General features: G+C 35.7%; 4 protein-coding genes, 2 long non-coding RNA genes and 1 other non-coding gene across 7 annotated transcripts; 6 read left to right on the forward strand and 1 right to left on the reverse strand.

The window, feature by feature from the left end:
* The first annotated feature begins 1,766 nt into the window (after positions 1-1,766).
* LOC130738499 (histone-lysine N-methyltransferase ASHH3-like) lies at positions 1,767-13,547 on the forward strand. Its single transcript, XM_057590488.1, is given in 17 exon segments — positions 1,767-1,903; positions 2,254-2,295; positions 3,144-3,169; positions 3,267-3,310; positions 3,852-3,984; positions 4,221-4,326; positions 4,979-5,078; positions 5,662-5,740; positions 5,837-6,008; positions 6,128-6,208; positions 6,361-6,487; positions 11,524-11,540; positions 11,542-11,582; positions 11,708-11,789; positions 11,939-11,984; positions 12,063-12,159; positions 13,018-13,547. Coding segments are annotated over 15 exon segments (1,152 nt in total). The 5' UTR covers positions 1,767-1,903; positions 2,254-2,269; the 3' UTR covers positions 12,135-12,159; positions 13,018-13,547.
* Positions 13,548-18,793: 5,246 nt separating this feature from the next.
* Positions 18,794-21,528, forward strand: LOC130738500 (peroxidase 47-like). The gene is made up of 4 exons (XM_057590489.1): positions 18,794-19,062; positions 19,585-19,773; positions 20,032-20,194; positions 20,853-21,528. The coding sequence occupies exons 1-4, from the start codon at positions 18,853-18,855 to the stop codon at positions 21,230-21,232; spliced, it is 942 nt and encodes a 313-aa protein (XP_057446472.1). The 5' UTR covers positions 18,794-18,852; the 3' UTR covers positions 21,233-21,528.
* A 154-nt stretch (positions 21,529-21,682) lies between these two features.
* Positions 21,683-22,624, forward strand: LOC130735488 (uncharacterized). The gene is made up of 2 exons (XR_009018470.1): positions 21,683-22,128; positions 22,247-22,624. It is a non-coding gene; the product is annotated as an uncharacterized LOC130735488 (long non-coding RNA).
* A 1,759-nt stretch (positions 22,625-24,383) lies between these two features.
* On the forward strand, positions 24,384-33,917 carry LOC130738502 (uncharacterized). The gene is made up of 6 exons (XM_057590491.1): positions 24,384-24,699; positions 29,768-29,821; positions 30,866-30,939; positions 32,208-32,325; positions 32,428-32,486; positions 33,617-33,917. The coding sequence occupies exons 1-6, from the start codon at positions 24,547-24,549 to the stop codon at positions 33,693-33,695; spliced, it is 537 nt and encodes a 178-aa protein (XP_057446474.1). The 5' UTR covers positions 24,384-24,546; the 3' UTR covers positions 33,696-33,917.
* Positions 33,918-34,258: 341 nt separating this feature from the next.
* On the reverse strand, positions 34,259-36,368 carry LOC130738501 (4,5-DOPA dioxygenase extradiol-like). Its single transcript, XM_057590490.1, has 3 exons — positions 35,902-36,368; positions 34,723-35,093; positions 34,259-34,626 (listed from the first exon to the last, which is right to left on the reverse strand). The coding sequence occupies exons 1-3, from the start codon at positions 36,244-36,246 to the stop codon at positions 34,428-34,430; spliced, it is 915 nt and encodes a 304-aa protein (XP_057446473.1). The 5' UTR covers positions 36,247-36,368; the 3' UTR covers positions 34,259-34,427.
* Positions 36,369-52,821: 16,453 nt separating this feature from the next.
* Positions 52,822-52,893, forward strand: TRNAK-UUU (transfer RNA lysine (anticodon UUU)). Its single transcript has one exon. It is a non-coding gene; the product is annotated as a tRNA-Lys (tRNA).
* Positions 52,894-55,916: 3,023 nt separating this feature from the next.
* Positions 55,917-60,038, forward strand: LOC130735489 (uncharacterized). Its single transcript, XR_009018471.1, has 4 exons — positions 55,917-56,384; positions 56,970-57,087; positions 58,585-58,705; positions 58,842-60,038. It is a non-coding gene; the product is annotated as an uncharacterized LOC130735489 (long non-coding RNA).
* Positions 60,039-72,089: the final 12,051 nt, after the last annotated feature.

Raw genomic sequence — 72,089 nt, forward strand, 5'->3', positions numbered from 1 at the left:
CAAATTTTGATAAATGAAAGCATTTAGTTTCATTTACTATCTTATCACATGTACCAAATGAGCATATCATCCACATAAAGAGACATCATAACACATTAACCATCCAATGTTTTTGCATACACACATTTATCAACGTCAAAGAATTAGAATCCATCACTAATTAAAACCTGGTCAAAATTCTGATGACATTGTTTAGGTGCTAGTTTTAAACTATATAAGTGAAATAAACACTAAGAAACAGGAACAAGGTTGAATCGTGTATCAAAAAATTCACAAACTATTAAGATGATAGATGATGTAGTATACAAATCTTTTCAATAAAACCACTTGTTAACTGTAGGGGAATAATAACAAGTAAATTGAAGAGTGAGAGTAAGAGAGTTTGCTTAAGAGATATATACTAGTTCACCCTTAAGCCTTGAGCTACTTAAAGCAAGTATTCATACAATGACTTCTCTACATACACATGTATTCTTTCACAAGCCTCTTCAGATTCTACAACCTTTACAAAAGTAAAGAAGATCTCTAGTGAGTTTTCTCCTTAAGATATGAGTAGTAGGCAATGTAAGCACTAGGGCACTCTTATGTTTTTACTAAGTGTTTGAGCTCAAGAACTACATAGAGGCTTTACAACTAAGATTGAAAGACTTAAAAACAGATTGCACATTATGAAAGCTTAGAATGAATAACTAGTCTTCAATCTTCCTCATCTTCTTCCTTATATAGTCCCTTGAAATACTAACGTTGGAAATTGGAGTTAGAGTTCTTATTCTTCTTCATGCTTCTTATTCTTCAAGCGGTCTACATTAATGCATATGGTCGTTTGTTGTACCGTACTATCTTCAAAACATTTTTAACTTAATGTCAATGACTAAAAACACAACGTTTGATATGTTGAAAATAACAAACGGATTTGTTTTAAAAGGACTAAAAAAGGAAATAAGGTATATTATAAGGACAAAAACATATTTAAGTGTTATTATTATCATTATCATTAAAAGATTCATGATAAGAATCATTAGACTTCTACAAATTTTTTTTTTACTTTCAAAAAATAGAAAAAAAAGAGTTGCTGCGTAATTTACACGTACATTCAATTAATTTTCACCAAATCACGAATCATATTTTTATTTTATTTAAAATAAAAAAATGGAACTGCTAATTCTATGTGGTATAATATGATTAGCTGCAAGTATAAAACTCTTTTTTTTTACGGTAAGGTATAAAACTCATTTTTTTTTTGACAGTAAGATATAAAACTCATTAACACCCAAGTTAAGAAACAATAAAATTAACCGTGCAAGAACATGTGCCAATATTATAAAGTAATTTTTTTTATTGCAATTTCATAAAGTAAATTTATGAGTGAAACTAAAGAGAAATGGGGATGAATGAACTATGACAGGGATTATTAACCGACTCAAACTTACATGGTTAGTTTTTTCTTACGGTTTTCTTTTGAAATTTAAAAGGTAAATAAATAAAACTTGTAAAAAAATCTAAAATACAACACGAATAAAAAAACAGAAGTTAGATTTTTTTTTTAAATAAAAACTTTTGAAATATGAAATGCAAGAGAGGTTTATACTATCATATTTTACATAAAAAAATTAATATTTAAAATAATTAAAATTAATTCATATTTTAATTCAAAAAAATGAAATAAATTAATTTGAATGATGTAAAATAAATAATAATTAAATAAGCATTATTTTCGGAAATGAGAATGAGAAGTAGAGTAAAGAGAAGTTACAGAACCCTATTTGCGGAGCGGCGAGGTTTGAAAACTGAAGGAACTAACCAACCAACGGCCACGTCACTTTCTTTTTCATAGTATAAGTTTACACATCGTCACTTCCAATCTCATTTTTCTCTTCTTCTTCTTCTTCAACGCATTTTCCAGGTTCTCTCTCTCTTCCTTTCTCTCTTCTTCAATTTTCCTTAATTCCCATTTTACCCCTCTCACTCACACTCTACTCGTTCTTCTTCTTCTTCTTCTTCTTCTTCTTCTGCAATCTTCAATCACCCCCTTTTAGGTTCAATTCAATTCAACAATCTTTCTTGGGTTTTCGTCAAAATTGTTGTCGTTTTCTTCACTTTCTACCATCGATCTGTGTTTGACTACATTTGTTTTATATTTCATAATTCTCGTTTTTTTTTTCACACTGTTGTTGTGTCTCAGTCAACAGCGGGAAATGGAAAGTTTGAATCTTTCAATTGTTTAATTTGTTTGTTTGACTTTTTCTCTTTCAGGTTCGGATGAAGGAAAATGGGGTCTCGGGGGAGGGGAAATAAGTATGTTGAGTTTCACATTTGCTTCTCTTTTTCAATTTGAATTTGCTGAATTTTTCTTTTCTTTTCATTTTTCATACAATACAATGGGAATGTGGTTGAATTGGGATTTTAGAGTGAGATAAATTGGTCTTTGTTCTGTTTTGTTTTCCTGGGAATAATGCTCTTATTGAATGAAGCAATTAGTTTATTAAGAATATGACTTCTCAAATGCAATGTAGTAATTTGTGATGGAATAGTTTGAAAAGTTGTGTATTGCGAAGATTTTGAAGTGTAGTAGATTGAGAATGGGGGAATGAAAGGTGGCAGAGAGTTGCAAATTGGGGATTATCTTCTAAACAAAGAATAATATGTTTTGGGGATTGAGATTTCAGGGAATTAAATTGATCATTGCTTAACAATTCTCCAATAGAGGCACTTATTTCTGCATTCAAAATTGTATAATTATTAAGAAATTAAGGTAGTTATCAGCAGTTATAAATTCTCATAAAGAACTTGGAAGGGATGGCTGAGACTTGATATCAGTTTAAATGTAACTGTCATCTTAAATTGACGTTTGGACTAATAGTTCCCCTTATAGATGAAATTGAAGTAGACCAAAATAAAACACTATGGTTTTCAATTAAATTTTTTTTGAGCCATCCGTTTGACATTCTGAAAGGAACAAGTATTGAACCATCTTTCTGCTACTCAGCCTGTCTCATTGCACAAACATGTTAAGGAAAATCTATTTGTGCATCTATCTGATTGAGGATGTTAGATTTGATTAGTTGATTCTGGAACCTCAATGTTGAGTTATGATGTGATGCCTGTGATTACTTGATGCTGACAAACTGTTCTTCATGTTGTAGGCCTAGTAAGCCTTTGAAGGAATCAAGTAAGTCTTGTCTGTGGATTTTGTGGCACTGATTTTCAATATCCAATGTATGGTTTGATCCTCTATTGAAAACTAAGATCCAAGCTGATCAACACAGGAACATCTAATTCTCTATCAGATTCCATGCCTGCCATGAAAAAGGTTGTTTTATATTGTCATCCCGTTGATTATTCCTTCTCAAGTTCTTTATAATTTAGCAATGTAATCATATTAGGTTTTCTGTGGAAGTGGTTATGTAAATTTCTACTATTCCCCCTGACAGAGTGCTTACATGTTGATATATAGTTTTACAGAGAGCTTTCTGACAGTAACAATATTGTAACTAACTAACTAACTTCCATGGGAACAACACTGCTGACTTAGCTTAACTATTAACCAACTCAAGTGTCAATTAAGGCGTAAAATTAAACAACATGAGTGAACATAGCAGATACTCTAGTACAAACAATCACTAACCAACTTATGCCCTTAATTAACTCAAACCTGCCCATTTTACATAAGACAATTGAAGTTATATGAAGATTCTTCTACTTCAATTGCTTTCATCTTACTGTTACTTCAATTGCTCCCATTTTGACATCATGCTTATGGCAGTTTTAATAAGGTTATAGTCAATGAAATTTTCTCTTTTTAAATTAGTTTTGTGCTGTTGCGTGAGATCCTTGCCTTTTCTGTTTAACAGAATTCTGAGCTGACTCATTTTGGAGCTATATTCAACAAGTTGGTGAAGGAGCTTAAGGAGCCTGTTGTTGATTTTGAACTTCCAGATTGTTTTCATAAGTCGAAGGCAATGGAGTATATTCATATAAAACGCAGTATCCTTTGTACATGTTGGTCAGAGAATGTTCATAATCACTCCTTATCGCATGTAGTGCAGTATAGTCTCTGCTTTATGGGTGTCTTTGTGTGTTGGCCCAGCTAATATGTCACCTAGTGTTGTTTGTAATTCCTTTATTTCTTCTGAACTATTTAATCCGGTTACAGTTAGATAGTTTGTTTACCTGTCGTATAGTGTTAGATAATATTTTTTGTTGGTTCTTATTAATTTAAGATATATATCTCACTAAGAAGTTCAAGAGACGGTTTGATGATGATGGCATATTTTGTTCCTGTTCATCTGAATCTCCACCTGTATGTGGTAGAGATTGCCACTGTGGGTAAGTATTCCATGTCTGTACTTCATGACATTTTTCATGTATTGATCTACATTTCTAGTACATGCCTACTCCATTGTTAGTAGTGTTCCTGAATTTACCTTGTGTCCTTTGATTATGAATTATATCATCATCTGGCATCCATAATGAAAGCATGTCATTGATACTGTGTTTCAACAGGATATACTATGTACACTGGTGTATTATTATTACATTGGGATTGCTTAAGTATATGATAATTCTAACATTCTAATATTAGCATATTTATATTATCATCATCAATTTTTTGTCATTATCATTATTGATCTTGTTATTATTCTCAATGTTGATTGATCTGAACCCTGAGCATGAATTTTTCACAAGCTGAGTCTCAAACACCACAAAACCAGCAAAAAATGGGGTGGTATGGCTTGATTGATTTGGTTCCAAAAGTACAAGAAATTGCCTTGGGCTATCATACTGGGGCTAAGCTCTGGTGAAGTGGTGTTATATTTAAACTAAAAACCTAGTTTCTAGATTTTATTGATGTATAACTTTTTGTTTTATTTGTATACGTAATCAAAATCTCTGCTCTTTATTTTATATTACTGATGCAAGTGTATCAACATAAATCTGCAATCATTTTATCTATTCATTATGTTGACTGTCCCTACAGGATGCTTCAATCTAGTTGCTCCTCAGGCTGTAACTGTGGGAGCTTATGTCTTAACAAGCCATTTCAGAGTCGCCCTATAAAAAAGATGAAGTTGGTTAAGGTATAAACTTCTGGATCAGGATTTTTTTGGGGGTTTGTTACTTATAATATAAATTTTTGTTGGTACTTTCTTTGCATATTGCTTTCAATTTTCAGTAATTCATTTCATTCTCAACACTATGAAAAACTAAAATACAGGAATTTCTGTTATTGCTAATTATTCCTGTATTTTCTGATCATTGTGAAATCCGGATTCTGTTTATAGGGCATTTGAACTTTATTGATTATTAAGCATGTTGTTCTTATTTGGTTACTCTTGTGCTCCATTTTCAATTTATGTTCATCTTAATGCAATGCATATCTTCGCTGTTACAGGAGTTACCTGCCTTCTTTTTGTTGTTGAAGTTCTTTAGTTCTATTCTATTAATTTTTGTTCAATATATATGGTTGTAAATCTGAAATTTTAAATCACACTTTTATTTCCTTCCCGCCATCTACTACTTCTATATCATCCCATTACCTCCACCTTATTTTTCTGCACATAATAGATATGTGCTCATATTCTAGCTAGGTTATTTGATTACAAATATTCACTTGTATTCCTCTCATAGTATCTACACTTAAACATAATGCATTGCTTGTAGACTGAGAAATGTGGTTCTGGAATTGTCGCGGATGAAGATATCAAGCTTGGGGACTTTGTTGTTGAGTATGTTGGAGAAGGTGATAATAATTGTTTTTACCATCTGCAATTACAAATGAGAATTGCTTTCCCTTTTAAAACCTACTTAAGAATGTTATTGTCTCCTCTCTCTACAGTTATTGATGACAAAACATGTGAAGAAAGGCTTTGGAACATGAAACATCGTGGGGAAACAAACTTTTACCTATGTGAAATCAATCGAGATATGGTGATAGATGCAACATATAAGGGAAACAAGTCAAGATATATCAATCATAGCTGCTGCCCCAATACTGAGATGCAGAAATGGTTGACTGCTAATTGCTTCACATGGTCATTTAGTAGTATTTGATATTTTATCTGACCTTATTTAATATAATAGTTTGGAGCTTCATCTAACAAGTGCTTTATTTCTTCCTGGTCTTAAGGATAGTTGATGGTGAAACACGAATTGGCATATTTGCAACGCGTGACATACAAAAGGGCGAGCATCTGACTTATGATTACCAGTATGAACACTTGTGTTGAATACACCATTTCAGTTGAACTATCTCTTTTTCATTAATATCTATGCGTCTGGCAAGTTTTGGTGTCTTTGGAATGATGCTAGTGTGACTCTATTGCAGTGACTGTGGATTCTTTGTTTCTAACTATGTAGCAGGTTTGTTCAGTTTGGTGCAGATCAAGATTGCCATTGTGGTGCTGCTGGGTGCAGGCGTAAGCTAGGTGCTCGACCTACCAAGCCTAAAATGTCTTCAGATGCTGCATTAAAATTAGTTGCATATCAGGTGGCTTAATCTTCTCTTACATAGCAACTTTATCCAGAGTAGATATATCTCTCTAACTCTCCATGGTTGTTGAATTATTTCAAAGTACTACACCGAACTGAATTTCAGCGTCTTTTATTATATCAAAGCTTTGCTGTGAGCTAATGCTTTTTAATTGGTTGATATATGAATATACTTTATCAAACTTTCATTGGACTTGTGATTAAGAAATGCATCTATTATAGCAATGAATGTGCCACCATATCCTCACATATGTGCTGATTGATTTGTTGAGTATAATTGATGTTGGAAATACTGCCTCTGTTAATTTACTGTCCAGAGAGAAGAATAGATAGAGATCAAGAAATACAAAATAGTTTTTTGGATTTGTTTTCAAATTCCTATCTTACCCTTTGACCTTTTGACTACTCAATAGTGGACTACTATATAGACAAATAAATAGGAAGAGATATTTTCTTCTCTTTCTAGATAGATAAATAGGAACTAAGGTAGTATATGAAAATATGAAGTTAGTATGTCACCATAAAATGAGATTTACTAAACTTAGTGAAGAGAAAAGAGCCTTTTATGGTCCAAAATGTATTCCCATGTTTTTTATGGTTATGATTTTTTTTTCCAATAACAAAGTGTTATATGAGTTCAGATCGCTGTAGTGAGTACCTACATTTGTAGAATCCTTTGATTTGGGGGGGGGGGGTGATTAGTCAATGGGCGGGGGCTGCATGACCTTTTTTAATATCAGTCCACCACATCCATATTTTCTTTTTGGGTGCTTATTTGCTTTCTGAAAGTGTATCAGTTCAATTTGCTATTTTGTTTCATCATTGGGAGAATTATTAGTAGGTTCCATATTAGGCACTGTATTCATATTCAAAATAAAGTAACTATTTCACAGAAGAACAACTTCCTATAAAAAGGTAAAAGCCAATCTTTAAAATAACATTAATAATTTATATGGTTGCTGAACTTACTGTGTATTTGATAGGAATCGCTGAACTTACTGTGTATTTGATAGGAACCGATATCTTTATTACAATGAATAGGGCCCTTGATTACAGTATGAGTAGCTAATGCTAAAATGCCCCAATACTCTCAAATGACTAAACACCCGTCCTTTTCAACCTTTCTTCCACTTTCTAGGCAACATGTTTTCTTTCCTCAAACTAACTCAGCTTTACTAGCAGTACTACTAACATACACTAACAATTATACCTACTAGCTGAGGGGTTTTCCTGTCAGTGTTGAAGTTTTTATTCCAAGGGTGAATCGGGAAAAGTGGTGCTTATGATCAGGTGCCAAAGTGTAATACAGTCATGGTCCTTAACAGCTGAAACCTTGTTTCAAAATGTTTGGGACATTTGATGAGTTTTTAAAGATCTGATGATTGGTGCTGAATTTTTTAAAATAGACTAAAAATAATGTTGAAATCTATAAAACGTAAAAATCTGTTGGACTTGCGCTTTAGAGGCTTAACCTTGGCACATTAGTAAGGTTGCTGCCTTGTGTGATCTTGTTGTCATGACCTTATTAAGGTTGTGTATAGATGAAAATACAATGTAATATTTTGATATATTGTGTAGATAATAAATAATTTAAACCATTTGATATAATGCTTTTTAAGAACTGATTTTATTGAGTTTTGGTAACTTGGAAACCCCTTAAATGCAGCGATTAATTTTTTTTAAAATTATAGTTTTGTCCTTTGGGTACAAGAGAGGAAGAAGAAGACCTGAAATAATAAAATTATAGACCAAAATAGTAATCCTTATTTTATTCTAATACTATACTCCTAGTCTTAATTAAGGAAACAAATCGTGATATATAAGGAAATATGAAAACCAATCCATAGAGATGATAGGAGATACACTATATTACTCAAGATACGATTACACTGGTGCATGAAAGTAAAGGAAAAGATTGCAGTATGTTAGTATCCAATAGCAAGGTATGAGACTTAAATCCTATATGGGAAGAATGAGATTCTTGTGTGGCGTTTATAAGGTTGTAGGATCTCCATCTACAACGATTAGGTTTTTTGTTTCTTATCAATTGGTATAAGAGCCTTGTTCCATGTCTCTCAACTGCAAACGAGCGATGCATGTGGTGATGCCGACGTTGGAGTGTTTGCACTAGTCAAAGGGCTAGTGCACAACCAGCCTCATGGGTGTTGGGAGCATGGTGGGGTGTTAGGATCAAATTGCAAGGTATGACTTGAGTCCTATATCAGAAATATGTGAATTCTAGTGTGGGCTTAATAAGGCATTGGACCCTTCAATTACAATGACTGGTTTTTGTGATATGGCTCTCCCAAGGTTCTTATCAGATACGATTAAAGATAGTATATGATATTCTCATTTATCCTGAATTTTCTCTTCAGCTAAAGCATACTAATCTTTAAGTTTTTTCAAATGTACCCTTTAGAAGAGAGAGGATATTCAAATAATACAATTTGAGATTGGAGACCATCTGAGCCAGATCTCGTTTTGGACAAAAGATGGGGCAACACTGCATTTGGAGCAAAAGTTGAGCCAGACCATGTCTAGGACAATATCTTGACAAACCACAACTTCAACAAAAAAAAGGGGCCAAATTGTGTCTAGGATAGCCAAGGCCAGTTGCTTCTTAATGGTAGGAGGGGATGAAATGCTTGTGGTAGAAGAGACATGGCAGAACTGAGGGTGATATTGCTTCGATATTGTTAAAAGTTATAGGGTTTATTCCTTTAGTTTTAGGAGGGAAAAGAATGCTCGTAATAAGGAGGGAAAACCTGGTGCTACAAAGCTCCCACTATGCGCGGAGTGCAGGGAGGGGCCAAACCTACTTTGTGGATCTAATGTAGGCAGCCTTACCTTACATTTTTCCACGGTTTGAACTTGTGGCCGCAAAGTCACATGGTAGCAACCTTATCGTTGCGCCGAGGTCCGCTCTCTATAATGTGAATGATATTATAGAAGACAAAACACTAATTCTTATTTATACTAATACTAGATTTAAAATTTTGATTAAATTGGATGACAAATCATGACATATAAGGAAATATAGAAATCAATCTTAACAGATAATCTAAGATATTCTAAATTCCTCGAAGTTATATGATAAAGATATTATATGATATTTTTAGTGCATTAAAACAAAATTAAGTGCAACTAAAGGGGGTTCATGGCATTTTAGTTGTCAAGACGGAGGCTGCAGTGTAGCAGTAAATTACATCCTAGGGCATGCTTTTATATGATACATAGCTTGCTCTTACACTGGCGTTTCGCGTTTGTCAACCTGTACTCCTTTTTTTTCATCGTTTTCTCTTGAATGTCCAATGGAATACTATTACACACAAATGTGCACGCATTTTGAGTGCCTCCTTTCCCTTTATATTGAGCATTTACTTACCTCTTGCTTTTCTGTGGATTCCTTTTATAGTCGCATGACTCACGATTCGATGCTGAGTCTTACGATTACTTCGACTGGGTTGGGTTGCACAACCTGAATCCGTTTCTGGTGCTTTTTGGGCTAGTTCTTTTATTTCGTCACGAAAACGGCCAGGAATATCCAACTAATATTCTTCCGAAAGACCCACATCACATTCTCAGAGAAACCAAACCCTACTTTGGTCCTTCTACCATCGATCCATGTGACATTTCTGATTAACTAAAGAAACATGTCTCCTTTGTTGTTCTTCTATTAGTTCTGGTCTCCCTGGTGCTTCTCAACACTCATCACCATCTACACATGTTTCTTGCAGTACTATTTGTTTATTGTTGTTGTTGTTGTGCTATTTGTTATTGCTGCTGGCTAGTGTTGACATTTGAGATGACGAATGATTCAATTAGTTAGATTATGATCATTTACTAGGATCTAAGTATTGGAAGTAGGAAAGTAATATACATCTTGTCATCTTGTTGATGTTTTTTGGAAGGGTTGAATACTTGAACTTTATGCAAGGACCCACTACTTTTCTTCTTGTTTTGATTTATGGCTTGGATCTTGGTATATTTTAAGGTTTATTATATGATATATCAACTTGTTTCAATTTATGACTCAATGTGCCCCTTAAACTCCATTTAAATTACCTAGAGGTAGAAACAAAGACACCTTTAAAAGTTAGCTGTTAGGTAAAGATCCATGAATTTGTATTGACAAATACTTATATTTAAAGAAAAATATATGATTATGAGTCATCTAAAGAATAGCTTCCCACGTAAGTTAAAATCAACTCCTGCACTTTCACTTTTTTCAGAAGGTCCCCCCCCCCCCTACCTATTTTTTCCTTTTCCCACAAATGGGATCAGGTACATGGATCATTCGCCTTAATGCCCTATCTTGTTTTGTTTTCATCAGTACCTCTAAGGCTTTTCCTAAGTTGGGAACCAAATACTTATCTTAGTTGAAAAGCTCTTTAAGGCTAGAGGTCAGAGTTACTTTGTTGTATTTGCAAAGATCAACTCCTAAAAGCTTGAGTTTTGGTTTAATGTCCATGAATGATCAAATAGAGAAATTGAAATGACAAATTGTGAGAGAAAATTAAAATAGGATTGCCTGTAATACCTCAATTGTTGCCATGATGCTTAGCAACCTATCCTGAAAATAGCTTTGGGATGATGAATAGCTTGCCCCTCAAAGACACCTTAGGTAAAGAACATTCCTCTGGTTATGACAGCTAATGTTGTTGCTTGCTGCATTGTTGGGGGATGATGAAGAGCTCTACTTAGGGCATTAAAGAAAAAAACATGGTTTCTTTCAGGATTTGGGCTTTTGATATCAACATAATTTCTGGTCTGAAAAGATATCAATGGTAATATAACAATTAGAATGATTCCCATTGGCTGGAATAAGATATACACTATCCCCTTTTTGGAGGGAATGATCATTCCTTTATTTGATGGAATGAAGATTCTTTTTCTGAAGACAATACCAAATGTTTTATTTTTTCATTTTCTTTCCCATTATTCTGTGCAATCAACCCCAAAGTAATCAGTTCAATCTCTGTTATTGAATTTAGTAGCTAGTGCATTTATATTAAACTATGATGATATTTCCAGTTGACTAACTGTGGGCTTTCTATCTGGAAAGGTTTGTCAGAATGGAGGCTTGCAAATCGGTAAGCTTGATTCTTTATTTTGTTGATTATATTGTATTTGATTTATCTGCTATTGTTTCCTCTTTTTATTTTATCTCCTATATTATGAACCATTCATTTTTTTTCTGTTGTACTTGGTTTTTCAGGAAGTTCTCGTGTTGACAAATCACTGTGCATACACAATTGCATTGGTAATATTGTTATGATAAAACAGCTAGGAAATGCGAGGTATACTAAAATTGTCTATTTTTGAATTGTGATACTATCTTTATGAAGTTCATGTATCTAGTTTTATTTATATTATTCATTCAACAAGTTAATTTCACATGGTATAACTTTTTTGAAATGAATTGTTTTTTATTCTCATAATGCTACAGGTTTGGGCATATTTTACGGTTCGATAAATATTCCCGAAAACACTCGGTAAGAGATTCTTTGGTTAAGTTTTCATAGTTTTGATGAAAATTGTAATAAAATATGAATATGCATTTACGATTTCAGATCCTGTTTGAGGATGGCTGTGTTGAGATTTATGATATGTCAAAAGAAGATTGGGAACTTGTGAGATTGTGATGCTACTTTTGGGGTAGGAATACTTGTGAGTATTTCTTTTGCACCTATCTCTATGTGATTTTGTTAAATATTATATTTTAATGTTACCTCTCGAAATTGCTGCACTTTTGATTTGTTGGCTTGGAAGTGGTGAAATAATTTGATTTTTGCTCAATGTTTGATTCCATTCTGTCTTGTAAATCATGAATTTTTCTTTTATTCCCCCTCTTGACTGCTTTCTGAAGGATGTTTCTGACATTGAGTGCAAGATCAGTGATCGGTATGTATCATTCTGGAATGGGGTTTTTACCATAACAGAATTAAGAGTGTAATTTTGTTGCCTTGTTGGATGAAAAGAATTGATAACATGGTCTTTAGTCTGGTCAACAGTGCTAGAGGGAGGCCAAAAATAACATTGGAAGATACTGTTAAAAATGACTTCATTATCAATAATAGTCATCAAAATTTGGTTTTTATCGAGCTCGAGCTCAATGGCGTAGTGTGATCCATATATCCGACCTCACTTAGTGGGATAAAGCTTTTGCTGTTGTTGGTGGTGATTATCGTACAAGTCTTTGCTGGATTGAGAAATATGGTTCATAATTCATGAGGGGAAGGCATGTGAATAAAATTTAGAACGGTTGCATGGTTTATGTAATCCAGCTCTGAATATTTTGATCATTCAGTTGTAAGCAGCTTTCCCTCTAAATTGCTATCATGGTCCAATCTTATCATTTTCCCATATAGTCTCATTCTTATGGAAACTAATATACTGTTCCATTCCACTTCTGTTTACACATGTTGCCAATTATTGCCTTTATGAGTTGTTGCTATAAGCAAGTATTGTGAAATTAGAAAATGGTAAAGTTAAGAGTACCAATACATGTATTATTCTCTTTTGCAGGTAAAAGGAAGTGAAAGTTGGAGGCATATTATTCTTTCTTTGGATGTGCAATTGTGCATACTGCATACTTGTTGTAGTTGCTCTGATCAACAGAGAATACGAGGCGGGATTGATTAACACAAAGCATTACTGATTGAAAAAGCATCAACAAAAGTTGCTTTTGTTTTCCATTGACAAACTACCACGCAAGACTAAAAGATAGTTCAAAGCAGGGAAATAATCCTTATATTATATCTTGCAAATCCATCCTTGTTGTAGTGTAAAATAAGGATTCAATTTGTTCCATCAACGTGGAATTGTGCAATAGGTGTATCAAGTATATTATTTTACTTTCATTCTTTTAAATGGATGCATCAATGCAGGAATGCTTGTATCCAATTCATAAATGCCGCTTACACTTGTATTTGTAATTCTACGAGTCCTATTTGTATTTGTAAATGTGTGATTTTGTTTTGTTTAATTTCTATTCATCATTACTCTATGGCCAAGGCTTTGTAATGCATGGATGTTCAAATTGTTTATGTCTAGAATGTGTGTAAGTATATGGAGACTGACCAGTAACAAACTGACAGCCAGTTAAAACTAACTATTAACGACTAACTGATTTCATCAACTGCATGCATTATGTTCCTCTACTAGGGTTATGCTAGATATAAGGTTAAATGAAACAAATCTTTTGCACCCATAAGTTAGCTTTAGAGGTAGAGTTAAACTAATTCAAGATGATATTAGATCCTATTCCAGATCCCTTTTGCTATTAATTCATCTAAAAAACTTTGAAAACTTTTATTTTATAAAAAACTAAGTCAATATTATGTTTCTAATATTTTTTTATTTGATATTTCCAATGAAGTATACATAGTTATTCTTAATTTTACTAGAATAATTATAAATATTTTCGGCAATTGTCTCTGGTTTTTTCTAGATTTTTGCTTGATTTTTTCTTTATTTGTTAATTTTAGTTTGTTTTTATTCATTGCTGAGCAACACTCATTTGTAATGATTTGCAATTTCGCTTAACATTTCCCATCTTCCCACCTTTTCTGCAATTCACATCAAGCCGACCAACATTTCCTTTTATAGTGATTGGACTATTTGTGATGTAGTATGGAAAAGATGGATAGGTCTTGTCCTTGTTTTTGTTGTAGTGTAGTGAGTCTTGTTCTCATTGTTTTTCTCCTCTTTTATCACTTCTTGAATTTTCAACCTTGCTTGAAGAGCATTTTCCACATACTCTTTCATTGTTTATTGTAATATGATTGAGGAATATGGACAGATTTCAATTGTTGCTTGGCAAAGAAAGAAAAGGAACTAATGACGGGAACAATTAACAATGAAGAAGTAAGAAAAAAAGTTATGCGTCCTCAAATGATAGTTCAAGTAGTAAGAGTTAGGGAACATGTGGGTTGAGTGGGGGAGGTTTAGGGATCAATCCCTAATTTATCTTATAGATGTATCAAAAAAGAAAAAAGTTATGCTGCCTGTCATGGTCTGGTTACTTATTGCTATGGTACATTCTATGTTTGGGCTTTGAAGTGTTTATTTGACTTTAAAAAAAAAAAAATAGGAATCATTGATTTGGATTGAGGGTCCTAGACAAGGAATTTTGGCCTCTTTTGTATATATCTGCAAAAGCTCTTAGAAACTTTAAGCTAACTTATATTTTAATGCTTTATTTGAAATCTCTTAACATAAAATTATACATTTTAATTGGAATGCTCAGTAATTGCTGGGCCGAGCACTCATCCTATGAGCAAATTGATTTGCAGATTGCCCAAAAAAAAAGATATATAGAATGCTAGTAGTAACATTTTGTATCATATACAATACTTTTTATATGTTTATCATTTATTAAAATTCACTTGGCCCCAAAAGTGACTAATAATTTAATAACACCAACATGCTTGTTATACACATTAGCGATTAAAAGGATGTCAAACTGTTTTAAAAGAGTGTTCGAAGAAATTCTTTTCTTTACTTATCATCACTCAATTTTATCGTGATGCTATCGTTTATGTCTCAAGTGCAACTACATATATTGAGTAAGAGATACCCGCATGTTACTTAGACGCGTCCATAGCATTAGCAAAAATATGAGCGTTGAAATTTCATGTTCCTTGCGTGCTACTGCTGCATGTTGCACTATTGAGTTTGTCCCACCTATCTAATTTTGTTCTTTCATCTCCAGAAATGGTAGCCAGCTAGCTACAACACAACCACCCCACTTGGTGTCATATTCAGTTCATTTGACCTAATTCCAGCGAAGTCATCACATCACGGGGGAACTTTACTTAAAGCTTAACATTTGGGTTTAATCCTTTTGGCTTCTCTATGACGATCTTGTAATGTCATTCACATACTCGAATTAACCAAATTACCAAACCATAAGCTGGTAATTCAAGATTTGGTATAAACCGGTGATTTAAGACTTGGTTAATTGTAAAACTGTTAGAATCACCATTCCTATCCGTAGTTATTACTCCCTCCGGTCCTATTTATAAGTATGAAAGAGAAGAAAAATCTTGGTCCTTTTTATAAGAACCAAATGAAAGTTTGAGCTATATTAATTTTTTTTTCCAATGATGCCCTTATTAATTCTAACTTGTAAAATGTGCCTCATTAATTATTCTCTCTCTTTCCCACTTTCCAATACTAATAACAAAGGGTAATTTTGGAAGTTTATTTTGATTCAAGACAAATTTAATGCATTTTATCTAGTTTAACTACATTTCTTAAACTATGTGAATTTTTTTTTTGCTGCTTATAAATAGGACCGGAGGGAGTATAACTTACGTATTAGCCTAATAAAAAATGCTTGTTATTCACAAAATGTTGTATGCTATAGTGGTCCCAAAAAAACACCCAAATAAATTGTCATTTGTATTTCAGAAATCCATTTTCTGTTTTCTTTCTTCAAAATTATTTTTAAGTAAAAGCTCAAAGTAGAGTTTTAAAACAAGTAAAATCTATTCATCAGTTTGTAAATTCTCGATAGTGAGTGGTCGTGTAGCAGTAGTGGTGGAGATCTTTGTTACTTAGTGGCAACGGTGGTGGCTACTGGCGACATTGACGGATGGTGGAGGTAGTGGTGGCAGTGGAAATGATGGAGGGTGGTGATGATGATGAAGGGTGATGGTGGAGCTGTTGGGGGTGGTGGTAGAGATGAGTGTTACCTTGTGGCTACGATGGTGGTGGCAGTAGTGGAGGTGATGATGGTGGTGGCGATGGAACTGGTGGTGGTGATGAAGATGGGTGTTACCTTATGACGACAATGGTCTTGACGGTGGCGATAAAGGTAGCGATGGAGACAATGACAATGGTGTTGACGATGGTAGTGGCAGTGGCATTGGTGGAAGGTGGTTGTTGGCGTGCTTGTGGTGGTGGAGGGTGGAGGCGGTAAGTGTTGGTGGTGGTGGAGGGGAGGTGGAGGTGATGGCAATGGTGGAACATGATGGCGGTGTAGGTAGGGATGGTGGCAACGACAGTGGTACGGTGGTTGCAGAGAGGTGGTGGTGGTAGTGGAGATGAGTGTTACTTGGTGACAACAATGGTTATGGTAGTGGAAGCGATGATGGTGGTGGTAGAGATGGTGAAAACGACAGTGGTGGTGGTGGAGATGGTAATGGAGGGTGGAGATGATGATAGAGGCCGCGATGACAACAATGACAGTGGTGGAGAGTGGTGTTGGAGGAGGTGGTGGATGAGATGGTGGAGGGTGGTGGCGGCACCGACGCAGGTGGTAGCAGCGATGGAAGTGATGGTAGAGAGACAACATAGATAAAAGTACGACACAGTGGTCTCTAAGAAAATAAGCTACTTTTGTTTGTTTTCTAAAAAAGCTCCTCCTAATACATTTATTCAAAAAAAAAAATCCTTATTATATTTGTCGTCAAAAAAAAGGCTTCAAAAAATAAATTACTTATTTTACAAAGTATTTTGATAAATTGTGTTTGCCTCATCATCTTCTTATAAGAAAAAAGAAGAAAAAAAGTAGGGTAAAATGATACCTGTAGAATTTACGGAAGAATCTCTATTGGCTACTTGGTGACTTTATTAGCCAATCTCTAAAAGTTATAGAAAAAACATGTATTTTAGTCCTTATTCCTCAAAGATTTGGTTTCAATGAGGTACTGAGCTATAGGGGTGGGAATCTGCACAATTATTAGACAAGAAATGAGATGAGATGAATTGTTGTATATACACTATAAGAATGTGTGTTTTAGCTATGAAGTTTAATGTCACCTTTGACCTGAATGCTAATTAGGGTCTGCTAAGCCAACACAAAGCTTTAAAAGACACCTTTGTGTCACTTAATGGGTGTGACGGCCTTGATGACGGTAATTAATGTTGGCTAAGCCCTCTCAAAAGACTGACACTAAATGATTATATGACTCTGTGTTGTTCATACCAGCGCTAACTGTACGAACCACATCCTCTAGCCCAAATATTAGTGTGGGCTTGGCTAACATTAGCGTCGGCTTAGCCGACGCTAATGTTAAATGTAGCTCACTTCTCAGAGAAGAGAGCTCGCTCTTCCTCGTTCTCCTAACTTGAACCTTAATCACCTTTCTCTGTTTCACCCCTCCCCCTTCCCTACCGTCTCGCCTCCTCTCCGACCATCCACCAACATATCTCTCTCCCTCTCCGATCGTCCACCACGCAAACGTCTCTCTCCCAATAGCAAACCCTGTCAATCTCTCTCAAACCCTCCGAACACCACCACCTCCATAACCGCCGAGCAGAGTGTAGTTGAGGGGGCAATTTACAAGGTACTGTTGGGGGAGACAGGGGAGCCCATGGGCCGAGGAGGAAGACACCAAGAGATCTCGACGCCACATCTTAACCCAAAACCTTAAGACATTAGGTTTATGGGTCACATCTCTTATAAAGTCTTCACCTCACCCAAACTTAACCAATGTGAGACTCTAACTCCGCACTTGAATTCTCAACAGGTACAAGCCTTCATAGCCAACAAGCAAGGGACTTCTTACTCACACTTTGTATTCGAACACCGCGACGAAGAAATTATTCACTACACTTAGGGTGGATACCTGGTCTCAATTAAAAAAATAAAAAAGCTCTTAATCTCCTGAAGTTTAGACATGAGCAAATTTTTATCTGCATTATCTTTCTACTAAAACTCCCAGTATTTAGTAACCCAATGCGTGTCTGAGAAGTGAACTAGATACAGATAAAATGAAAGGGATATGTATTCATCTTTTTCTGCTGTATCGATCGTTTTCCCACCTCAATTCCTTAAATGCTTTGCCTAAAGTGAGTTATTTCTGAGTTTCAAACATTTTCATCGTTTTCCATAATTGTAGTAAGGTAAATAGACTTGTACTGATATTCCACATCATTGAATGGTGAAATCCAATATTCATGCAATCAACATGCATAATATAGCTTAATATTACAGCATTTGTATTGACCACTAGTCCACTATATATCAAGAAAATTGGTTAAGAAGTAAACGAGACAAACCACTATATATCTTCATTTTTTTCCTTTTATTTCAATCTGTTCTTTGCACATGGTCTTCTACAATAATTTACAGTTATATGTATATAATATGTACAATAATTCCAAAATTTGTGAAAGTATAAATAATGTTGAAATTAAACTTTTTATTAAGAGTAGTAGTTTAACAAGGACCAAAATTTCCCACTCTGTTGCCTGCCAGCTTTTCCCAACTTTGTAAAGTTCTGTACTCCTGGGCTCCATTACTTACAAAGTTCAATCCTTTCACCATGTACTGAACATACATATATATATGCATGTGGTTTTCCTCAAGATGTTGTACAAAACATCTTTGAAGTCATTGAAGATTGTCTCATGGCTAATTTGCTTACACTGTTTTTTGTCATGGAGGTCATAGTGAGTGGTTTCACATTTGGAGTAGATGACTTAAACATGAATTACTACTTATTTAGCTGCCCTTTTGTTGATCCTATTGTTAAGAACAAAGTCAGCACAGCTCTGCAGAATGATCCCACCCTAGCAGCTGGTCTTATTAGAATGCACTTCCATGACTGTTTCATAGAGGTTCTTCTCTCTTTCTCTCTCCCTCCCTGACACATAGCATGTTTGGATCAATTTCTCTTTTCTCAGAATCAACTAGTTTAGCATCCAGAAGCCACTAAGAGAAGCTTCTCACCATAATTGGTTTTAATTTTGAAATCAATTGTAGAAGGATTTCCAAACGTGCAATTAGTGTATATTTGGCTTCACGATTTGCAGTGAATCTAAAGGTATACTCAGAAGTTAAGACTAGTAACTTCTAACCATAACTATTTTTAGAGTGTTTGTCATGAAACCAAACATGCTATAAATCACACTTACACACATGGATGCAGTAGCACAATGAAGAAACAAGGAGAGGAGATAAAAATGAACCAAATAAAAACACACAACTAGCTAATGTACAAAAACGAAAGTGTAGAATAAAACATATCTTTTATTTGTTAGTCCGAATTAGTTATAATTAAGAAAACTAGATGTCATGCTTTTCTTTTAGGACTAACTCAGTTGCATCTCTTGATCAAAATGGTTTTTTTCTTCTTCTAGGGATGTGATGGATCTGTTCTGCTAGACTCCACTAAGGATAACACCGCAGAAAAGGATTCACCTGCAAATTTGAGCTTGAGAGGCTACGAAATCATAGATGACATCAAAGAAGAGCTCGAAAAGCGGTGCCCTGGAGTCGTTTCTTGCGCTGATATTGTTGCTATGGCTTCAAGAGATGCAGTTTTCTTTGTAAGATGAAGCTACTGAACTTTTCTCATTGAGTACCTGATTTTTCGGGTGTAATACAAAACTATGTGCATGTTTGGAAACATTTTTACAATTGATTTTAAAGTCAGAATCAATTTCGAGAAGAAGCTTCTTGTCAGTAGCTTCTGAATGTAAGAATTGATTCTGAGAAAAAAGAAGCTGACGTGCTATACATTGTTAATTGAAGTTCCATTTTCCGAAAGATATATTATTAATATTATCTATGTGACATATGAGCAGGCTGGGGGTCCAGTGTATGATATACCTAAAGGAAGAAAAGATGGAACAAGGTCTAAAATTGAGGATACTTTCAATCTGCCAGCCCCTTCCTTCAATGCTTCTGATCTCATCAGAATGTTTGGGCAACATGGGTTCTCTGTAAGAGATGTGGTGGCTCTCTCTGGTAATAATATGCCCAAGAGTACTTTTGTGTTGAAAACTTTGAAGAGAAATGACAATTTTAAGATTTTGACAAATTCCCAAATTATTATAAGCACTAACTGAACTTTGAGAAATTGGTCAATGGTTAGTTAGAGGAATGATGGTTGATTGCATAGAGGAATAGGACAGAAAAAGACATAAGTGGATGAAAAAGGTTGGAGTGTGTATAAAGTAAGAAAAAGAAATGAAGGAAATTGATCAGTTCATTTACTTTTTGTGATGTCTGTGATGAATTTTTCTTGTTTTCTTTTTGTGAGCAAGAAACATTACCCTTGCCTTTGGGAATAAACAAACAATGAATCAATCTTCTTCATTTTTGCTTAACTTTGCTAGCTAGGACTTCATATATTAGAATTCTCCCCAATTCTAGGAGATCTCTTCCTACTCATTACATTGACTAACATGTACTATTTCCAAAGATTTAAATATATAGAACAAACTTGTTGGAATTGTTACCTCATTCTATACATTATAAGAAAATAAATAAGATTAATAGTTATTTGGGTGGTAACTGTATGCTAAGTTCTGTTTATCTTCTGCCTCAGTGAGACTTAACTTATGCAACATTTTTGTTTAAATTATGATGGAAAACATTATCATTTAAGATTTGGATTCTGCAGGAGCTCACACATTAGGAGTAGCAAGGTGCACATCTTTCAAGAACAGACTAACCCAACAAGACCCAACATTGGACACAGAGTTTGCAAAGACACTCTCCAAAACATGCAGCGCTGGTGACAATGCTGAACAATCCTTTGATCCCACAAGGAACGATTTTGACAATGCCTACTTCAATTCTCTGGTCTCAAACAACGGGGTTCTCACATCAGACCAAACACTGTACAATAGCCCCAAAACTAGGAACATCGTGAACACTTATGCAATGAACCAGGCCTTGTTTTTCCTGGATTTCCAACAGGCAATGGTGAAGATGAGCTTGCTCGATATCAAAGAAGGTTCTAGGGGGGAAGTGAGAAAAAATTGTCACAAGATAAATTGAGTTGTGGGTCTGTGAGTGTATGAAGTAGGAGAGTTTTGTTGTTCACTTGTTCAAGAAAACTCTAGAAAGTTACCATTAGTTTACAGTATCTGATCTATGTTATCAGAAAAATGTGTATGGTTTGCTCTATCTATATTATTGTAATTGTTGCAGGACTGGAAAAGAGTAGAGTTACTCTTACATTTATAAATCAACCCTCTATCATATAAATTAAATTACTCTTTTTAAAGAGCGAGACTATATCTTCCGATGTATCAAAAGAAAAAAAAAGAGCGAGACTATATTGATTTCTACTATTTTATGGGCTATTTTCAATATTCACATTTTTTTTTTGGCTTAAATACTCTGGAGGTCCTTGGAATTGTATGTCGTACGAAAATAAGTCCTTGAATTTTTTTTTCCCGATTCGGGATCCCTGGAAATTTGTTTTTAATCGAAATAGGTCCCTACCCGTGTTACCCGCTTATGTGGCTCTATTTTTGCCTAGTCATTGATTCCACATGACTTTTATAATTTCTTTTTATTACACATGGTCTAATAAAAAAAATTAAACATTTTAAGTTTAAATTTAATCCCTAATCCCTAATCATCCCAAATCAAAGATGGACAAAACTCATGGACCTCGAAGCTCCACTGGCACACAACATCCAATTCATCCCAAACAGCACCTTGTTAACACCGGCTGCACCACCTCTGTTCCCTCTCTTGTTTATCAACTCACCCCACCTCCTTAACACCGTGGCCCTAAAACAACAGAGATATAGGGTTTGGGTAAGTATTTATAATCAAAATTGCTCCTTTCTCCAAAATTGCACAACAAAATGCAAAGGTTGCAACCGTGGTGGTTTGGGTTTGCGTTTTCGTCGTCGTCATGGTGGGAGTAGGTGTGGTCACAGGTTGCAACTCAGATCTTGCATCTTTGATATCCTCTGTGTACATCCTTTGACATCCTCAGTCTTCCTCTTCTTTCTGATCTGGGTTGGGATTTTTGGTTTGGGGTTTTGCATGTTTTAGGGTGCGGTGGTGAGATGGAATCTCGCGGTTGGTTCCTTGTTCTGTGGTGGCTGGTGTCTTGCTTTATGGTGGTTGGTGTCCTTGAACTCATGGAGTTGAAGCCATGGAAAGGAGATGCATAAGAACTTGGTAATTGGCAGCTTTATAAGATTTGGGGAAACGATGTTAATTGTGGAATTTTCATTGTGTTTTAGATTCATGATTTCAAGTGGGGTTTCAGAATTTGTGATTTTTCCTTTTTCGTTCTGGGTTGGTAATGGATCAGGTTCAAGGGACTATTCATCTTCATGAAAACTGGGTTTAGGAATGTTTTGTTTTTGAAGATAATGTTTTGTAAAAGTGATCTGAAAAAGAAAAGATGAGGGAAGTATGTGTTAATTAGGTTTAGTTAATTTTAAAATCATATTAGTGTAATTTTATTTTTAATTAAGTCTTAATATCTGTTAATTAAATAAATAAATTTATTAATTATAATTCATTAACACACTTGGAATAAAAGAAAAAAAAATACACATGAAATTGATGACTATGTAAAAAATGAGCCACATAAGCATGAAACACGGGTAGCGACTTATTTTAATTAAAAAACAAATTTCAGGGATCCCAAATTGGAAAAAAAAAATTCAGGGACTTATTTTCATACACCATATAATTTTAGGGACCTCCAGAGTATTTAAACTTTTTTTTTTTGAAACTACATTCTCACTCCCAAGTCAAATAATTATTTAAATTCAAATATTTTTTGAACTTTAAAGTTTAACCTTTATTTTTAAATGCATTTTTTTTTTCCAAAAGTCAATTGAAATTTTGATTATGAGATGTCATGCAAGTTATATAAAAATTGATTATTTCATCTAATTTCTTTATCATAACACAACTTCATACCTCACACTTCTTTTTTGATGTGGGGAGAAAACACACCACACCATATACAAATAAAATAGAAACACAATTTTAGCTTGTGAAAAAGACAAGTCACATATGACTGATACAATTAGGATTACACAAGGTGGAGCATGAAATTGTTTAGGTGACACATGAACGTTAATTGAAATGGATGCAAGGTGCATGATAATAGCACACAAACATTAGTCGGTGTGATGCAGAGTGTATGGTACGGTTATGTCGATAGATAAAGAACTTGTGGAGAAATCCAACATTGAGGTTGCACCACAACGTTCACCAGGGTTTCGACATATTAAATTTTGTTGGGTGGTTTAGTTCTAAGTGAAGTGTACTCTCTAATGTAGAGTAAAATAATTTTCTTTGTCTGTGTAGAAAATGAGAATTATGATTGTCGATGAAGACAATGATTGTCGGTGTAGACAATTAAGTCTGAAGACTCTTGCAATCGATGTAGAGATTGTTAGGGTTGATTGCAACTTGAAAGTCCTGCATTGCTTAACTTGAAGAAGTATGAGGGAGTCCAATGCTATATATAGACTCAATTTATCTGTCCCAAATGCACAAACATTAGGTAACGCTTTAAGCTTGATCATTGAAGTATCAGATGAAATGAGCTTTGTAGCTTGACTTCAAAATCTTTTTGGATTGAACAAGATTCATGTTTTGCTTACCATGTTTGCACATCTTGAGATCGATATTGATGCAAGGAATTGATGACGAAGCAGAGTGAAGATGAGAATTCAGAAACACTAATTTACAAGAGGCATTTTGAAAAATTACGTTGTGCGTGGATGGTGAGTTTGCGGCTAGAGTGAAGATGAGATATTACTATTTATTATTGGAGCTCTGATTAATTCTGCTACATCATTTTCACCTTCATTTTATATATCTTTCTTTTTTCTTTCAATTAAAACAACTATCGTATGTATTACTTTCTCCTTCATTTCTTTCTATCTCTCTCTTCTCTCCACTCAATTTCCACTTAAATAATATGAGCGTTTTTTATTTTGGTTGATTCATGCTTAAATATGATTGCGAATAAAACTTAATTCTTGTTATCGCCCATAACTTTCTTGGATAAGTAGTGAGATTTGTTTTTGTCAAAAGTTATCACTCTTGCAAAAAGAAATGGGCTTTAAACCATGGGGCATGGGCCTAACTTCCAAGCCCAACTATCACAAAAAATCATCCAAAAACGTTGAAGAAAGAATGCTCCCTCTCCATGAGCTGAGTTTTAGTGAAGTGAAGTCGTTGTTGTTGTTGTATCTCTATCAAAATCAAAATCAAAATCCCTATCGTAAATTTTCTGAAAATCGAAGCAAGTTTAGTACTAGTTTAACCACAGATCCAGCGTTTTCTGTTTTCCCATTTTCCCGAGAAAGTGTGGGAAAGCAATGGAAAAGATGAGCAAAGCCTTTGAGAAAGTGAAGATCATGGTGGGAATGGAAGTCGAAGACGAAGAGCAACAAGCTGCGGCATTGGACAACGACAACTCCTTCGCCTTCATGGATGAATTCAACCGCAACTGCACCTTGTCCACCAAACAGGTATTCAATCGTCGTCGCTGCTTGTTTGGTTTCCGAGAAACAAAAAACGAATGAGCTGAGAAAAAGAAAGAAAATTTCATCGAAATTAGCTGATTCTGTGATGTAGAAAGTGGATATGCTCGGTTTTGAACATGGATCTACACCTGCGTTGTTGTCTTTGACATTGCAATCTTGCGGCATTTGATTTTACATTCTTGTGGTTTTCCAAGTTCAGGTGTTTTGATATTTTGATCTGATTTGTTTGATAAGAAACTTTAGGTAGTAGTATTAAGCTGGAAGATAGTAAAATTTACTTGGCTATTTCCCCGAATTTATGCTGTTATTGAGGAAAAATAGAAAAATCTTGCTTTGTAGGAATATGTTTAACTAGGAGTTTACTGGAAGCACTGTATAAGGGTACAAGCTAGAAAGTTGCATGGTCATGATCATGATTTTTTGGGGGGATTTTATAGCTATTAGTTGTTCAAAACATTAAGAAGGTATTACTATTTTAGAATTGATACATATAATAAAGAGATAATATAGAGGTTATGGTTTCTCATAGAAATGTTCGTTTTAGTTTTTTATGCATTGTTGGAGTTAATTTATGCTGGCACTTAGGTGATTGGTAGAGAGAAACTCTACCAAGTAAAATCAAAGGAAGAAAATCAAAAGAAAACTAAGAAAAGAAGATAAAATAAAACTTTGTCAATTTTCTTGTTAATCTTTCATAATGGAATCCATACAACTTATACTAACTATCCACTCTAAGGGATGAAAGGTGACCTTACATGTGGCACCATCATAGAAAGTAGAATATTCTAGAACATGATCTAAATAATAAACTAGAAATAAACATAGAAATAATAATAACTAATTATAATTGGCATAGTAACTTGAGGCCCATAAATGATGTAGCTATAGAAGCCCATTGAGAATGCAACCCTCTACCATTACCATCCCCTTGAAAACATCCTTGTCCTCAAGGATGGAAAAGTGAGCTAGCCATGCAACAAGAAAGATCCATGCTAGGAGAGTAATGTCAATGAGGCCAAGTCCAGGAAAAGAAGTAACTGTCATGTTAAATGAAAGCACCAAGGTAGCATGAAGGGCCAATAGAGTGACTTGATGTGGTGTGTAGTAACAAAAAATGCCTTGTGTGCTGTCCCATGAAGCAAGAAGTTCACGCCATTTAATTTCATGGCCAATGGGGAAGCCTAGCCACGCTATTAAGCTTTGTTGGAAAGACAATTCAAGTGGTGGACATAGGGAAGTCTTGTAAGACCAGCCCAATATAAGAAAGACCCAATTGAAAGAGTGTTGAGCATGGTGAGCAAGCTTCGTTTGACCCCTTGTGAACAAGTGGGGTAGCCATGCAAGGATGAGAATCCAAGTAAGAAGAGAACAATATGTGACATTGTGAAGCACTGAAGCAAGCAGTGACTGTAAGAGTTTAATTCTCTGGTGCTCAAGCCACACGGTTTGTGCAGCAAAGCTGGACCAATCGAAGAGCTTAGGTGCTGCCACATTTAATGACAAAGAGTACGCAGACACAGTTTGTGTTTGCAAGTCCTCAAAGATGAGAAAATGAGCCCGCCAAGCAACGAGAAGGATCCATGTGAGGAGCGTACCGAGACTTGGGCCAAGTCCATGAGTGAGCCCCAACCTTTGCTCCAGGACGCAGAAAGAAATAAGGAAGGTTGTTGTGGGAGGAATGGAAAATGCTAGTAGGCTCAACATGGGAAAATCATTTGGAATTGGGCCCATCCAAAAACAGATTCCACATATTTGGCTATGAAGCATTTCATCATGGTAGTTGCAATAAGAGAGCAATGCTGTTTGCAGCAAAAGAACATGTGTGCATGGCCTAATAAAAGACACCTTGTTCCAATTTGTTTCCACATTGCCAAATGAATTATATGCTACCGAGGTAGGGCCCGTGGGTAAAAGAATTTCCCATTCCATGTACCAAGTGGGATGCACGAACCCCATGTGTGAAAGAAAATGGGAATTCAACTCTTCATGCCTAGCATCCCATGGTCTTTGACAATGTGTCCCTATGGAGCTTGGAACAGGGAAAAGTAAGTGGATCACAACCAATGGAGCACAATCACACTGCGTACAAGTGCTTTGATATGTTGCCGTAGAGTGCATTGAATCATGGAGAAAAGGTTTGAGCAAACCCTCCTCAAAATACAGTAAGCATCTTGTCAATTTATACCGTGTTATATGTGCTTTGGAGCTGAAGATAGCTTCTCCTGCTAGTGAGGAAGAACTGATCCAAAATGTAGTCCCAATTGCTAGATAGGAGTCTAAAAGGAATATAGCAAGTTGTCCCAGAGCAGAGGTGCTTGCCTCAAGTTCACCATCAACCTTGGTAGCAGTAGATATATCACAAGAGCTTAACCAAGCAGGATGAAAATGCCTAGCAGGCCAGTCAAAAATATTAGCTGTAGATGTCTGAGTAACATAGGTCAATGTAGCAGGATGAAGGTAAATCAACTTCAAATTATCAGTAGCACATATAGCCAAGTTACCATTGGCTAAAATGGAAACAACAACATGAATTCCAGGATCAAACAGTGTGATAATCATTTCATGTAATGCGGTATCAACATGATTTTCAAAATGAGTAGTATTAGCAAGTATCTTCAAAAGTTTCTTCTCATGCATTTTATCAAACATATGGTGCGGGATTCGATGAGTTATGTCTCTTGGAATGAGAAGTGAGTCAGAGTTCAATTCAAGGATTGTACCAGGTGACCTTGTAGGTATGTTGTCCTCTTGGCTAGATAGAACGCATGACGTTGCCATAGAGATAGACATAGAGCTGAGAATAAGTTCAGCTATGGATGCCCAATCAAAATCCGTGTGACCATAGCTTTTCCACAATGAAAATCTCATAGGTGTGGCTTGTATAGGATAAGCATTGGGCTGACCTCCAAAGGCAGAGTAGTGCAAAACTGAATCTCTTGTAGCATGTCTTGAGATAGCAGCATAGTTAGGTTGATCAAATACCAGAGTTAACATAGCAACCACTTGAACAATGCCAGGATCAAATAGTTTCATACCAGGTCCAGATAATGATGAAAGTGCAATCTCTGATGTCAAATTCATTGGTCTCATCCTCTGCCAGTCAAGTAATAGGTTGATGTATGTTTCTAATAGCTTTTCAAAAGTATTATCAACACATATCCTTGTATTCCTTGTCACAAGCATTTTCTCAAACACCTTAGGACATGGAACCCCAATTTTTTGTACATCAACAGTAGTGCTTGAATTGTGAAATTGCATAAGCAACTTGTCAAAATGCTTTTCAAATCGAGCCTCATTATTTTTCTGCACAAACTTACCCTCAAGCAAATTTCCAAACACTTGGCGGGGGTTCCTAAGAACTAAGTCAGTTGTTTTCAAAACAAATGTTTTGTTTACATCAGGAGTAATAGCATCTGACCTTGTTGCATATGGGGTTGAATCAACTGGGGTAGTGATGAGAGAGGAGTCCTCGGATGTAGATGACTCGTGGGATTCAATCTCTGTTTCTGCACTACCCAATTCCACCCTAGAAACCACCTCAGGTAGGAGATGCACGTCTGAAGAAGCCTCAAACGGGAGCTGAGCTCCATCCTCCAGTGTTGTTTCACTGAAAACAACCCTATGAGGAGAAACTTGTTCAGAGCTTCTCTGAATCTCAACCAATGAAGATTTCTCAAACCCATATTTGACTGTGGTTGTAGAAAATCCGTTGGGTCTGTTGTAGACAAAGTACAATCGGAACGCAACTTTGAATTCCTCCCAGCTATGGATCTGTTGGTGGCTCAATCGGAACCATGTCAGGGCCTTGCCACCCAGATGTATTGCCAAGAGCTGGAACCGTGTTTCCCATGGGTAGGGATTTTGAAGGAAATAGCAATCTGCCATGAACAACCAGTATTCAGGGTTCTCTCCATTGAACTCCGAGAGCTGCAGACTTGAATGTGTTTGTGGGTAATAAGATGGGACATTGTGACAGTAATAAGGTGATGTATTGGGCTGAGATGGGGGACTGTAGAAGATGGATCGGGGATCACGTTGTGCGGAAAGGATGGATGATAATACATCATAGTTGAGCACCATGATGCAATGGAAGGAAGAGATCAATGATGAAAGCACCAAATTGGTAGAGAGAAACTCTACCAAGTAAAATCAAAGGAAGAAAATCAAAAGAAAACTAAGAAAAGAAGATAAAATAAAACTTTGTCAATTTTCTTGTTAATCTTTCATAATGGAATCCATACAACTTATACTAACTATCCACTCTAAGGGATGAAAGGTGACCTTACATGTGGCACCATCATAGAAAGTAGAATATTCTAGAACATGATCTAAATAATAAACTAGAAATAAACATAGAAATAATAATAACTAATTATAATTGGCATAGTAACTTGAGGCCCATAAATGATGTAGCTATAGAAGCCCATTGAGAATGCAACCCTCTACCAGTGATACATGATAATGATTTACTGGCGGATTGCGGAGAAACAATTTATTATCTTCAAGTAATTCATAAAAAGGTGAAATCAAGGAAATAATCTGTCTTAATGAACTGGATTCAGCTGACAAAGCTGTCAATTAGATTATATCATATTTTGAGATTCTGGGAACCCAGAGCAAACATGCTGGCTGGTGTTAGATTGGTTTAGGAATAACATAATTGACCCAAAGCAAACATTAGACTTTTTAGAGCATAATGTTTTTTTTTCCCTTTTTCTTGTAATTCAAGTTTCCAGTTATTGTTGAGAATTGGTATGCTAAAACTTAGGAATATCAATTTTTTCTTGATGACATGAGACCTGATGCAGTAGTTAACTCTATGGTTTGGGCCATTAGGCATTTATCCTTTATTTATCTGATATATTTCTTAACTTGTCTTGTTGCTCTGCATGTTCTTATATTTGGGATTTAATTGACTAATTGTGAGATAACCTCCTCGAGGTTTCTTCCTTACACAAACTTTTGTCTTGAAATGCATTTGATTCATCCAGCAAGTTTCTATCTATTAATTATCTTCAACAATTTAACTAATAAGCTCTCTATCTGTGACCAGAGACTGTATGGTTTTGCCATATGCTTTGCTGCTGGGTTAACCTGTACACTGTTGGTAAGTTTGACAGCATGATTTTTCTTTCTAATTTAGAATTTAGATAAATAATGATTATGTACAAGTTCTTCAGCTCAATGTGCATTGTGGAATATTATTTTGAAGCTTGAACCTTTCTTTAAATATGGCCACACATGAGTAATTATGTACCTGCGAGCTTTGAACTACTTGAATTTGTTTGTAATTTTCGTTCCAAGTTTATTGAGTGCTATCATCATGCAACTAAGGTAGTTACCATGTTAGCTTTCCATTTTAACATGACTGTCACAAACCCAACTTGCAAAGGCAGTCATTTTGTAGAAATTAGATGAAAAATATCATAAGCTTACATTCAAATTTATATGCGGCTTCTGATCAATACTAAATGGGTGCTAAGTGGACAAGGCTCTTACATTACTGGTAGGCTCTGGGGAGGGTCAGATATGCACAGCCTTACCTGTGTGGGTGGGTGGGTGGAGAGGATGTTTCTATGACTATAACCTGTGACTGCCAAACTTAAGGCTGCAACCTTTGCCGAGTCTGACCCTCCACTTCTGATCAATAATTAATCCAATGAATGTTTCGTATTTGCATTGATATTAGATAAATGTAATTATAATAGGGATGTTTCCGTGGTTCCCGTTGTCATGCTACCTCTTATGCTGTTTACCTTGGGACTATACACTGATTTTCTACAAAACAATTAAAATAATTATTAACTAGGCCCCGGTTACCACAGAATTCTCCTTTTAGTATAGGTAATGCATAAGAAATAAACTCCTGCACTTTAGGAATTTGTGACTCAAATTTAAAGTTGTAATGTAATAGAGGGAATAAAAATGGCATATCTTCTATACAAGGATAAGGAATAAATCTCATTCATTTCTCATCACTGTCATGTAAATTTGATGGAAATATAACTTATTTCACTACCTTCCTAAAAACTTGACTTACAAATGTTACTTTTTCTACCTTTATGTGGAATGTTAGCTTTTTAGCTCAAATTTATGTTGACAGACATGAATAACCACTAATTAATGGCAATTTTTTTACCCCATCTTACAGTCTATGCTTGTTTTCCTCAAACCCATCAAGTTTGCAATAGCATTTACTCTTGGCAATTTGCTTTCACTTGGAAGGTATGTACTTTTTGTAGCTGTATAATTACACTATTATTTTGTATGTATATTTGTCAATATTTGGATTCTCTCTTTTTTTTTGAAGGGGGGAGGGGGAGAGGAACTATATTCCATTGGTACTGGCAAGACAATTGTTTACTATGATACCGACCTGATATTTTTATTGTATTTTGGTAGTCCACTTTTCCTATTCTCTATAGAACTTTAGGGTGAAATGGGGAAGTAGTAAAGAGATACTTCCACTCAGTGAGAAAGCTTTCTCATTTTCTCTTTTTTTTTCTGTTCATTTTTTGTCCTATCAATCAATCTGTCACATCCCAAACTGAGTGATTGAGAATTTCAATGTGATACCTAAGCCATGAGGCTTTTCTTTCCTGAAGGCTGGTTTCCTGGTCATTGGGGGTGGGCTCTCCTCATAGGCCTAAGTCATAACAGTTGGGCCACTTAAAAAGCTACCTACAGGCTGGATTAAGGTGTAGTGCGTTCTTGGGAACTCTGACTGCAGGGAATCCATTTCCATTGAATACTGATAGATGGCTGAAACCACCAAAAGGAAAAGGGCTACCACCAGGTCAGTGGACTAGGCTAGCTCTACAAGTCCTGGCTTCCTTCCCGTCTTTAACACTCGTAAAGACAGCATACCTTCATTGTTCTTCCTCTACCTGCTTCCTTATGTCTAGGCTGTTGCAGGAAAATCCCCTATGCATATTCCTTTTTAGCTCACCTCTCTTGCCAACATGGGTCATTAATCCACCTTGCATTAAAATGAGGGATGTTTCATGGTTTCTCTTCTAATGGATGAAATGCGCCCAATATCAGGAGTTCATTGTCATAATCAAATATTATATAATGTGGATTCTTCATGGTAAAAATCTAACTTGTTTTGTGAAAATTTCAACTTGTTCGTTTTCTAGATGAGTGGTCAGGGTGTAAGTTGCTAGATTGATTAGTGGTGAGACCACGGGTATTGAAGTGATAATTTTCCTGTAGGTGCACTCTTAAAGACTGAACTGTTTTTCTAACAATTAATTTGCTGTCAAGAAAAAAAGAAGAGATGATGTCTCTCTTTCTGCCTTTTGCTGTATAAATTGATTTCTACTTATCATTTCATCCTACTCTTAGAAGTTTGACATTTTAAATTAAAATTGACTAAACCATTTACATCTGAAAAATTGTGGATGCCTCATTTTAATATATCATCCTTTAAACTAGGTTTCACAGCTGTTCTGTTTCCTTGAAATGCTAAGCGGGAATCTTATTTATGGCAGCACAGCATTCCTCATAGGTCCTAAAAAGCAAATATCGATGATGCTTGATCCTGTTCGGATCTATGCAACAGCCATATACATTGCAAGTATGATAATTGCCTTGTTTTGTGCTCTTTATGTAAGTCAAAGCGCATCTTTGTTTGATTCCTTTTACTTCTGAAAAAAAGAGAGCTTTTCTTTTTTTCATTAGCTCAATATGTGATTCTTTTGCATTGAGCAGGTTCATAACAAGCTACTGACGCTTCTTGCAATTATCTTGGAGTTTGGCGCACTAGTTTGGTATGTCATAAATGCCTTCCTTTCTTGCTACTTTCTTTAATATTGACTTCAGTGTGCTCTATGCGCACCAGGGTTATCAATCCTGGATTGTGGCACGCAGCGGCCAACCCCAAAAATGCTATAGCGGTATAGCGCATAGCAGGATGGTTGCTATGCTGAATTTTTTATGCAGTTTATATAATTTAATTATATACATATATAAATGCTTAAAAATGATAAAAAAGTTAAAATTCATAGCACTCATGATTAACAATAAAGAGTAATAGGTGTCTCGAGCAAAACATACAAGTAGCACAAAATAATAGTTCTGAAGTTTTTATTTTATTTGAAACATGTTTATTCAAAATAATTTTCATGATTCATTTTATTTTATGTATAAACATACAAGATTATTTTATTTGAATTTTCATAGTTCTTTCTATCACTTTCACTACTATCACTTCCTCCTCAAACTAGAGCCTTTTCAATATGTTTCTGACGCAAAACCCCTGAAACACACCCAAAAAATGCTGTAACATTAATTTTCAAGGGCCCTTTTTTGGTTTTTATCTGTTCCACCTAATAGCGCCACGATGGCCGCTTTTTCCTCCACTATAGCAGCCACAACAGCCGCTACATTGAGCTGCACCACTACGCTACAACTAGGTGCGGCTAGCTACCGCTACGCACCTCCATGGCGCTATAGCGCGCTATTGACAACTCAATTGTGCACATGTGACAAGACTGGAAGTCTGGAACAGATTGAGGAGGAACAAAACGTAATCTTTATTATTAGACACTCCTAGAACTAGCCTAATCCTTATATAAGAATAAAAAGACTACTTTTAATAATAACTTCCCCGATGGTTCAATCACTTCAATGCTTGTATGTTTTGATATTTTTTTATATTAATGTATTATGCATTACTTTAAAAGAAAATAATGATAATAAAAAAGCAAATTAAATATATAATGAATGTTCTTGGGTTAGACATGGCATAACAGATTAGAGTTATCTTTTACCTTAATCCAGCATATGATATAATACGTCTTCGACCATGCAATATTAATCCAATTGTTACCCCATGCCTGTTTCCATTCTTGTGCATATGTTTTAATTCCTTCACCACTTTTCTGATTTTGATTGACAGGTATAGCTTGAGCTACATCCCTTTTGCGAGGTCCATGGTTTCAAAGATCATGGTTTCATGCTTTGACACAGAATTTTAGGTTATATGCTGAACGACTAAAACATTCTCTGTTGAACTGCATTGATCTCTTCAATATCCTATCAAGCCAGCAGAAAGGTTGAGTCTGAAATACATGATTCTCCGTTGTGCGCTTTTTTCTATTGGAGTCTTGTGTAGGTTCCATTTGATTGTTAGATGTAAAATCTTGTGCATTTGTATTTTGTTATCTACAGGCTAATGTAAAGGTTTTTGTTTCTCCCAACATGCTGTCCTTTTTTTACTTGCTCTTCCTTTTCATTTCTTTTGTTTTTAAATCCCCATGCTGCTTTGGTCAAGGCTGTGTCTCAAAGAGTCATTAGTTTGCGGGCATTCGTTTTGGTACCAACCTTTTACATTCTTATACCACCCCCATTTTTGCTTTTTTCTGCTATGCGGAGTGTAGTTTTGTCTTCCACACTCATAAGTGTGGTATGTAAATGCTTCCCGCAAACAAAAGTGCAGTAGATTTGGGTGGTGAGAGAATGTAAAGGGGTGGTACCAAAACTAATGCCCTTAGTTTGCAACCTTTTATTATAACAAGAAGAATTAAGGCATCCACAATGGTTGTAACTTCCAAAGATTGAGAAGATTGAATTGAACAAATATTGAATTGAACAAATGAGTCACGATGGTATCACAAAGGCAAACTAGCCCCCTTTTAAAACTAGAAATAGGCAGCTCATGTGTAATTTATAAATCCAGAAACAATATCTGAAGCTATGAATATGTTGCATCAACTAGTATTGTCTGCTGTAAAACCAAATGAAGCATAAGAAATAGAACCACCATCCCAACTATCATGCACAACTTTGGCCTTCGCGTTTTCCCCAGCTGCCCCCATTGCCACATGTAATGGGAAGAAGTGATCCGGCCATGGATGAGCCATTTTTGCATATGGCGCCTTCTCTTCATATTGATTTACTTCTTCATATCTGCAAGAGCCATGAAGTGTGAAACACTTGCACTAAAAGGCTTATAAGAAGAATGGTATCTTTTAAATGAATGTGAAAAACAAAAAAATGGATTACCTTCCATGAAGAAGAGAGCTTTTTAACCATGACATGAAGTCCACTGCCCAGGGAGGAGGAGGGCTATTGCGAGGTCCAATTGCTCTGAGGTTATGGGTAGCACTCCCAGAACCAATGATCAGAACACCTTCATCCTTAAGAGGAGCCAATGCCTTTCCCATTTCATAGTGATAAGTACCACCCATGCTTGATGAGACTGAGAGTTGACACACTGGGATGTCTGCATCTGGGTACATCAACATGAGAGGAACCCAAGCTCCATGGTCAAGCCCACGTTTCCTATCTTCATCCACACGGCTGAACCCTGATGCTGTGAGTAGTTCCTTCACCCTCTTTGCCAAGTGTAGAGCACCTGGTGCTGGGTACTTGAGCTGCCAAAAAAAGTGCACAAGTTGAATAGATTGCTAGAGAAGGCCGCACCTAAATTATTGTTATATATTTTCCATCAGCTGTAAGTCTAAGGACATCTAAAATGAAAAATAATAATTCAAAATAAAAATGCTTGGTTGTTGGCCATGTGAAAAAAGTAGTCGGCAGATGATCATTTTGACCAGACCCATTCAAATAAATTCGACATACGAATATGAATCCACTAATCAATTCTCCCTTTTACATAAACAAGACTGGGTCTTTCATCTTTGACTTTGTCTATATAAACCCCACTGAAAACCAAAATTATGCTCAAACTTATTAACAATTTATACCCATACTTGTATAGCATGTTCATATCATTTTGTTTTTTCAGAATTAACTTTTTCAGCCAAAAACATCTCATAAGTTTTTCCCATAATTGATTCTGAATCAATTGTGAAATGATTTCTAAACATCTTATTAATAAAATAGGGAGTTCAAAAACTTAAACCAAGTGTTAAACAATCTCATCCCAAGTGAAGCAGAAAATTATACTCATTTTTTACTTAAAAGTTTCTAATGAACAAAATTACAAATCTACATAGGATTGGGGGGTTTAACTTCCATATCATCTGGTTCCAATAATGCTACAAGCTAAAATTGGAGTTATGATATATACACACATCTCCACTCATTTGAAAAAGGTAAAGCTTTTGTTTTTCCTTCTAATTAACAAAGCAAACATTCAAGGAAAAGATCTCAAACAACAATAACAATAGCAGCAGCAGAAAAGTAAAGAAAAAAAAAACTCAAAGAAATGGAGCAAACCTTGTACATGTTTTTGGGGAAACCATAGAAATCGTAGATGGTGTCATTCCGGTCAACGGCGTTGACGGTGGGGACATGGGTGTCCCAGTGGCCGGAGATGATGAGGATGGAAGAGGGTCGATGTGGAAACACCTCCTCCTTCCATGAATTCAAGAACTTCCATGCTGGGATGCTATCATCTATTGCTAGAGTTGGTGATCCATGGGATATGTAGAATGTCTCTTTCAACGCCATAATACTATTATTATTAATATTCTCCTCTGTTTTTTTAGCGATTTCTGTCTCCTTCTCCTTCCTTGGCTTTGAATTAGCTGAACTGTGACAAAATCTAAAGATGCTATTCATGGATAATGATGAATATATAAGGCTATAGAGAGATATCAGCAAAAATTAGAAGATGGTAGGTACAAGTACAACTACAAATACATCTTCCCGAGCAAAAGAGAGGTTAATTTGTTCTGCTGACATTTGACCCGCCTAACTGATTCATCTATATATATAAACTTTCAATTTTATTTTATTTTGTTGTATAAAAAATAACCATAATCATTAAAATTTGTTAGCATACATCTTAATGGTATAAAAGTTATAATTAACTTTTGCTAATTATTCTATTGTCATTTAAAATCATTAAATGTTAAATGAATACATTAGTTATTTTTTTTTAAAAGTCACAATTGACTTTTGTTAATTATTTTAATGTCATTAATAACTATTAAATGTAATATTAATACATTAATTATTTTTTAAAATATGGAATTATTTAATATTAAAATTAATAAAAAATCAGAAAATATAAATATGAAATCATTTACCTACTAATTATAGTATGATGGAGAAAGCTTTTGACGAAAAGTATAGAATGAGGGGATTACACTTGTCAGAGTTGCCACTTTTTTATTTCGAAAATAATATATAGTATACGATAAGATAAGATAGAATGTTTTAATTTAAGATATTATTAATTAATTATGAAAATATTACTTTAACTTTTAATTTCGGTGTATATTGATATATGAATATGTGGTAGAATTTGTTATCTAAAACAAATGGATATTTGCATAGGTAGGTATCCGATAAATATCCACAATGAGAAAGTAAGAAAATAATAAGAAGTAATTGATGTGATATATACAATAAAATATATGATATAAAGAGAGAAAATTTAGTTCAATTCCCTGACCAGAAAACACGGTAAGAAATAAGGTGATTGTCCCTTCGAGGAGAGAAAACTTTCTTAACATATTAGTATTCAAGCATTATATTCACCCCTAAAACTTTTATACTGCCTTCTATGATTAGTCATAATTCTCTTCGTCCCTATTTATAAGTCATTTACTAACATTTTTTATTTCTAAATATATAAATTACTTTATAATATCAATGAAACATTTAATATTATTTTTTCAAAGTTAAGCTAATATATAATATGAAAGAGATTGTGTAAATTAGGAAACAAAACTAAATGAGTAGCGGCAACTCATAGTTTCTTCTTGGATTCAGAGCTTTAATATGAGTCATGTAGAGGTGCATTCAGTGGGGACGGCATGGGGGCTGATGTGTTTGTGGCAGGAGAATTCATTATAGAAGCACTTTGGGAGTCTCATTTGCTCTTGCTGTTTACATGGATAAAAACTTGGTGGAATGATTGCTCATATGGAGCTGTTCAATTTGTTAGGGGATTTACAAAAATAGATGTTGAGGGCCTCAGGTTTGGAGAGCGGGGTCGCAGTTGGTGGCTTGGTGCTTGTCTTTGCCGACTGTGATTGTTTCTGGAGGAACTTAGCAGGTTTTGGAAACTTGTTGTGTGTACTGGTATATGATATCTATTACCTCTTGGCTTTAATATATTCAATTTAATCCATAGCTCTTGGGTTATTAAGATAGAATTGTGCGTATAAGGAGCTTGATGGCGGTAGGAGGTTTCTCTGTTTGTTTGAGTTTTGGTTGGTGGTGCTAGGTGCTGCAATGGATTATTTAAATGGTGTGCTTCTAGTTTGGGGTTTTGGTGCAGATGGTGTTGATATGCAGCGTGCTGGCAGAGGTGTTTTTAGTTGTATTAGTGGATGGATTGTTGGGCTAGGAATTTGATAGTGTGGGAGGCATTGATGCTGGTTTGTTGATTCTGTGCTTGCGGTTCATGAATAACGTGGAGTCTGGTGGTTCTTATGTGACATTCAAGGTTGTATTTTGATCATGCTCATTATAATATTTTGAGGGGTGTTACTTTTGGTTCAATTCAATTGTGGGTAGATTGGATAGCACATTATCATGTACATGTGTAGCTTGCCTCAGGCGTGGGAAATAGCTTGTAATGGGGGGGCTGTTATATGACAGCTTTTCTTGGCAGTAGTAGCTTACTAGAGGTCTTTTTGGTGTACTTTGTTTGATTCTTGAGATTGAGTACTCTTTTTCCTTCTCTAGGTTTTTTCATTGGGTTTTCTCTAGGAAGGTTTTAATGAGTCTCATTTTTGAGGTCTAAATCAACAAAGTATGGATGGCTTGGCTTATTGGCCTGTCAGGGTCTGCCCACTTCATGAGATGGTTGTTCTCATGGGTACTTTATCTTCAATAATATATTTCTCTTTCAAAAAAAAATTGAAGAGATAAATTCATAAATAATCTAAGAATTTTTTTTACAAATTTATGGATAGTAATTATTTTTTAGGCTTAATAGCACTTTTGGTCCCCCACGTTTCAAAAATGTGCAATATTAATCCCCCACGTTTGAAAATAGCATAATGGTACCTCAACGTTTATCTCTGTTAGCAGTTTTGGTCCCCCACCAGTTTTCCGTCCAAAAACTAACGGTTCAAAGGGCAAATATGTAATTAAACAAAAATTAACTAATTAAAATATTAACAACAATTAAAAACCCAGAAAAATATCCCCTCCTCATCTCCTTCATCATCTTCATCACCTTGCCCAGAAAACCCAGAAAAAAAATTTATATTCCTCTCCTAAAAATCTTCATCTTCTCCATTTTATTCCAGAAATATATCACCTTGCCTGAGAAAAATCAGATCAAACACTTGGATTCATTCTTCCATGGCTGGTCTGAACTCTTGATGCCACCACCACTTCATCTCTTCCGCACTTATGCCCGGATCTGGGACCAGATCTGAGTTGGGAGAGGCTGAGGGACGAGATCGAGGGATTCGACGGTTGTGGGTTGAGAAAACAGGATTCGGCGGTGGTGGAGGTTTTTAAGATGGGGGTTTGAAGGGATTGGGGGATGGCTGAAGAAGAAAAATGGTTGGGAACTTGGGATTGGTTCAGTGAGCAAATGGTCTCTTCTCTGATTCGTAGGACCATCACCCACAACATCAAAAAGCTCCCATTTTTATCTTCTCGTTACTGCAATAGCAACTTGGGATTGGTTCAATTCCTTAGTGATCTTTAAATGTTGTTTATTCATGTATCCACTGCTCCCTTGGCTTGATAAAGTCTATTCTATTCAATTTTGACATAAAGAAATATGATTTTGATTTTGATTTTGTTCGTTGGATAAGTGAACTCAGAGATGAAATGAAAAAGTTTTGAGTTGAAAAAAATTCATGCTTTTATTCATGATTTATGTGTTGGGAAAAATCAATTTATTCATGATTTATGGTTTGGGTGGTGCCTGGGGAGGTTGGAGGTGAAGAAGAAGATAAAGATGATGAAGGGGAAGATTTTAATTAATTTCATAATATTTTCCAATTTTTGTTTAATTTTTAATTAGATTTTTGACGGAAAACGTTAAAATGTTAACGGTGGGACCAAAACTGCTAACGGAGATAAACGTTGAGGTACCATTATGCTATTTTCAAATGTGGGGGATTAATATTGCACATTTTTGAAACGTGGGGGACCAAAAGTGCTATTAAGCCTATTTTTTAATCATACAAAGTTAGGTAAGAATAATTTACAAATAGAGATGGAGGAAGTATTGATTATGTTAATGGGTTAAATTTTCACTCTCTTAACTTTATTTTATTGTTTCGTCTGTGTATATGAGTTCAACTAACTTATTTATTGTATTTGACGGTCGTCCCAATGGCACTAAGGTTGGCAATAGGGTGGGGCGGTGGGGGCGTGGCTTCCCTCATCTGTCTCCATCCTCCATCCCACGACATGGTGAATTTTTCCTCATCTCCATTCCCTTAAAATTTCCAACACGTCATTAAAAATAAAAAATATATATATAGAAAGATACATGAATTTATACAATAAATTTAAAAACAGTAAATGACAATACAGCCACATCATTCAATACAAATGTATAATAAAGTTTAAATATTGAAATTCATCAAAATGTGGTCTAACCACAAGGTGTGGCGTGTAAGTTAGCTTAACTCGTCCCTTATCTATGAGGTCGAGGGTTCAATCATCTCCCATGAGAATAGAGCGCACTTCGTGGTCAGTCGTTTACCACTTAGTACAAGCACCCTCAGTGAGGGGATTAGTCAATATAGTCGACGGTGGATACCCTCTACTCACAAAAACAATGTAGAGACTATAAAATAAGAAATTTGAAACATAAAGACCGACATTTTATTCGTCCAAAATATAAAGTATAACACTCAATATACCCTTTAACATTCTACTATGAAAAAATAAGTCTTTCTTATAAACAATCTAATTTTTATTTCAAGCTAAAAGTTTTTTTAATTGAAATTGGTTTTTTAGTATTTTTATAATGGGTGTGTTTAGGACCCTAATTTTATAATTTGTATCATGTTTATTAACTATTTAATTTTTTTTATTATAAGTCCTAGTCCTAATTTCCAAATTAGGGATTTATGGGTGAAGTAATGTCAAAGCTTAGCCACCACACTTTATATATGAGAATTGTTATTCATACCCCCCGATAGTTATTTGAACCCTGTTAAATTCGTAAAATCCGAAAAATCAATTTCTTAAATTTTTTCGCTCGCACTTTCAAAGTGCGTCCGTCTCGGACTTTCAAAGTGCGTCCATCACGCACTTTGTAAGTGCGTTTTGGTCGCACTTTCACAGTGCGAGCGGAACGCACAAATTTCTTTCTTTTTTTCCTGTTTAATTTCTAGAAGGAATTTGAGACTAAAACTTCTTGGTTAAGGTAATAGGACCATTCTGAACTCAAATATGCAGTCAGAATCTCCAAAATCCTACACCTTCTAGTAGTTGCTTCACAATCAGGAGGGGTGCGATTTGGAAAAGTGGACAGTTTTTGGTGTCGGATGCTCAGGCGACCAACTGCAAAGTTGAAGAGAAAAATCAAACGATCATACCTTAGCACATTCTCCTAAGATTTGTGTAATTTAGCCAAATTCCTTCATCTGGTATTTTATTTTGAATTTCAAATTTTTTTCATTCCACCATAAATCTCCAGATATTCTATCTTTGATTTACTGTGGAGTCTCATATTTTTTAAAAATCATCTGATATCAGTTCTGTACAAATTTACAGCAATTCACTCTTTAAAAGTGCGTTCACTTCGCACGTTTGAAGTGCGTGCACTTTTATTTAAAAGTGTGTGCGTAACGCACTTCTAAAGTGCGCTTATTTGCAGAAAAAAAATTAAAAACGACAGAAACAACTCCCTACAGTTGGAAGTTTTCAAAAACGACAGAAGTTTGAGGTTGTGGTGGTGGTGGTAGCAGCGGTGGTGGTTGTGGTGGTGGTGGTGACGGCGGCGGTGGTGGTGGTGGGTGGAGGTGGTGGGTGGAAGAAAGAGGAAAGAGGTAAGGAGAGAGGAAAGAGGAGAGGGAATGTGAGGATGAGGGGTGAGGATTTTTTTATATTTTTTTTTCATTAAGGGTATTATAGTATTTTTACACTTTTTCAGGGGTCCAAATAGCTATCGGGGTCTCTGAATAACAATTCCCTTTATATATTCCCATGGTTAAAGCCAGTGGCGGAGCTTGACCGAAAAATGTGGGGGAGCCATGCTTATAAACCATAAGTACTAATTAAAACCAGCAAGACATACACTGAACTCATTACACCACAAAGTTTTTCTTGTTTCTTAATAGTTACAGTTAAAAAAACCCAAAAGAACTCTAAATGTTCAAACTACCCTTTGGATTACAGCATCAATTAAGAAATGAAAAAAAAAAACTCCTTTTGATATCATCCTTTGTAGAGAGATTAGAACAAATATAACAATACATCAACATCAAAATAGAAAGCTCATTTTAAATTAAAGAACACCCACAACCAGATGTATCGTTAACAAATTTAACCACCTAATAAACAAATGGTGTGCACTAGACACCTGCCTCACCATTTCCATGTACGTAGATATTATATTAATTGAAAATATAATCAATTTCAACAAGGATATGCATATCAACTCCTTCAATGGTTAGTGGGATTAGTTGATTTTCGAGGATCGGATCTTCAGCAATAATAAGCGCTCTAGCCACATCAAATCTTTTACATTGAGATGTATCCTCATCTAGACTCACAAGAGAGCCCATAGTACTAACCACCTTAGAGATGAAGTCCACAGTCCAGAAACCAATGGGGATCTTCCATAGTTTTAGCCAAATCAAGTATCCATTGGGGAGCTGTTTGGAGAGTGCTGGCTCCACAGAATGGAAAATGGCTTCTAGTCTATAATCCTTAGTTTCCAAAAAGGCTTGACAGTCAATCGAAGAGCTAAATTCTAGGACTTTTTGTTTTGCACCAAAAGGTTTTACTTGGAAGTTTGAATATCCTTTCTCATCAAGCCACCTCGAGACATCCTCACAGGTGAGCACCTCCGTCAAGGAGGCGATTGCCATTCTAGATAAATCCATATTCAATCCCACCCTCACCTGGTTCATGGTCATCCCACTTCTCTCTTGTTCCTCAACTTTCTTCTCAGGAGATTTTCTAGTGGACTTCTTCACACGCCAAACCTTTTGGCTTTCCTGGGAAAATCCACCAGTTCCAGAGAAAGGGGCTCCCACTCTATGTTTAATCCTCCATTCTTGACGAATCTTCTTCCTTCCAGGGAGTTCTTCATGCTGTTTCGCCGGAGGGTTCCATTTGTACTTTCGATCAACAAATCTAGCAGGATTTATTGATAGGAAGAAGGAATTTAACCTTGTTCCATGCAATGACCTCATAGCCGCTATACCATCCCTCTTACTCTGAAAGAGAACAAAGCCAAACTTTGCCTTCCTCACTCGTTTGATGGTTTTCGGAACAAACACACTAACCACAGTGCCAAACCTTTCGAATAATTTGCGTACTTGACTGTGCTTAGTGTCCCTATCCAAGCCATCCACGAATAATCTGATATTTTCCTCCGCTACCTCAGATCTCTCATGACAACTCCACCGAGGCGGCGGAGCCCTAGCAGAGCCAGTGGGCCGCATGCTAACTTTTTTGTATTTTTAAAATAATTATATTTTTAAATATCAATTTTCAAGGCTCCCAAGGGAGTGGTGGCGGAGGTGGAAAAAACCCTTCGTGCGTTTCTTTGGGGCAGAGAACAGGGTCATAGTAAGATCAACTGGATCTGTTGGGAACAAGTTTGCTTAAATAAAGAGGCAGGAGGGTTGGGTCTTGGATTCCTGGAATGGAAAAATAGAGCATTTTTACTCAAATGGGCATGGAGATATGGAAGGGAGTCCAATAGCCTATGGAGGAAGGTCATTGTGGAACGCTACAATCATGAGTCATCCCCCCTTTTACTTCACAATGAACCTGTTAGTCCTGTCCCATGGTCCAATATTATCAGAGACATTATGCGGGTTCTTCGTGATGATCATGTGATGTCTGTTGGTTTTAAAGAGAATCTTGGAATCGCTATTGGGGATGGGAGAAAGACAAAATTCTGGAAGGATCCTTGGGTGAACGATTTAGCCTTATGTGACCTTTTCCCTCGGCTGTTTGCTATGAGCGACAACCGCGAGGCTCGATTAGCTGAGGTGGGCTTGTTTCGGTACGGAAAATGGCAATGGACACTATCTTTCCGCCGTAGCTTCTTCACCTGGGAATTGGAACTCTATGATCAATTCTGTGCCATTATTAATGGATACATTCCAGCAATTGGGTGTGAGGATGCTGTTATATGGAAACTGAAACCGAATGGCCTCTTCTCTGTGAAAGACCTGTGCTGCTGGGTTGAGGGGCAGGTCTTCTCCCAACATAATTGGCAAGTCCCTAAATCAGTGTCAAATCTTATTCCACCGAAAGTTGGCCTTTTCTTCTGGCAAGCCATGAGAAACAAGATTGCAACTAAAGTTAACCTCCAAGCTAGAGGTGTTGTTCTCACTACCGCAGACATTTGTGTTCTATGTAATGAGGTAAGTGAAAATACTTCCCATCTATTTCTACATTGTTTCAAATCTTGGAGCCTGTGGTCTTCCATATTTCTTCGTGAAGGTCTGAATTGGGTTATTCCGGCTTCCTTATCTGAACTTATGGCTGAATGGGACTATCTTTGTTGTGTTTCTGATAAAGTTCTCTGGCGGTTGATCCCATATGCCCTGTTGTGGTCCATTTGGTTATCCCGTAATGAGTCGTGTTTTAACCAAAGCCGCTTTGAATGCTCGGAGGTTTGGGACTCTCATCTATTACGTATTGGCTGGGTGGGCTTTTCCTCTGCTTCATTCTTGTTCTTATTCGATTGACCAACTTTCCAGAAACTTTGAGCTCATCAAACTTCCCTCTAGACCATTGAAATTTCGTTCTGCTACATGGTTACCACCTGACGCGGGTCTCATCAAAGTTAATGTTGATGGTGCGGCCAGAGGATGTCCGGGTATTTGCGGTATTGGGGGAATTTTTAGAAATTCCAGGGAAGAAATTCTGGGTTTCTTCTCAAAAAATATTGGAGAAGGTTTTGCTTTTGAGGCCGAGGTCAGGGCTATACATGAGGCTCTTCTATACTGTTTGAACAGAAACATTAGAAACCTGATTTTGGAAAGTGATTCATCTCTAGCAGTCGGCTGGGTTAACAATCAGAGTAACATACCTTGGAAGCTTATCAGTTATTTGAACCAGATTGATTTGTGGGTTGTTGAGCTCAACTGTCTCAAGGTGTCGCATATTTACCGTGAAGCAAACTCCAACGCAGATAAACTGGCTAAACGTGGTGCTGCTTTTGTAAAAGATTTTTTCTATTTCAATTCTACTGTTTCAGTGTAAATCATTCCCAGATGAGGGGGACAGTCCTCATCTTTTGGTTCAATCTTGAATAAAACTTTTGTTCTCAAAAAAAAAAAGATATTATATTAATTGGAACTAATAGCAATAGATGTGAACCAAATCCACGACATGAACACACACCTGTGAAAACCTGAATTCTTTTCACTCATGCTAATTTATGAGATTACTTAACACTTGTCAATATTTCCCAGCACAGTTGAAGATAAGCACAAAAGTATTGGACCATAACAAGTAACAAACAACAAAAATTCATTTCACTTCACACAAATCAATCCTTCTATCATATAACAAAAAAAAAATTAGAAACATTTGGGGGAGCCAAGGCTCCCCTCTGTCATGTAAAAGCTCCGCCCCTGGTTAAAGCTTTCTTCACTACCTTATGCTTTACGAAATGCTTATTCCCATACCACGAATACATTAAGTGGTATGCTTCACTCACAACCCTTTTATAGTCGTGTAGGAGCTTCGGGATATTTTGCTCACGATATCATGTGCTTTAATTTAACTGTTTTTTTTTTTTCTTTCTAAATGACCTATGTGGGTTACTAACTCACAACTCAATGGATTAATAGGATTTTTTTATAAATAAATAAATAAAATATATAAATTCTAACTCACTTATCTTTAATGTGATTGAACGATGAGTTATTTAACTCAAATTTTCTCATGGTACTTTTAATCCCCGATTTGTTCCATCGTGTGATTTTGAATTACAATTTGGAATTAAAATTTTATTTTAAATTTTTATAACATTTTATGAATTTGTTCTTAAAAAAAACTTCCAACCTAATAGTAGAATTGATAGATTAACATTTCTAAAATTTATTTAAGGGGTGTTATTGTGTGCGCACGCGCATAATCCAAAGTAGGAAGAATGTTTAGAATTAGAAACCAATAAAAGATCAAATAGCAATTTCTAAATTTTAACGAAGCTTAATGATTTTGATTTCATTGATATAAAAGCATAAATAACAGAAGTTAAATATGGATATTATAATGACTCAACAAAGATTAAACTATTGACAAATTCTCAATATGTAAAATAAGTTGATAATTTTCTAAAATCAACATCACAAAGAAATCCTAAAAGTAAAGATAAAAAATGAAAACTAAACTAACACAATTATTCTTAAAATTAAGACAAGCAACTCCTTACTTTTACATCATGAAGTTCCAAATACTTGACACCCCTTAAATCATATTTTTGGTGTTCTTTTCCATGTTCTAGCAATAGACCTATGTCATGCCAATTAAAAGAGATATAAATATAACAGTCATAATTTTATATTAATGATTTTTGTTAGAAGTCTCACATTGGCTAGAGATAGAGCATAGATGGCCTTTATAAAGGTAGTGCAAACATCAACTCTTGGGCTAGCTTTTGTGGTTGAGTATAGGTCTCCCAATTTCTAATATGGTATCAGAGTCTATCCTAGACCCATTTGTTGTTTGTTGAGGAGACCTCCCATAATTGGGTCACTTGTTGTTTTTGATCCCATGTTCCAGGTTGTTCAGTCCTGGACGTGAGGGGGTGTGTTAGGAGTCTCATTGGCTAGAGACAGAGCATAAATAACATTTATAATGTTAGTGCAAACCTCAACTCTTAAACTAGCTTTTGTAGTTGAGTATATCTCATAATTTCTAATAATTTTTAAATGGCAAGACAAACTTTATCAATGAGATAGAAAACGACAAATGAATACAAAGAATTCCAATCTCATTCGATGACTATTTCATTATTTGTCGCTATAATGCCAATATTTAGAAGAGTTATGTAATTGAGCATAAGAAGAGCTCTCTACTTTAGGATACTCCTTTGGAGATGTAGGATCTTCAGCAGAATAATATGATGAGCTCTTGGAAGACGGATCTTTATTGTAATATTGTGGTGGGCTCATCCAAGGTGGAACACTAGGGTCCTCTTTAGGATCCTCTGGATAATAAAGTGCAAAGTGTTTTCTATCTGGAGAAACCCTGATAGTACCTTCTGTTGAATGAATTACTGCTTGTTGATCACAGTACTCATGCCTTACGCCTTGATTATTGTGCTTAGGATCTTTTGGAAGACTTGGTGATGCATCATCATTCTTAACACCTTTACCAAACTTGATAAAATTTCCAAAACTGGATTTTCCTTTACTTTTCTTACGATTTATTTCCATGGGAATTTGAATTTGAACCTACGATACCATCAAGAACGTTTTGCTCAGATTCTACATAATTCAAATTTAGTTATCTATTATATTAAGAAAAATTAATAATTCATCATACAAAGCTTAATGCAAATATTACACTGTGAAATAGTTAGAGATGAATGATAACAAGACTAACACATCCTAAATAGGTTGATTAACTAAAAAATATTTATCAGCATTGGAAAGTAAGATAAAAACTTATATCTATGCTTTTGATGTCAAACATGCATATCAAATTATGCAATCGTACGTCAAATTAAAAGAAAAAAAAAATCAACAATCTCATTGAAAGTATGCTAGTAATTAATTGTATCTTACAATGAGTAAACAGCCTTTTCTCCCTCCCTTGATATTGTCTCCAATTTTTTCTTAATCTCTATTTAGCATTTAATTATTTATATTTGCGTGAAACAATTTATACATCTCATTATAGACTTTCCAATAAATCTCATTTATTTCTATCTTTTAAACCATTAATAGAGCATGGATATATGGTAATTAGTTCAGAGCAAAAAAATTATATACTTCTATAATAAATCACCGTGTATTTTAAAAAATATAGAAATGAAATAAATGGATAGAACAATCAAGTGACTTCTCAATCTAAACTAGCATATACAAGGGGGAAAACACACGAGCGTGCATTATAATTTATTAATATCACGGATAGCCCCTAAACCATCCATAAATAATGTCATGAATGAATTGAAAAGAAATTCGTTACTCCTTCTCCGTTTTAAAATTATTGTAATTTTAGCTTTTATGTTTTGTTCTAAAACCATTGTTGTTTTACATATTCAAAACATTTTATCTCATTCTCTTCCATTCATGCCCTCATTTAATATTGTATCTCCCAAGTGTCACCTCTTATTTTCACCAATCACAATTCTCACTAATTAGTTGACCAATGATGTTCATTCTCTCTCTTTCATATAACTCATATTAAATAAGAATGTTTCAGTCAAATTGTAACATCAGTTAATGTACTCTTAAATTTTGTGCATAACCTTGAACTACAATAGTTTTGAGAACGGAGGGAATAACATTTTGCATACTAGAGAAGTCAGTCTTAATTAACAATGAGTCAAAGCAATTGAAAATATTGCACATTACAAAGGTAAATGTTTGACAACTATTGGTTGTCAAATGTTGAATATAGTTCATGCGCAATGATAAGGGTCCAAGGGGCGTTGAGTGCTATAATTAGGGGTGATAATATGGGTTAGGGGTCTGATGGGCCAACACGTTCATCCATCATATTTAGACGGGTTGAGTTAGGGGTATTAGGCCCATTAGCCCCATAACCCATATAGTTTGAGCCCGCCATTTAGCAGGTTTTAGGCAGGTTGGGTTGGTCTCTTGGGTTGAGATTTTTTTCTATTATTTAGTTTTAAAAATATACCAAATGACCTCATGCTCCAAATTTGTTTACTGACCCATATAATTTTTTTAGTTCACAAATATGCAATAGATTTCTCAATTTGAATATCTTGAGTCCTTGTTAACTACACATTATAAAGCTTCAATTCAAGAAACGTTTGTAATAAAAGTAACTTCAGGGAAAAAAATTGATAGGAAAAAGAAAATAGAAGTTATACAATATCTGTAATTATATAAATGAAAATTTCTTGCATTTTTCCTTCAAAGTTCTTTTCTTTATGCATTTTGTGTCAAAGTTAATAATCAGTATCAGTTAATCAGTATCACAAAACTACATAGGGATAATACGATAAAATGTATGATCTTGCACTTGTAATTTTTTTTAACGTTTTTTTCTCACTATACAACTTTTTTATTACTATATTTTTTAAGTGAGTTAATCGCTTGTTTGCCAAATATATGGGTTGGATTGAGATTTTCAACACAAATGTCAAAAGTGGGCAAACCCAACCCACATTTTAACGTGTCTATGGCGGGTTTGGCCCAACCCGTCCCATCAACCCATATTGCCACTCCTAGCTATAATAATAAATCTTAGGGTCGGCCGATGCAATAATATTTAACATTAGAGGTTAGTGCAATGCTCCGAATAAAATAAATGTGATTAATATCTTATTAAATAATAGAGGAAAGATCAATGCAATAATGTTAAACATCAGGGGAGTTCAGCGCAAGTCACCGTATCATTTATAATCCTTTTTCAAATGACTAAATGGTTCTATAATCCTTTTTCAAATGACTAAATGGAACCATTTTTATTTCTCAAGGATTCACATGATAATTTCTAGAGTAAAATACACTCATCCCTTCAAGGTTTGCAAAAATGACACTCCACCCCATTCTTTTTTTAAATCTACACTCTACCCCATTTTTTATAAAGGCAAAATTTAGTGACGAAAACAAATTCGTCACTAATAAAAAATAATTACTAATTAGTTAAAATTTAAATAAATTTACTGCATATACGCTATCATACATTAATTTATGAAAATAATTGTACTGAATTAAATTTAAAAAAATCATTCACTCTGTCTGTTAAGTCCACGTCTCATCTATCTCCAAATCATATTTCTCACCACAAACGGTCACCACCAAGCCTTTGCTCCCTTTAACACGGCGGCCACCGTCCCAGAATGTGAAACCCCATGGCACCACCATGCCTCAAAGTTTTGTTGCGACCTGAACCCCAGAACGTGAATCGCACATCCCCAAAGCCCTTTGTTCAACTAATTCTTGTGAACTTCATCCCTTTAAGTTGTGAGCGATCGCTCTGTTGGTTTAAGATGTGGATTTTGTTAAAAACGGTGCTCCACCGCATCGTTGGGTTCTAATAACCCCCGATCCACTTCATATTTCTTAATTTTGTTTCTCTATTTTCTTCACCCATTTGTGTTGCTTTTTGGGTCTACAATCCAATTTTGAAAATTGGAGGTATAAAGAGATTATTTTGATTAAAATTGAATTATTACCAAATATGAAAATACAAGCATGTTTCACTATGTGAATTTGCATTGTGAATTTACGGAGGAAGAACGCGATTGAGAGAATGAGGAGGACTATGATGTTTTCATTTTTAAATTTATTGGATTATATTGAAAATATTTTTTGAAATAATTGATTAACAATTTAAATAATAACTAATTATTAATGAAGAATATTTTTCGTCACTAAATTTGCCTCTATATAAAATGGGCGGGGTGTAGATTTTAGATAAGAATAGGGTGGAGTGTAATTCTAACAAACCTTGAGGGGAGTGAGTGTACTTTACTCTAATTTCTATTATAGAAGAAGACATAACTATTTACTCATGTTTAATCACATTTTTCAAATTACCGTTTACAAAATATAATTTAATTAGAAGTTAATTACATGTACCTATTCTCAATGGACAATCCATTCATCTTATTGTTAAATGATGAGATGAGCAACCATTACAATACATTTCATGAACCTCGTGCTACGTGGTGCTTGAATTTATTTCACTTTTGTGCATGATCTAATATGATATCCTCCATTAGATTAAAAGTTCTAGGCTTTTTTGAACTGGAAATTCGTACAAAACTTAACAGTGACATTAACCCTTGGTCCAAGAGTAGTAGTAGGTAATGTTGGGCCAAATTAAATGAGATGATTTAAACTACGGAGGATTGTACATATTGAGCTAAGGGTTTCATCTCATCTCCTCTGAGCCGCCACCCCCTTGGGGGCTTCTCCCCCTTGGGGGTTCCCTTTTTCCTCCATTAGGGAGGTCTTTTTCCCCACAATAGGTGGGTTATCTTTCACTCTAGGTGGATATGCTACCCAATAAGTGAGTTTTCCTTGCTGTTTTTCTCTTCCCTTGTGTATGGTTTCCTTCCATCTCTATTGGTTACACAGATCTGCTCTCCCCATGGGTCTCTGAACGCCCTCGCCGTGCAACCACCGTCGTGCCGCCGCCGCCACACTCTTCTCACGCCACGCTCTTCTCACATCCTCCGCTGTTCCACCTGCAACAACTCACCAGTGCGGCCTTCACCTGCTTCCACCAACCACCAACCGAAGCCACCGTCGTCTACAAAGGCACCTCCAAGTTGTTTCTTCCAGATCTGGTCTCTGTTTCTTTGGTCCCCTGACCTAAAGTGTTGAGCACTGATGTCCTTGTAGCAGGGATGTTTTCTGCTGACGGCTGAGCCGGCAAGGCTGAAAAGCGACATTGTTAGGTTCAAATCAAATTTTCGCTTTATTTGAAGCAGATCAGACTATGGGTTGAGCTTTGGAGTCACTTCCGTTTCCGTCTCCGCCGATCCACCGCCATCTCCTCTGTGGTTGGGCGAGGGTTCTTCTGACCTATGGTTCATGGGCTGGGCTCAGTGTTACGGGCTTGGTCCTCTTGGGCCTGTTGCAAGTAGTTTTATTTTTAATCTCCTAGTTTCTAACTTTGGGTTAGGAGTAGAAAGGAGTCTTGGGCTCAAGTGTTAGAAACTGACTTGTATTTCTCTGGGCTTTGCCAACCAGTTGTACTACCCTTTTGGGTTATGGGCCTGGCCCATGTTATTAATGATATGCTTACCTTTGACAAAAAAAAAAGCTAAAGAGAGAACCACAAGTGAGTTGGACATCACATCTTTCACACAAAACCTAAAAGCATTAGGTGTATGGGTTCTCTCACATATAAACCGCTCAAATTTATCCTTACCTTCCAATGTGGGAGTACTCCTTGTACTCCTATTTATGAAATTCATTTGCTTATCAAAAAATAAAACTCACACTTGATATCACAACAATTTCCTCCTCAAGTGTGAGTCAATCTCGAATGGAAGCGGAAGCCCTCAAATACTTGCACCGTCGTTGGGCTAATCAACGGGACTCGCCGCCTGGTCACAACATAGCCATGAAGACTTTCGAAACAATGAGTCTGGTCGAACAACCATCGGCTCTGATACCACCCTTGAGCAAAAATAAATGAGATGATTTAAATCGCTCAAATTTATCTTTATCTTTCAATGTGGGACTTACTCACACTTAATATCACAACAGTAAAACACTCTCAGTATTTTAGGACTCAAACCTCTTAAACATTGGAGGTGGAGTTTTTACGAGATCAAAGTGCAATTTCACTACAATAAAACACTATATTAATTAGCAATTTTGTATTTGCAGTTCTTCATCAGCTTTAATTAGCTTCACTTTGTTAAATTGTTCCCCTGCTTTTACCACTCCCATTTTATTATATCACATGGCAATCTCAAACAGAAGACATTGTTACATGTACAACTTTTTCCCCTCATTACCTAGAATTTTAATTTATAAAGACCTGAATGTGTGGATTGTTATACTTTAATAAATACTAATTTGGTCATATGTAAAGTAAATGTGAGACTTTTTGACAAATTTACTATACTACAACCTAAACAAATGCATGCTTTATTAATGGCTTCCAAATTTTAACCACAGTATAATTGTTTTATTTTTCAAAAGTTCATATGCACATATATTCATAAATTATTAGCACCAAAAAATCATTGTAATAATTTTTTTTCTGTTTTCGTGTGTAACATATTATATCTAACAACCATATATGCACATTTAAAAAGAAATGGGCTAAAAAACATTGCACTAAACAAGTTATTATTTAATGTTATAATAACTAAATGCTTATTTATGATTTATCATCCAAGCCTTCTTAGCTCAGTGGTAGAGCGCGTGGCTTTTAACCACGTGGTCGTGGGTTCGATCCCCACAGACGGCGTTTTAAAATTTAAATCATGTTTTGTGATATTTCCTTCATATACTGGCATTTTTTTTTTCTAAATCATATCCCACACTCAAAATCTTGCAATGTTTATGAGAATACCTATTAAAGGAAATAATATATAACTTCCATGAAGAATATCTGTATATTTATTTGCTACAATAAAAAAAATCTATATATTTATTTGCCGAATTGTTTATAGACCAAACAAAACTTAATATTTTTTACTTTTATAATAAAAGATCATTTTTTTTAGAGCAAAAGAGAGTTATCTATCTATCTATCTATCTATAAACTCTATAAAGGGAGAGTTTGTACAGCCTTAGGGATAAACCTGTCATTTAACGATTAATTTCACAAATTATGAAAGTTGGGCATCGATATTTTAGTAAAAATGCATTTTATTTCACTTAGATTGAATCTCATCCATTCATTGATTCACTAGAATTTAGGTTTCTAATTGGATCATATTCACTCTTTCATTCCATTCCATCTGATAGTGCACACATTAATGCTTTACCGTCTCTCACTCTCCTCTTGACTTTTGGTTTTCCTTGGTCTCTTCACTACCCTTCAATCCTTCATCAGTTTCTTAGCCACTAGATCTTTCACATTCTCTTCACTACCCCTTATTAATTTCTTTCACTTCTTTTCCTCATTAAAGCACTATTTTTTTTAGCACTGGAAGGATTTGCATCGAAGGTTCGGTGGATGCAGCTTCAGATTCTTACTAATGATACCATTGGCACCGGATTATGTTGCTCCCATCGGCGACGAAACAGTTGTCGTCGTTGGTGAAGTCTTCAGCGTTACACGGCGTGCATTGGGATAGGAAGGGCGACAAGCTCCGATCGACATGCATCGCCGATCGTGCCTCTGATTGGAAGCTCGCTCTGTGGCGCTACCTTTCATACCGCTATCAACAGTAGCTTAATGAAGGATGACTTCAAGCATGGGAATATAAAATCAGGGCATTGCTGGTGGAAGCCTTCCAGTAACAAAAATTAGAGAAAATTGGTTGTTTAGATTTCAGTGTTTGGACAAGCGAATATATACCCGAATATATACCTGACTTAATCACCACTGTTATTCATATGGATTTTTAATATTTTAACTATTAAGGTACAATTGTTTCGGTGCAAGGCATTGAATAACTCATGAAATTTCATGTCATGTCCATCAATATCCAGTCATGTGATCTCAGATTGCTGTTAAGTGAATATCATGTGTGCAATGAGCCGTGCAAAACGTGATCTAGGAAAGGTTATTATGCCAATACAAAGCTATGGCGTGGAGCGTTTCAATTTCTTGAAAGGTATGTGAATACCACAACACTATATTTTGCTGATTTTGTTTTTCAGTTTTAGTTTTTTTTACCAATAAACAGAACCTTGCCTCTCAATTCTGCATAATAGATAGCTCCAAATCCACCATGACCAATTTTATTATCCAAACTGAAGTTTCTTTGCTTATATCATTGATGTTGTACTGTTTTATGTCTAGGAGCAGCTAGGGATGGCAATGGGTCCGAGACCAGTGGGTACCCGCAAAAAATACCCACGATGGGTAGGGTAAAAACCCGCTATATGGGTATGGGGTTGGGTATGGGTAATTACCCGCAAAATTTAGTGGGTACGGGTGCGGGTATGGGTACTATAGTACCCACCCCGCCCCATACCCGCACCCATTATATATATATATATATATATATATATATATATATATTAATAAAACTTATATACCGTATACTTTTCTCTATAAATTTAAACAATACCTTCTGTTTCAAAAAAAAAAAACAATACCTTTAAAATTTTATTTAAACTCGTTGAGTGTTGACATTTCAAATTTTATTATAAAGAGATAAAATATTAGAAACTGAATTTTTTTTAAATTAAAAGTATATCTTAAATTTAAATTTGGTTAGAAACCAAAAATCTTAACTACTATGAGATTATAGGAAAAAAATATTAATAAATCTGACTTTTGGTTGATATAATCATAGCCTAGAAATGAAAAAAAGATTAGTTTTAATTGATTAGCAATTACCAAGAAACTTATTGGAAATTACCAAAGATCATACATTTCCAACCTGCCACTAATTCTTTTCAACTTCTGATACAAACCCTATTTCATCATCATCAAGCCGTTTCTTTCTCATACACTATTTCTTTCTCATACATACGTTATATTATGTTATATTTTGAGACTAAGGTGTTGAATTTATACTTAATGTATTTCGATGATGTTTTGTATTTTAATTAATGTGTTTCCATTTTATAATAGCAAATCATGTTCTTTTTCATTGAAAAATGCAAATGCGAAAAATTGTATTTTATTTAAGTAAATTGCGGGTATTGGGTACGGGTACGGGCATATATGTACCCATAGGGTACGGGGATGGGCACTGAAGTTGTTACCCACGCGGGTATGGGGACGGGTACGAGTATGTTTTTAAAATGCGGGTATGGGGATGGGTACTATAGTACCCTACCCAAACCCTACCCATTGCCATCCCTAGGAGCAGCCTCACTTGAGGAGCTTACGATGGCAGATAATCTCATTTAGCTCAACTTCTTAATTAATTTCCTTTGCAGTAAATATCAAAGCAAATCAGCAGTTTTCTCCTTTCTGTTTTTCTTTTAATTTTTCCTCTGCATACACTCTTTAGATTTCACTGTCATATGATGATTAAAATGGGTTTCAATGTGGACGCCCTAGCAGGCTGAATTGGATTTGACCAAGAAAAAAGACATGAAAACTATTAATTAGGAACAAGCATGCTGCAAATGAAATTTCTTTAAGCCAGACTAGCTCAAGTTCTCAGTCGAGGTTTGGAAGTTAATAGTGTAACCTCTAAATCTTAGAACTGAACCTCATTTATGTTGATTGAACTTCATGGTTGTTTCTCTTATTTTTGAATTTTTGGCTTGATGATTTGATTTGAGTCAGTTTGGGTTTTTTCTTCTTCTGGGTGAGGTTGGATTAACTCCTCCCGGATAGTATTTGACAATTATATTACTAGCAAGTGCATTTGTTGGATGTTCATTTGAAGACAATATTGTTATGAAAATTGACTTTGGCTATACTGTTCATTCTTTGGGTTATTATTCTATTAAATGTGTGGTTACTCTTGATTTCAATCCTTCTCATTCTAGGGTATAATTTAATGGTGGCTTCTTAAAATATTTTTTGGCAGGTCCTACCTGCACAACCTTCTAAAGCATTAGAAACCCCCAATGAATAATTGAATATTGATATTTGTTCTTCTGATATTTGCAAAATGGGTATATTGAACACCTACCCATTGCAGTCATTAATAAGAGGAATAAATGGATTTCTTTCCCCAATAAGAGGAATTTTGTTGAATATACTCTTTCAAGAGTTGCTGCTTTTTGCTCTCTTGGTGAGTTTCGTTCAAAGCCTCTCCTTCAGCAGTTGTGCAACAGCCCCCTCATTATGCAGAGTTGCAGTAGTTCTGCTATGGTAAGGTATAGTTCCTTTGAGGTGTTGTTGTTTGAAGGTGAATTAGAAAATAAGCTGAGTTCTTTTATCCTTAATTATTAATTCTTATTATCAATTTGTCGGAATTTGAAACTCGCCATGGAACAAGAGATGCAAATATAAAGGTAGAATTCATTAGTTTGGTAACAAATGTTGAGTAAAGCATATAAATTGGTACTGAATTGAGCACTTACCTGCCATAGTGAGAGTTTTCATTTAGAAAAATGGCACTTATCTGCTATAATGAGAGTTTCCATTTAGAAATAATTTTGTTCCAAACTTTTGGTGGCATTCCCACTGCTTTGTGCGCAGGTATCAATTTCTAATTTATTTTCTATCATTTGCATCATTGAGGGAAATATTTGGTTGCTTCAATTCTAAATTAAATCCAACTAGATCCAAGCTTATGTGCATGAAATTACCTTTATATTGGACAGCAGTTCTAGCATTAATTTACTTATTGTGTTTCATTTTCTCTTCGAGAACACTTCCCACTGAGGTGTGTTTTAGAGAGGAGCTGTTGTTGAGGTTGGCTTAGTGAGATAAGATGGTGGGTGCTCTGTCAATTGCAGGTTCGGTGCTGGACTGTAAAGTTTAGCAGTTCCTTCACTGGCCGTGCGTGGGAGTGAAGGCTCAGTCTGAGCAAAAGGTTGCAAGAAGCACCTTAGGAAGAAAAGCGGATTTAAAATGGTAACATGATCAATGTTTTGTGTTTAAAATTGTGATTTGTAAAAAAAAAAAAAATAACACCCTCTGTTCTAATGTTTTGAAAGATATCATTTTTAATTTGTTTTTTTTTTCTTTCTTTTTCATATGCTTCTCCTTTATGATTGCTTTGTTAGCTTAAAGTTGTTTAGTCCGTAATAGTGGTTCTGCTTATAACATTTTAAGAGATTTTAATCAGTATCATGAGATTTTGTACATTGCATCATTTTAAGATTTTATTTACATATGGATTTAATTGATTTTTGCTACATCAGTAATTATGTTTTTATTTTAATTAAAATAAAAAATAATATAACCGTTTGTCTTATGTGGCATAATATGATTGAGTGTGAACTTTACTAAATTAAATATACTATATGGAATTTGAGAAATATAACGCTATAGAATATAACTTTATCATATGGAATTTGAGAAAATTTAGTACTAAGAGAAAAGATACTATTGTTATGAAATGAAGGCAGTACAAGTGAGAGGGTCAGAGAGGAGAAGAGAAAAAGAAATCAGAAAAGTAAATGTTGTGAAATGGGGTGTGGCTGCTTGATGCAGCCTCCTTTATTTATAGCACTAGAGTTAGGTCAATTACATGAAGAGAAGATACATGTGATAAATAATATTTTCACAAACTCTTTTCCCCAAAACTATATAAATTAGTATCAATGCTCATTCAAAATGTGCACTTCACATAGTTTGTGTTGAGGTATTTGCATTAGATTTCACAAAGGCTCGATCTTTAATAACTTTACAGGTACATATACCCACATGTTAGATACAGATAAGAGCGGATTCACCTTGAAGGAGAATTGCCCCACAAAGATTCCATAAATTATTAAATGGAAGACATAAAAAAACATGAAAAATAAGATTAATTTATGATGTAAATCATCCCAATTTAATTACTTTGATCAAAACATTATCATGATTATAAAGTCAGAAATATCTAATAAAAGAGTTATAACCTATTTTATTTGGCTTATTATCAATTAAGATTTGTAACTGATATCATACTCTATTTGCCTCATGGTTTATAACTAATCCAATTTCTTCTTCTTTTTTGAATAAACATAATAAATCTAGCACAAATTTATTAAAAAAGAACACACGATAAATAAAAATGACTATCCCCCGTGCATCGCACGGGTAAAAGGTACTAGTTCATTAATAAACAAAAAGGAGAACAAACTACAAAAAAGGGAAAAACCACCAAACCACCCAAGGAACAAACACAACAGCCCAAAAGAAAAGAACACAACCACCCTACTTTAAAAAAGGAAAATTTTCTTTAATAACTTCGGTCAACCCTCGAATGACATCATCATAAAAGATCATTGATATATATTTATGAATACTGATTAAATAAGTCAAAGTATCCGATATTAAAAAAAAAGCCAAAGTATGCAGGGCCTTATTAGTTTATGAAACACAAACATTTGCTAATAATTCTCTTAACGAATTTACTTGCAGATTTTTTAGATGCAGGTTGGTTGTTTGCTTGAAAATTGTTTTCCGGCGGAACAATCGACGGTGGCGAATGATTCCGATTCCGTATCTGAGAGATTCCTCCACTCTGTAGTATTATGATGCTGTGAGTGCACTGAACAGTGAATGTTTTGATAAATGCAAAACCAGTTTGCATATGAATTTCCTGTTAGTTTAGTGTTTTTAAATTGGAATGTGAACATTTTCTACCATACATTATATTTCTTTGTTTTTTTTTACAGATGTCGTCACGCGTTTGAGAAATTGTAGTTGTCCCTCCAACAAATGACTTTAACGTTTGGAAACCGAACAGAACAGTACGGAACAGAACAGAACGGAACGGAACAGGACGGAATAGGACAATTGTGTTTTGTATACTGTGTTTGGTAAATATGTTACAAACAGAACAGAACAACAAGATTAATTACCTATATATCCCTATCATATTTAATGTTTAGTTGAACATAATTTTCTTTTTTATTATTGTTTGATATATGTTATATATTGTTATATACAAATAAGCATAAAAAAATTATTATATTATCTTCCATTTCTAAAAAAAACATTAAAAGTTAGATTGAATTTGAGAAGGGAAAAAAGATAACGCAGATTTCAAAAAAAATAAAAATAAAGAAGATAAGGTAGTTTTAAAAAATAAGAAGATATTTTGATTATTTAAAAAAAGAAGAAGAAGATAAACACGTTTCTTTCCCAAACAGCGCTGCAGCAACGCCTTCAATGGCATCTTCCCCTTTCATGGTGGTTTCCTCTCACAGCCAAGCAACTTCGATCTGCCACTGCCACCGGCAAGCCTTGCCTCCATCAAGTCGAGCCCCCATCGTGTGGAGCCGGTCCGCCACTGGATCTCCGCCACGCCGCGACCAGAGACCATCACGCTAAATGTCCAGATCCGCTGCCATGGATGCTCATATCGCTGTGAACGGAGCCACATCGTGAACCAGACGTCCTTCTCCCTTGTCTCTTCGTCTTTATTTCTCATCCCTCATTTGTCTTCTGCGACGTCGAGTGATTGTGGGGAGGGTTCCATGAACTTTGATTGTAACCATGTTTGAGCAGATTCACAAGATTTGAGTATTAAGAAAAAAAATGGAAGAGGAATTGCTGGACGGATTTGAGAGGAAAAAAATTGTCAGAGAAGAGGGAAGGGTAGAGTTAAGGAAATATGATAATAGATTAAGGGTAATTTTGTCTTTGTAAAATATTTTAATAAGTGTTCCGTTCCGTTTCCTTCGGTTCCACCTTTTTCACGGAACCAAAATGTCCTGTTCTAGGAGCATTATGTTCTGTTCTGTTCCATTTAAAAAACACAACAAACGTAGAACAGAACCCATATGTCCCGTTCCGTTCCGTTCAAACGTGTACACCAAACGCTAGGGATTAAAGTTGTGTTTTCTCCCTTAGGACGTCTAACTTGTTTACCACCAAACTATCACATTGATGGTTCAACCGTACATCATTAAACATGTATATAGTTTGTAACTTGTTGAATCTAATTTATAGTGTAAGAGAGATTCAATCTGTCTCAAATGCAAGCCAAGAGTTCGCTTGTATAGTATTTTATAGTAAATAAGGTCCAATGCGTCATATTGAAACACATTCATTGTCATATATCTGGAAAAAAATTAAATTGCTCTCATAATTTTAACCCAAGTATGATGAATATTAAAGATCTTCTAAAATCGTGACTCCTAAAAATCAAACTTTTAAATTAGAGATTCAAACAACTACTTTTAACTACTACGATGAACACATTTAATAATTAATTGATTGTTGGAACATGTAAGGAACAATAAAATATGATGCTAATTGTACATTAATATATAAGGGTGACATTATTAGCAAGCAAATTAATAAAGTAAAGTTCTCTCGAGAATTAGAGTGAGATGAGAGAAAAAGCTAGAGAGAAAAGAGGGGTGGAGAGGGAGAAGGAGTAAGCGGAGTGTGAGAGGGGTAGGGAATCGGGGTTGGGAACGTGAGAACAACAGAGACAGATTACGGAGAGAAGATGATGGCAACATTACACCATTTTACTTCTCCCACTTCCCGAATAGCATGGAGGTGCTGGACCTATGGCCGGTCTTCCAGAGACATGGGAGGGTATGGGATGTGTTCATCTCCTCCAAAAGGGACTTCTCAGGCAGGAGGTTTGGTTTTGTTCGGTTCTTGGACGTCAAGGACTCATGTAAGCTAGAACAGGAATCAGATAACATCATGATTGGTACGATGAAACTTCATGCCAATTTGCCAAGGCTCTCTAAACCTAAGAGGAGGATGGTTTTTCCTTATGACCAAGACCCCAAGAGAGAGCAATAGTCTAAGGTGTCAGTCCAATGGAGAGTGCGGCAGGCGAGTCGATCGTACACCCAAGCAGCCAATCAGATGAGACGTGTGGAATCAGTGCAGACATCTGGTCCTGGTCCTCAAGCTAGGGGTGTTCATCGGATCGGATCAATCCGATGAAACCGACGAACCGAACCGAACCAAAGCAATTGGATTGGTTTTTTTTGTTATTCGGTTAAAACCCGATCCAACCGATAAAAACCAATGAAGATTGGTTCGGTTCACGGTTTGAAAAATTAAAAACCAATGAACCGATGAACCGAACCGATGATATATATTTATTTATAAATATTTATATATATATGTGTGTGTGTGTATTTATTAAAGAAATGTTTTGAAGAAATATTGTTAATTAGACTTTTTATGTTTGTTAGATATATTAGGTTTTTGTTTTCTATTATTAATTTGTAATGGTACTAATATTAAACACTACTTTAAGCATTTCTACATTGTTAAGTACTTAAGTTGTTGATTATGAATTATGGATTATGAATTTGTGATTAAGCTATAATTGGGTTATTAATTTGCCATTTTTATGCATTGTTAAGTTGTGAATCATATGTGTTTGCTATATATTTAAAGTTGTGCGATTGATATTTACCAAAAAAAAAGTTGTGAAACCGATGAACCGAACCGATCCAACCCGTTCATCATCGGATCGGATCAATTCGGTTTTGGAAATTTTTTTGCTAACAATTGATCAAAACCGAACCAATAAATTTTGATTGGATCGGTTTTTGGTTTCACCTAAAACCGGTCCAAACCGAACCGCGAACACCCCTATCCTCAACCACCGATTGCCAAGCCACAAAGTGCACCTCTGCATGCTGTGGAGGAATGGCGTGGCCCAGATGTGCAGGAGGACGAGGAATGGATGCTCAAGAGCCTGGTGGGGGTGATCAAGGATCGTGAAATGGCTGCAAAACTATGTGGTGAAGCGTTCCTTCTCCAAGGTTTTGAGATGGTGCAAGTAAGGTTTCTAGGGGATGACCTTGCGCTTCTCACGGGGCCAGAAGGTGTTGATCTTTCACAACTGTTACACGGCTCTCGTGAATGGCTCACAAAGGTCTTTGCTACCACTTACCCTTGGAGTCCACTGGTAACGTCTGAGCATAGGGTTGCGTGGGTGTCCCGCTCAATATGTGGACGAAGCAATGCTTGCAGGAGATAGTAGCGCCAATGGGGGACCTCATTGGTGTAGACCCCCAAACAAAATCCTTTTCTTCTTTGGAGTTTGCGAAAGTCCAAATTCGAACCAAGAAACCTGGGGTGTTGTCCCTTTGTAGGAAGATAAAGGTTCGTGATGCGGTGTATACGGTGAACATCGTTGAGGACATAGGGAGCCTAGGGCCGGGAACTTGTGAGTGCCCATGCAACAAGTGCGTTAGGGAGGAGTCAGCGGAAGGCTCTTTGAATTTGGAGGTTTATGACACAAACTTTTCAGACTCTGATGTCGGGATCATGACATGTGGGATGATCTGGCTCTTCCCAGTGGTGCAAGGAGGTCGTCGACCCCTGCTGGACAGACAGAGGTGCCACCTTTGCCAAAGCCGGCGGGTGCGGCGGCAGCGGATAGACAATCAAACGTTCAGGACAATGGGACCAGGCACATGGAACAACTAATTAAGAGCATTAACACCAAATCTGGACTAGTGGAGGCCGTTACTCTCTTAAATGGTGGTCAATGCAATGATGGGGATGCTAACGAAACTGATAACGTGATTGTAGATGGGGGCGACAATTTAGGAGAAGCTGATGGGGAAATTCAAAAATCAGTTACTTCACCAAACAGTAGGGACCACAATGTTGAATAAGAAGGAATTCAAAATAATAAAGAGCTACAGTTGGAGCAACATGTAGCTAAGGCCCATATGTCATCACTTAAGCCCAATAGGGGAAACGAGTTAGTGGAGCTACGAACTGGGTCGGAGATGAAATCAGGTCCAGATTTGGGGTTTAGGGATTTGGTTTCTGAAGAGCATTATCGTGAATTAAGGGTCTCGCATGGCTTGGGGGAAGCTTCGCCATCTACGACTCCTTTCCAGACAGAAGTCCCGAAGTCTCTATTGCCGCCGGCGGTGAGCCCTAGTGCCGGCGGAAACGAGCGTGGATCCTCGGCGACGGTGTGCATCCTTGGGCGGCCAGCGGGAGCGTTGAAGAGAGGGGTCCAGTTCTGCCCCATGACCAAGGCAAGGAAGTCTCACGTCAGCACAACTTGCCCATCTAGTAGTGCTACTGTTTTTTATGTTTGTTCCAGAAAATATGGTAGGGCAGTATGGGTAGCTGATGAAAAATTAGAAGCCAAGGAAATTTGGAACTTGGGTAAGGAGCTTGGGGTAACGTTCCAGGGACATGAGAACAAATTTATCAAGAGAATGGAGGAGCTTGAGTTAAGGGTCATTGATGCACAAAATGGTGCGTTTGCAAGGAGTAGGGAAGTTAACAGTGCCTTATGAAGATTATTTCCTATAATGTGAGGGGGTTGGGGGGGGGATAGTGGTGAGAGGAGGATAATTAGGGAAGTATTTGTCAAAGAACATATTGAGATGGTTTGCTTCCAAGAAACTAAGTTATTAGTGGTTGACTCAAGATTGTGCTCGCAGCTTTGGGGTGATTATGCTTGTGAGTGGAAGGTTGTTCCGACATCAAATAGAGGAGGGGGGCTTCTGTGTATTTGGAATGAAAACTCCTTTAAATTACAGCACTATGTACTTGGAACAGGTTTCATTGGTTAGGTAGGGACTTGGGGGGAGCAAGATTGTGTTGTGGTAAATGTCTATTCACCATGTTCTCTTGAAGAGAAGCGGCAATTATGGGCTGAACTTCTTACCTGGAAGCGACAAAGTTCGATCTCTTGTTGGTGCCTTCTTGGTGATTTCAATGCAGTTCGATTAGTAGAGGAGAGAGTTGGGGTGTTGGCTAATACAAACGCTTATGCCCGGGAGATCGCACAATTTAATGAGTTCATCCATGATATGGAATTGTTTGACATACCTCTGCATGGCAAAAGATTCACATGGCTACGACCTAATGGCAATGCCAGAAGCCGTCTTGACCGTTTCCTTGTTTCTGATTCTTGGATGGAAACTTGGCCCAATTGCTCTCAATTAGTTCTTGAAAGAACTGTTTTTTATCACTGTCCAGTTCCCAAGAGGCGGATTTTTCAGAATTGGGGACCTAAGTCGTTCTGTGTTCTGAACTGCTGGTTGGAAGACCCAAGATTTCGAAGACATGTTGAACAAGTTTGGTCACAATTAGCTGTCCAAGGCTGGTCTACTGGTCACATCCTGAAAGAAAAATTGAAAGGCTTGAGGGACAACTTAAAACAGTGGAACCACGAGGTCTTTGGTGATTCAAGGGACAAACAGAATGGTGTTGTCCAGAAAATTAATGAATTGGACTTGAAGGAGGAAGAGTTGGGGTTGACTCCTGCTAAGATTGTTCAGAGATCAAGTTTGTTGTCCGATTTTTGGGCTGTTGCGAAGCTGCAAGAATCTTTATTGTGTCAAAATTCCAAATCTAAGTGGGTTAAAGAAGGTGATCACAATTCAAATTTTTTTCACTCAACCATTAATTGGAGAAGGAAGACAAATTCTGTAGTGGGGTTATTGATTTATGGCCACTGGGAGGAGGATCCAGCTGTGGTAAAATCAGAAATGAAGCGTTTTTTTGAAGATAAATTCTCAAGTAGCCAGGAGTGCCGACCTAGGTTGGATGGGGTGCCATTTAAAACCTTAGAGTCGGCTGATAATTGCTTACTTACTGAGGCTTTTAACAAAGCAGAGATCAAGGAAGCAGTTTGGGGTTGTGCTGGTGATAAAAGTCCTGGCCCAGATGGCTATAATTCCAGGTTTATTCATAAGTTTTGGCACGTACTTGAAGCTGATTTTGAACAAGTCTTGACTGATTTCTGGCGTAGCGGGGTGTAGCCCAAGGGCTGCAATGCATCTTTTATTGTGTTAGTTCCTGAAATTGATAGCCCGCAGCAGCTAAATGACTATAGACCCATCTCTCTAATTTGGTGTATATATAAAGTGGTCTCTAAACTTCTTGCAAACAGGCTCAGGCAGGTAATAGGGAAAGTTATTGGTGACAATCAGTTTGCGTTTATTGGTGGTCGGAATATGCTTGATAGCGTGGTGATTGTGGATGAAATAATCCATGAGGTGAAACTGATGAAGAGACCTACAATGGTGCTAAAAGTTGATTATGAGAAAGCATATGACTCTGTAGAGTGGAGCTTTCTTTTTTATATGATGGAAATGATGAAGTTCAGTCGCAGGTGGGTGAAGTTGTTATCTAGCTGTCTTGACTCTGCCTCAGTGTCTGTTTTACTAAATGGAAGCCCAACTTCCGAATTTAAAATGGAAAGGTCTTAGGCAAGGTGACCCCCTGGCACCATTCTTATTCTTGATTGTGGCTGAAGGCCTCAATGGACTTCTCAAGCAAGCTGTTCGGCTAGGAAAATTTCGGGGGTATTGAGTAGGTGTTGGTTAATTGAGAGTGCCTATTCTCCAGTTTGCAGATGATACTATTTTCCTGGGGGAAGCAACTGTCAGAATGCAAAGGTTGTAAAATGTCTTCTGCGATGTTTTGAACTGGTTTCAGGGCTGAAAGTGAATTTCACAAAAGAAAGTTAGCAACGGTGGTTGTGGAAGGGGGTGTTACTAATATGCTGGCTGCTATTCTCCACTGTGCTGTGATGCCTATACCCTTTACTTACCTTGGCATTCTTGTGGGTTGTAAAGCTCGTTCGTCATCTACATGGGAACCCTTGCTGCGGAAGATGCGCTCGAAGCTATCATCTTGGAGGCGGAGATATATCTTTCGGCGGGAGGGTTTGTCTGATCCAAAGTGTGCTCTCATCTCTCCCACTGTTCTTTTTGTCCTATTTTAAAATCCCGGTGGGCGTAGAAAATGAGTGTCGGAAGATTATGAGGAATTTTTTGTGGGGTGGCTCGCTTGAAGAGAGAAGGATTGCGTGGGTGAGTTGGGAAAGGATGTGCAAACCGAAAGACTATGGTGGACTTGGTCTTAAAGATTGGCTGCCATTTAATAGAGCTTTGTTGGGGAAGTGGTGCTGGCGCTATCTCTGTGACACTAATAGCCTTTGGTGCCAAGTGATGAAGGTGAAATATGATAAGCCAGGTAGGGTACTTGAATCACCATGGTGGAGGGATGTACAAGCTGCTCGTCTGGACAAGTGTGGATTAAATTGGTTTGAGGTTGGCCTTGTAAAGGTGGTGGGTAATGGGGACTCCACGCAATTCTGGTTGGAAGACTTGTCAGGAAAAGGGAAGCTTGATGTCCACTGTCATCGTCTCTATAATCTGTCTCGTAAAAAATATGCTAGGATCGTTGACATGGGTGAGTAGGTGAGCGTGGATTGGAGGTAGAAATTTAGTTGGAGGCGTAGTTTGAGCGAGAGGGAGAAAGGTTGGGTACAAAATATGTGTGAGGAGGTAGAGTAAGTTTTTTTAGTTTAGAACATATCAGATGTGTGGAGATGGACACCAAATAGTGAGGGATTTTATACAGTTAACAACGCTTATTTGTTTATGCAGGTTGATGAAGAAGGCGAACCAGATGCCGCATTGAAACGATTATGGGTTGCTCTCGTTCATTCTAATGTCAAGGCTTTCGCTTGGAAACTGGTGCTGAATCGCATACCTTGTAGGCAGTAGCTCCAAAGGTGAGGCATTCTTGATGCACAGTCTGATGTCTCTTGTGCTTTGTGTCATGAAGAGGTGGAAACTTCTGCTCACCTCATGTTGTCTTGTTCAAAGGTGCTTGGACTATGGGAGGCCTGCAATACCTGGTTGGACAGTCTTTATGCTCCGCCTCTTGGGCCTATATCTGAGCATTTCCTGCAATTTCCTCATCATGGAAGGAATGCTACTCAATGGCAAGGAGAGTATGTTATGTGGCTTGCGTTTGAGGGTCTGTTTAGTTGGTATATGCATGTTTAGCTGCTTTGTGGGTGTACCTTACTGTCCTATTTCTTGGGTTTGTACTTTTGTTTCTTTCTTAGCTTGTTTTGGTGCTGTTTACTTTTTTTCCTCTTCTCCCCTTTGTATATGGGTTTAGCACACCTTGTGCTCATCAATATATTGCTTTGCTTATAAAAAAAAAAGCAAGCAAATTAATAATTCATAAAGTCAATATTTAAGCTTGCATTTTTTTCTATGAGAAACTTGAGAGCAAAGATACCTTTAAAGCTAGCCAAAACTTTAGTTACCTAGGCTTCCCATCCATCTGTAGTGTCAATTCTAAGAGCATCTCCAATGCAAGGTTCTTAGTTCTTATTTTTTAGTTAAGAACTAAGAACTAAGAACTTTACCATTGGAGGTGCTGACATAGAGTTCTTAGTTCTTAAAAATAAGAACTCAGTTCTTATATAAGGAGTTTTGCTTTTTGAGTTCTTAGCTTAAAATATTAATTATTTCTCTCTCATCCAAATTACTTTATTACTTTATTAGTTTTGTTTTTTACTTTATGAAAATAAAAAAATATAAATAATGTGGTTGGTGGGGCTAAATGAATAGTGGTAAGAACTAAGAACTCATGGTTGGAGCAAAATTGCTTGAGAGTTGCTTAAGCACATATGGCAATACGAGCCCACATGAATAGTGCTAAGAACTAAGAAATAAGAACTAGCATTGGAGATGCTCTAAGTAGACATTCCTTACAAAAGAGAGAAAAAATATTCAAATAAGTCAAACAAATAAAAACACAAAACTGTTGGAATTCAAATACCACAACGTAAATAAAAAACATGAACTTCGTGTAGTAAAGTTGGAATTAGAACCATGAATTCGCTGTCATCATGTGCCATGCTTGGCCACATGTGTCATGCTTGGCCACCCGTGATGTGGTTGTTCGGGTAATAAATCCTGTCAAACGTAAAAAAATTGTAAAATATAATTTTAAAGTTGGTTAGAATTATTATGAATGACAAAACTATGAGGAAAAAACATTTAACGCAATTGCATTCAACAAAGACGTTAAGACAAGTAAAATATGTCGACCAAAATGAAATGTAAAATTTCTTACTCTCGGAACAAAAGTTTGAGACCTAATATAAAAATTGGAAGAACAAAAAATAAAATAATTTGAAACACTCAAAATATCAACACAAGTTTAGAGGAAGCAGGGGAAATGGTAAAGAACTCACTATGAGATGAAGAAACTATGTGACACGCTTGGATCAAAGAGGAGAATGAAAGAAATTGAAATGAGGCATATCTCCCTTCAGAATTTTGCAGAACTCTTCAAAAGATGAGAAATTAAGATAACCCTTGTGAGTTGTGCCACTTCACAAATGAACATTCAGAAAATTCAAAAAAATGATAATATTTTATTGAATTATTTTGGATAATATTAATTGATTGGATATTGATGTTTGTTACCATGTTTACTTATATAAATCAGGAAGGGATAATGGTCAAATTAGTCCCTGAGTTTGTAAGTGAGTTTCATTTTAGTCCCTCTGAAGAAAAATTACGTTTAGTGGCGGTTATTAATACAACTAGTGTTTTTTACTCGTGCGTTGCACGATGAATATGTCTATTGTATTTGATACATCAATTAATACTTTAATTATTAAAAATATAATAAACAACAAATGAAATATATAGAAGAATCGGAAATGATGAGCAAAGTGGACAAAAAGTCTTAAATTGAAACCTTTGTTGCTTAGATTGAAATTCGTACAATTAAATAACTAATAAAAATATTGCTTAACCAAATCTCAAATTCTGCAAAACATATCAGGGATGGTTTAATGATGGCGGCTAATAAACAACAACTAATTTAATCTACAGTGAAAAAAAGGGAAAAGATTCTTGATGGACGTGATTATGCGAGTTCGTTTTCACACAGTAAAATAAAGGCTAAAAAGCACTTTTGGCCCCTAATGTTTTAAGTTTGTGCAAATTCTGCCCCTACTCTATTTTTGTTGATGTTTCTACCCTCATGTTTTCAAACAGTGCACCGTCTACCCCTCCGTCAGTGAGACATTAAAAAACTAACGGAATGAGCTGATTTGACTTTTTTTTTAATATTTTTTGGACTTGTCACGTGGAAATTACAAGTGAAATTGGAAAAAGGGGGCATGAGAGATTCAAACTCAAGACCTGTAAGTAGCAAAACATGCGTTTAACCGGTTCAATTACATACATAATTGATATATACATCAAACAAATTTATTTTATATCATTTCCTTGAGCATCATCAACTTCATATACTACTCTTCATTTCTCCAATCCACTCAGGAACCTCTCCTGAGAAAGCCTGACTAACGGAGGGGAAGACGGTGCACTGTTTGAAAACATGAGTGGTAGAAACGTCGACAAAAATAGAGTAGGGGCAGAATTTGCACAAACTTGAAACATCAGGGGCCAAAAATGTTTTTTAGCCTAAAATAAACTTAGCTTGATCCAAATCAACAGAAATTCGTTTCACATTCTTCATGAACATGAAGAAACAGCACAAAGCATAAATAAAGGCGCCCGACTAGATTAAATTATGCATTGGTTCATTGCAGGAAAAATAAAAGGATTCTGAGTTATGCAAAACGGGAGGAACTAATAGAGGATGAATGGAAGAGATAAAGACGTTTGGTGGAGTAAATTTTCCATGCATTGGATGTGTAGTATTCCAAAACAAAATTTTACATGGGAAATAAAGAAATTGAATAGTGATTATTGCAATCCTCGTTAAGATATTACAATCAATCAACATTGGTATTTAAGTGGTTGCAAGATCGAATGATCTATTAAATATATTTAAAAAATTCAACAAATAACAAATATCAAATGTATGAAAGAGAATGCAATCAAGGAGATTGGTTAACCATTTTATTTTGAACGGAGATTGGCTAACCAAATTTTATAAAGAATAAACAAATTCATGGTACTTTCAAAAAAAAAAAACAAATTCAGGGTGAAATTGTGAATGAAACAACTTTCTTGTTCTGAGATAAATTAACAGAAAATCAAGAAATAAACAACCTAAATCCTAATTAAATCTAAATTTAAAATTTAAAAAGGTACTAATTAAAGATAGATAAAAACTACCAAAATCTAATAAATCACAATAAAAACTCCTAAAATCCTGAATTAAATAAAAATTCGAAAATAAATTAAGAGAAAATCAAGAAATAAACAACTTAAATCCTAATCAAATATAAAATTTAAAAATGTATTAATTAAATATAGATAAAAACTACCAAAATCTAGTAAATCACAATAAAAACTCATAAAATCCTGAATTAAATAAAAATTCAAAAGTTCAATAATAATACCATAAAAAATAATTAATACTCTAAAAATAAATCTAAAATAAAGTAAAAGACCCACAACAGAAGAGAAGTTATATAATCTAATGGAATGACACGTGGAAAATGAGTTGTGAGAATTAACTTTGTCTCGACACGTGGAACATAGTGCATTAAGAGTTGACACGTCACCAATTTGCTCTTCTAACCCTTGTTCCTTTCTAATATATATTGATTATTGGCGGTTTTTGACCGTTCACTAAACGTCATTTTTCGCAGAGGTACTAAAATCAAACTCACTTACAAATTCAGGGACTAATTTGATCATTAACCCAATCAGGAAGTATCTTTATTAGAGAAATTATTCATGGTAAATATTTAATACTTTAGATTTGAATGTGATCAAATTAAATGTGACTTATTTTGACCGTTTCTATTACAACAGAAACTATATATAGATATATTAGTACTTTGACTCATGCGATGCACGGGGATATTCATTTTTTTTTTGTGTGTATTTTTTTTAAAATCTGTGTGTTTTTTAAAGTTATTATATGGCTTAAAAGAACTAAATTTATTTAAGATATATGAAATCATAAATTTGTATTATTTTTATCTTTTGTACTTGTTTTCCTAAATGCTCGATTGATGTTTTTTTTTTATATCTATTGAATGATTTATTACAGGGAGTTGAAGTAACACGTATGTGCTAAAAATAGCCACTGAATTTTCGTTTTGCAATGAATAATTATAATGAGAATATAATTGAGAGTGTATCGTTGCACATTTCCTGTAAAAACATCTTCAATTGACATTGCAAAGACTTCGTTGTAAACTACATTTTAAGTACTATGAGAATTGTTGCCATCATTATTGCAAATGAGGGATTTTAATCATTTACGGTGCATGACTCTAGAGAATGCTACATATAGGTGATTAGCTTTTGGATTTACTAATCACCATTGTCTTCTTTGTCTCATTTTTAGCTTTGTTTTGAAATCTGTGATTAATACAACTTTTTGATTTCTAAAAAAAAATGGCAATGTGAAAACACTTGTTTTAGAAAATACTAGTACCTTTTACCCGTGCAATGCACGGGGATACTCATTTATGTTTATCGTATGTATTTTTATCAAATGTGTGTTTTTTTTAAAGATTTTTTATGTATTGAAAGAATATAATTAATTTTATATCACCATTCATAAATTTGTAAGTTTTATGGGGTGATGATTGTGTTTTTTTTATATGCGTTATTTTTGTGTTGTTTGTCTTCATTTATGTAAATGTTGCATTTATGCGTTAGTTTTTTAAAAGTTTCACTTGAATGTGAGAGTAAAAATTTATGAGGGATGTTCCGCCGAATTTCATCATCTATCTGTTTACCTACGTTTCTGTCCCCTACGTACGCCTAATAAGCATGAAGTTTTCTTATATATCATCTAAACTTTGTGTACATAAAATGAGAATTTATGAGGACCCATTCACATAAATATTTCCTCTAGAATTTTGAATTTGAGAATTATAATGAGTTATATATATTTCCGGCCTTTAAAATATACACCATAATCTGAAATAGTCCTTGATAACTTAAATCATCTTTTTTAATCCCTGACAAATATTGTTTGATATAAAAAAGCTCTTGTGATGTCATAATGCTTATTTGACATTTTCATTTATTAATTATTGGTCCATGTAGGAGTCCACAAAGACTTTTTACATAATCTTCATCTTCATCACCCACATCAAACTTAGAAACTCAAATCCAAACTCAAACATTAACAAACTCATATCTAAACCCATCTTCTTCCTATCATAAATCTCAGAGAAATCATTCAAAATCAACAAACTCATT

The sequence above is a fragment of the Lotus japonicus genome, chromosome 2, assembly GCF_012489685.1.
Source record: "Lotus japonicus ecotype B-129 chromosome 2, LjGifu_v1.2".
NCBI lineage: Eukaryota > Viridiplantae > Streptophyta > Magnoliopsida > Fabales > Fabaceae > Lotus > Lotus japonicus.

Bases quoted from the DNA above. Each gene is read 5' to 3' on its own strand.
- LOC130738500 (XM_057590489.1), top strand. From the start codon at position 18,853: ATGGCTAATTTGCTTACACTGTTTTTTGTCATGGAGGTCATAGTGAGT. The intron at 19,063-19,584 runs GTTCTTCTCTCT...TTCTTCTTCTAG, and splicing joins TCCATGACTGTTTCATAGAG to GGATGTGATGGATCTGTTCT. The intron at 19,774-20,031 runs GTAAGATGAAGC...ACATATGAGCAG, and splicing joins CAAGAGATGCAGTTTTCTTT to GCTGGGGGTCCAGTGTATGA.
- LOC130738502 (XM_057590491.1), top strand. From the start codon at position 24,547: ATGGAAAAGATGAGCAAAGCCTTTGAGAAAGTGAAGATCATGGTGGGA. The intron at 24,700-29,767 runs GTATTCAATCGT...ATCTGTGACCAG, and splicing joins GCACCTTGTCCACCAAACAG to AGACTGTATGGTTTTGCCAT. The intron at 32,326-32,427 runs GTAAGTCAAAGC...TGCATTGAGCAG, and splicing joins CCTTGTTTTGTGCTCTTTAT to GTTCATAACAAGCTACTGAC.
- LOC130738501 (XM_057590490.1), bottom strand. From the start codon at position 36,246: ATGAATAGCATCTTTAGATTTTGTCACAGTTCAGCTAATTCAAAGCCA. The intron at 35,094-35,901 runs GTTTGCTCCATT...TTTTTTTGGCAG, and splicing joins TCCCCAAAAACATGTACAAG to CTCAAGTACCCAGCACCAGG. The intron at 34,627-34,722 runs GTAATCCATTTT...TGGCTCTTGCAG, and splicing joins AGCTCTCTTCTTCATGGAAG to ATATGAAGAAGTAAATCAAT.